General features: G+C 42.5%; 1 protein-coding gene across 2 annotated transcripts; it reads right to left on the minus strand.

Annotated features, from left to right (window-relative positions):
* Nucleotides 1-5,265: 5,265 nt before the first annotated feature.
* On the minus strand, nt 5,266-35,956 carry OSGIN2 (oxidative stress induced growth inhibitor family member 2). 2 transcript variants are annotated; one of them, XM_074944132.1, is made up of 6 exons: nt 35,832-35,956; nt 31,015-31,169; nt 23,855-23,991; nt 21,507-21,698; nt 12,928-13,019; nt 5,266-7,796 (listed from the first exon to the last, which is right to left on the minus strand). In XM_074944132.1, the coding sequence occupies exons 1-6, from the start codon at nt 35,873-35,875 to the stop codon at nt 6,743-6,745; spliced, it is 1,674 nt and encodes a 557-aa protein (XP_074800233.1). In that variant the 5' UTR covers nt 35,876-35,956; the 3' UTR covers nt 5,266-6,742. The 2 variants fall into 2 exon arrangements, with proteins under 2 accessions (XP_074800233.1, XP_074800232.1); XM_074944131.1 differs by having other exon boundaries at nt 31,015-31,172; nt 35,832-35,926.
* Between the last annotated feature and the right edge of the window lie 36,133 nt (nt 35,957-72,089).

A 72,089-nucleotide genomic window follows, 5' to 3' on the forward strand; every position in this document is an offset into this window, starting at 1 on the left:
TCAGGACCTATTCCACATCTTGGCTCAGTAGTACTCAACCAGCAGTACATGTGCCCCTGTCGGTACTCAGAGGTATTCAGGAGGTATATCAACTCATCTAGATATTTGCCTAGTTTTACAACAGGCTACATAAAAAGCATTAGTGAAGTCAGTACAAACTAAAATGTCAGACAATTATTTGTTTATACTGCTCTGTACAATATACACTGAAATGTTAGTACAATATTTATATTCCAATTTTATAATTGTATGGTAAAATGAGAAAGTGAGCAATTTTTCAGTAATAGTGTGCAGTGACAGTTTGTATTTTTGTGTCTGATTTTGTAAGCAAGTAGTTATTAAGTGAGATGAAACTTGGGGGTATGCAAGACAAATCAGACTCAAAGGGGTACAGTAGTCTGGAAAGATTGAGAATCACTGTCTTGGCTGATCTGGTAACTTCAATTGAACATGGCAAAGACCGAGCTCCATTGTTCCTGCCAACATCCAAGACTTTCAACACTTCCCTCTCTGAACCCTTGTAATCAAGCTATATTCAAATCTTGAAATTTCTCCATTTCAATATCTTTAAGAACCAACCTTTTCCTTGTTCAGATTGTCAAACCTCTTGTTTAATCTCATGACTTGACTATTGGAACCACCTCCTCTCTAACTTTAACTACAACCACCTTGGGTCCATTCAGAACACTGCTGCCAAGCTGTTTCCTAGTTGATCCTGGCACTATGCTTCAAATCCTTCCTCTGGCTCCCCTTTTTCCACTATATCGAAGACAAACATTTGGTCCTTACCTTCAAAGCCCTTATCTATGTAGGTGCTTTTGAAAATTTTACCCCTCATCTTTCATCTCTGTCCTTAACCACTCTCAAGCATCATCAACACAAACTGGCTCCACAGGCAATCAATAAGCCAAATGGAATGGGTCTTCTACTCCAGACAGAGCTAGGGCAGCCCCAGGCAGACCTGTCTGCAAGCTGACAAAAAGCTAAAGGGATTAATATTTTTCCAGAGAGAACTCAGATTCCTCTGGGATGCATATTCTGTCACATCAGTGGTCACAATCTTTGCTATGCATTTTCCACATTCCTCCAAGACACAACACAGTACAAAAATAAAGGTGGATGGGACAGTAATTCTAGTAGCATATATCAGCTATGGTAGCCCTCCTTTTTGGTCTCACCGCTTCCCCTCTGACCTGGGCTTAATGTTTCTCCCTCTGTCTCTAAGCTGTTATCTGACTTGAGATATTCTGGACAAATTATCTTTACATTGCACTCATCTAGAAAAAGTCTTGGCACAAAGAAATTTTTCTAAGGGGAGAAATAAAAAATAGCCCCAGGGATGCTGGCTACTATTCAACTGTTGCATGAAGATCTGTCCATAGGTCTCAGCTTTAACTCCTCGAAGGTGCAACTTTCTGCCCTCAGTGTTTTAAATCCAGATCTTCCTTGGCCTCTATCATCCTCAAACTTGCCAAACCTCTTAAAGCCCTTCTCACAATTTCCCCTGCAAAGACCAGAATGGCATCTTCAACACCATTACTTGGACTCCATTTGAATGCTAATGTCAACAAAGCCTTGCATGTTTCAGTTGCCATCACTTTAGAGTCCCAGATAGTATAGCTCTTTCAAGTAAGACACTTTTTCCTCTTTCAGGAAGGCAAAACTGTTCTTAAACTGTCTCCCAGTTTTATTCCAAATGCTCCTTCTCTCCCCAGTTGAGGTAATGTGCTCCCATTTGTCAGCTCAGTTCAAAAACAGCCACAAGTAGTACCGAGAAACTCTTCCACATTGTTTTTCATTCTAAATACAAAGTTTAACAAGTCTTTTGCAGCTTCAGGAACCAGATGGATTCACTGTTACATAGTAGAAAATGCAAGGCTTCCAGAAATGCAGCATCCAAAGACATCTAGGCTTATTTGTCATGGAGCATGGCAACATGCTGGTCAGAACTTCAGCCTTAGTAGGGAGAGAGATGTAAGGCTGCACTACAGTCGTCTCTCCACTTTTGCCAGATCTACAAACTCAGTTTGCAAGCATCTGCAGAGACCTCCTTCAGGAGGGCGATACTCCAGTCTCTGGTCCCAATTTAAACCCTCCAGGGTCATAGGGGAATCTTTCCTAGGTCATCTTTCCTACTTTCTCTCCCTATTGTTCCTCACTGCTCATTTCTTGCCATCAGTGAAGACCATCGAGAAGAATGCCAATTGTCTTTCTTCCAGTTATGATTACACTAAATCATCCTATCCAGCTGTATTCAGTTTACTTATCTTAGAGCAGGTTCCCAGTAAATAGATTCCATTTTCTCCCCTTAGGGTGACAGGTGTAAAAAAAAAAAAAAAAAAAAAAAAAAAACTAATCTCAAAGCTGGGTTGAATGATTACATTTAGGATTTAAATTTTCTACAACTTCAGATGAACTCTTCTAGTGGGTTGCCAGGTGAGTAGGTCCAGCATTCCCTTCAAAGCACATGAACTGCTACTGGTCTGTAGAGAAAGAGGGTGCAATTCAGTCAGGATTAGTAGGCACAACATTTATAACGTAACACACCAGCCTGTGGAACTCAGTGCCTTAGGTGAACACCTTGGTAAGATTCAAGAGAAGATTACGTATTGTATCTGAATAAAGAATTCTGCAATTACTCTCTAGTATAAAAGCTTTAGCCACATGTCAGACCTCATGTTTCAAGTTATAAGCCAATCTGCTAGACCCCAAAAGAAACTCTCCCCATGGTTTATTATTACACAAGTGCCTTTCTTTAAACAATTACCACTGTTAAACAGTCACGTAGTAAGTGCACCATTAGTCAGGTCTGGTATGGCAATTCTGAGGTTGAACTCCAAGATACTTTCAGGGATCAAATTATTTTAAAAACTTCATGGCTATAATTTAGCCTGGTGATATACTCAGTATTGCTTTGGATTATAACCTATTTCTGAACCAAAGGCAACCATAAAAATATAAATTGCATTGCTACACAATCCGGGTTAGTGCTACCCTAGTTTACTGCAATTTTATTATCAATTTGTAAAATAAGTCCAGGTCTTCTGAAAATACCAAATATTAGTCTGCATAATTGACAGTTGACAGCTTTTTCATCGGGTGAAAAAAAGCCAGTTGCAAATATAAAACTAGCAGCTCCTAGCATAAAAGGGAAGATTTCTCAGTACTGCTTCAACCAGTAAAAAGGCTTATTTACACACTGGTGAGGTAACATTTATTCTTCAAATTCTAGACATGCATACTGAAAACTACTGCTCTGTCCAGCCTATTGACCTGCACTCAAACCTTAGTTGAATGCTTAGGAACACTGGCAGGAATGGAAGAGATCACTGCTAATTCTTTGGGAGGTGCGGCAAACCTAGAGCAATGGACACCAATAAAAGACCCTCAGTAAAAAGCTCTGCAATTAACTCTTGTCATCATGTTAAGTGTTTATAATACCTAAGTAGCTGCTGCAGCTAAAGGTGAGACTAGTCTGTCTTCTACATTTTTTTGCTTTTGTGATTAAGTCAGTCCCTTTGTCCCATTTAATTATTAAACTAGAAGTACATGAAAAATCAAATTTGTGCATGAATGATGGGAATGCTTTTTATAATCTGTGATGTTATTTTGTAAGTTATCTACCATAAATGTCTGAAACACCTCCAATTTTGGATTTGCCTCACCGCCATGCAAAAGTATTGCAAGTTTGTTACAAGCGCAATTAGGTTCTTTAATAAAATCTTTAGCTCATACCTAATGTATGCGACTTATGTAATAAAATCAAAATCTCTTAATTAGATAACTATGAATTAGGTATAAGTTTTAAACTATAGTTACACAAGTTCTGCTAAAATGATGGGGAAAGATTATACTTGTCTACTGTGTCTGCTAATGCAAAAAAAACACCAATTGAAACCAATTATTCACATAACTCTGTTTTCTAGATACAAAAAGTAGTTAATAGTTTATGGAAATACTAATGAAACAAGAAATGGCTAAATTCAAATCATGTGGGCATGACTGGGAACAAAAGCAATTATTTAAAAATTTTGCCTTGTTTTATTCACATTGTTTATGCTATTGAATTTTATAAATTGCTTAAGTTTGTAAACTACACAACTAGGTTTTTAAAATGTAGATTCCTTAGCCTTCAATTGAAAATACTATCGTTTGAATGCCTGTGCCTCACTTTTCCCTCACTTCCCTTATGCAAAAGTCCAGATCCTGCATAACTATACTAACAAGCCTAAAGGTTTGCAGGATCAAGCCCCAAGTTTATTAGTAAGCACAGACAGACTGGACACTATCCAATCTATTTGTGCATATTACTAAATTAATGCAACTCAAGAGGCACATGGCTGGGATCACAGAATATGTAAATCACCCATTATACAGTCTTGAAGTATAAGTTATCAAGGGTCTTTTCTGTATTCTGTTCAGGTTCTTATATCTTGTCCATCATTGTGATCTTTTTGGGGTTCGAGCTTCATTTTATTCATGTACATAAAGGCCTTTTTAGTCCAAAACTATCATTATATACTCCACAATACACTTAAGAGCAGACACTAATGAACTGAATTAGACAACATGTCTTCTACCACATTAGATTTGAGTTAAAGTGCCTGGTAATGGATTAAACTAAAACTGAACACCTATCCAAAGGGGGTACACATGAATACTTAACTAGTTCTGAAAATTATTATTTAGAAACTTTCAGTTTATTGTTTGCCCCAGCTACAGTGAGTAACACTGGGTTGTGTCTATAGTAGTTTATCTAAATACTTGGGCTTGAGACTCTAGGTCAGGGGTGGGTAAACTTTTTGGCCCGAGTGCCACATTGGGGTTGCGAAAATGTATGGAGGGCTGTGCCTACCCAAAAGCCTTGTCCCACCCCCTATCTGCCCCCTCCCCCCTAACTGCCCCCCTCAGAACCCCTGACCCATCCAACCCCTCCTGCTCCTTGTCCCCCGACCGCCCCCTCCCAGGATCCCTGCCCCTAACCACCCCATGGGACCCCACCCCCTATCCAACCCCCGCTGCTCCCTGTCCCCTAACTGCCCCGAACCCTATCCACACCCCCGCCCCCAAACAGGCCCCCCGGGACTCCCACGCCCTATCCAACCCGCCCTGTTCCCCGTCCCCTGACCACCACCCCCGAACCTCCACCCATCCAACTGCCCTGTCCCGACTGCCCCAACCCCTATCCACCTCCTCAGGACCCCCCCCTCTCCCTGACTGCCCCCGGGACCCCTTCCCCTTATCCAACTCCCCCGCTCCCTGTCCCCGTACCATGCTGCTCAGAGCAGCAGGATCTCACAGCCCTGCCGCCCAGCCGGAGCCAGCCACGCTGCCCAACAAGAGCGGCGGGCCAGAGCACTCGTGGCACGGCATGCTGAGGCTGCAGGGGAAGGGCCGGGGGCTAGTCTCCCCGGCCGGGAGCTGAAGGGCCGGGCAGGAGGGTCCCACGGGCCATAGTTTGCCCACCTCTGCTCTAGATGTCACCTTAGAGAGACCAGAAGTGTGAAATTTAGTATGTGCCCATTTGCAATCTTGAGTTTGCATCCTTGTCACTCCCATAAGCAGAGAATGATGATTTTGCAAGAACATTTCTATACAGGCTCAGTCATTTTGTATGGTGACAGTTTTAGACCACGGCTTTTAAAAAAGAAATATGAGTGGTTAGAGACATCCTAGTTGTAATGTTAAGCATTACCTTAGAAAAGAGCAGGAGCCAGTGCTTGGACTTAGTAAGGGAAGATGGGAGTGTCTGCTCTCTATCTCCACCTGATAAGAGATCCTATTCAGTCTTCTTTAGCGGTATTGTGAGAAAAATTGTTTACAGGTTTTACAGTTACTTCTCAACAATATTTCCTTTTCAAACAGATTTTTTTTCAAAAGTAAATTAGGTATTCACTATCTTGACACTGTCGTAAGAGCACTTACATCAGCACTTTATTATTTTACTGTAAACCAGAATATTCTTGGAAAGTTACATAGCAGTGTAATAGAGAATAGATCTCTATAAAATCCCTATATTATGGTCCTTATGCACTTATGGAAGTGTAGGCATACACTTGACAAAAACATTAGTGGATTGTCAAATTAGCAACTAAGCTTAAAGGAATGCTGTTCTCTCTTTTATCCCAGTACCAAATTATGATGGATCTGGTTTAACTGTTAAGCCAATCTTTTTCTACTTGTAGAAATCCTCTTTGTTTCTTGTAAAGACTGCTTTACTAAGGGCTAAATAAACGTTTATACAAATGCCAGTATTACTATGGCAAAATAAATATAATCCTTGTTCAAAATACACACACTTGCTTTGAGACCAAAGATCATCACAAGGAAAGCTTTCTGCTCTTACAACTTAACTTCGATTTATACTTTCACGATAAGTATATTTTGTTTGGTGAAATAGTAAGAAGAAAAGGCAGTGCTTGGGCAGACGTTCTCTTTCCAGAGCGTAAGTGTGCTCTTTCCTTTGAGCAAGAGACCACAGGCAAGTCAATGTAAGTTAGTCTCATTTGCTGTCTATCTGGAAGAAATTCCAGTTGGGGGACAGAGCACTTAAAACAGCAGACCACACTTCCGTCTTTTGAAAGGGGTGAAGTAGTGTAGTGTCAGCATCCTCTACCAGGCAATACAAGCGTGACTTGTATACATAACAAAAAAGAGGCTACTAATGAATTTAGCTGTCAATGTGTTGCTTGTTAGAGTATGCCTGCAATTCCATATATGAAAGTTTATATGACCGCATGTTTTAGGGGACCCCATCCCCACCGCCGCCTCTTTCAACAATTAGTTGATGTTTCTTCTTTTGTCTTGTAGCCAAACATCGTGCAATGCCCAGTGCACCTCCTTTTAAAAACCGTACAAAATTGTCTCCAACCAGTGGGCCTAATGCAAAAAGATTGGCTTCCTTAGTGCACTCGTAAGTATATGGATCAATCTCAATAGGATTACCCTTGCATGTGATTGGCTGGTTTGGGCTATGACCTATCCCCTGACCATGGTCCTTTAGAAAGAACAAATTAGGGTGAGAACCTATCAGTACTAAGGCTACGGAGAACTTGAAGATTTTCTTCAATCCAGAGGCACTCTGTAGGACACATTTCATGTCTGGCTTGAAGGAAAGTACACGGTGCTCAGGAAAACTGGTGTAAGCAGAATGCAGATTAGAGTCCACAGCATGTGACTGAGTACACATCATATGATAGACCTTATGGTATTCAGGATAAAGCTTTTTAGGCAGCTGTTTGAAAATTAAACTTGGATCAGTAACCCTTCTACGAAAAACATGAATTACAGGGATGTTATTGTTGTAAGCACACAGTACTGCGTCAGCTGCTGAGAGTCCAGCACCCACGATTAAGACAGGGTCTACTTTCCCACGTAGTTTTCCTTTGCTGATGGCAGCTCCAAAGTCAGACATGGAATGAAACACAAAAGGAAATTCTTCTCCTTCAATCTGTAGTCGGCCAGGAGAATCAAAAGTTCCAGTCGCAAGAGCCACATTCTCAGCAAAGAGGCAGAAGGGCACCTGAGAGCCATCTGTTGTTCTCTGATAACCTCTGACTTCCCAATTTCTCTTGATCAGTGATGACTGTACATCTTCCTTTTCCATTTGCAAATGCTGTGTTGAAATATCTTCACTCACTTGGCTTTCATCTTCGTCATCCTGTTCTCGGTAAAGTCTTGAAACAGATGTTATGTAAGCATTGTCTCTGAAGTTCTTCTGGAGGCCCATGACTTTAACATACTGTTTATAATAACAAGCTATTTCTTCTGGCATAACTCTGTCACTCTTTATACTTCTGAAACAAAAACAAAAGGCTTCCAGTTAACATTTATGCTCCAATGGATGGGTCAAACATCACATTTGAAATATTGAATGTACAGATTCAAATTTAAGCAGGATTGACTCAGACCTTCACTCTCAACATAACTACACTGAGTTCAATATGTTTTATTGTATGGAGTTTGAAGACAAGACTGTAAACTGCTCTTTTGATGTCTGAGAGACAAGTGGGTGAGGTAATATCTTTTATTAGACTCACTTCTGTTGGTGAGAGAGACAAGCTCTTGAGCTATACAGAGCTCGTCTTCATGTCTAGGAAAGGTACTGAGAGTGTCACAGCTAAATACAAAGGCTTCTCTACACTGGCACGCTAAATCAGCACTGCTGTGATCGATGCAGCGGCATCAATTTAACGGGTCTGGTGAAGACACAATAAGTCAATGGTAGAGCGCTCTCCCATTGACTTCAGTACTCCACCTCCCCGAAAGGCAAGTCAGCAGGAGAGCATCTCCCGCTGACATAGCACGGTGTAGATACCGCGTTGGGTCAACATAAGCTACGTCATGCAGAGGGGTGATTTTTTCATTTTTACAATGACTTAAATGGCAATGCAGACCAGTCTCAAGATTGAACAGATACTTTAGCATAAGTAGTTAGCACATATTCTAAGGGACTATTCAATGTGAAGTTGTCTGTTAACACCCCTGTAGTCATAGGACGAAAAGGGGAATTAGTGGGTTACACATTGTTGTAAAAAGCTATAAATCCAGTGTCTTTACTGAGACCAGGATTTTTAGTGTCTAGCAAAATTATGAATTTAACCTCCCAGGATCATCTTTTGAAAGTGTTGTAGAGGTTTCCTTTGAGGATGCGGGCTGACAGGTCAGACAGAGTGATCAACTTGTGAAATGTGTTCACGCACAGATGACAGGGTAGTTTTATCATTTTCCTGTGAGAGTTCATTCGAGAGTGTAGTGATTGTCTGGTTTCACCCACATGGTTGTTATTGAGGCATTGACTGCACTGGATGATGTACACCACCCGTGATATGCATGTGTAGGACCCATGGATCTTGAAAGGGGTGTGTTGTGGGGGATGTTGATAATTGTAGCTGTGGAAATATTTCTTCCTCACCCACCTTCTCTCTCTCTCTAATATCCTGGGACCGACATGGCTACAACAACACTGCATACAACTTTTGATTTCTGGTATACAAGACAAGTCAAGTTTGAAGAAAATTAGTTCTTTAATTTTAAAGATGGTCAGCAACTTGAAATTTTCATGGCTTTTTTTGAGTAAATTAAAAATTAGTCATTAGATCTGAAACAAGAGAACAGTAAACTCAGTTCATAATTTTTAACATCACTGAAATGATTTTCTTCCAACTTGGTACGTTTTGTAGATCTCATTAAGACTTCAAATCAAATTTGAAGGCTGTGCTATAAAGCTATACAAATTCCAGTTTGTTATATGCTAAGACAATTTATAACAAGATTACATTTTAAAGCCTAAGTACCAGATGTCAGAGCTGGTTATGCTTTCAACCTAAACTCTGACTTGAGCACCTGATTTCTCAACCCTAACTGTGCATTAAGAGTAGTGTTTTGCATAAAATGTATAAAGAACATAAGACCATAAGAATGGCCATATTGGGTCAGATCAAAGGTTCATCCACCCCAGTATCCTGTCTACTGACAGTGGCCAATGCCAGGTGCCCCAGAGGGAGTGAACCTAACAGGTAATGATCAAGTGATCTCTCTCCTGCCATCCATCTCCACCCTCTGACAAACAGAGGCTAGGGACACCATTCCTTATCCATCCTGGCTAATAGCCATTAATGGACTTAACCTCCATGAATTTATCCAGTTCTCTTTTAAACCCTGTTATAGTCCTAGCCTTCACAACCTCCTCAGGCAAGGAGTTCCACAGGTTGACTGTGCGCTAAGTGAAGAAGAACTTCCTTTTATTTGTTTTAAACTTGCTGCCCATTAATTTCATTTGGTAGCCTCTAGTTCTTATATTATGGGAACAAGTAAAACTTTTCCTTATTCACTTTCTCCACACCACTCATGACTTTATATACCTCTATCATATCCCCCCTTAGTCTCCTCTTTTCCAAGCTGAAAAGTCCTAGCCTCTTTAATCTCTCCTCATATGGGACCTGTTCCAAACCCCTAATCATTTTAGTTGCCCCTTTCTGAACCTTTTCTAATGCCAGTATAACTTTTTTGAGATGAGGGGACCACATCTGTATACAGTATTCAAGATGTGGGCATACCATGGATTTATATAAGGGCGTCGACGTCTTCAGAGAACTATTCACGATGACTCCAAGATCTCTCTCTTGATTAATTGTAGCTAAATTAGCCCCCATCATATTGTATGTATAGTTGGGGTTATTTTTTCCAATGTGCATTACTTTACATTTATCCACATTAAATTTCATTTGCTATTTTGTTGCCCAGTCATTTAGTTTTGTGAGATCTTTTAGAAGTTCTTCACAGTCTGCTTTTGTCTTATATATTTATTTTCCACATGTTTATTTAAATTGAGAGATTTTGATTTAACTAAAAACGTAATGGCTCAGGCCAAAAGCTGCATTTTTCTCTGCGCAGTGTTGAGCCCTCAGTCAGTGTAACATAATCCTGCACTTACCCCACTGGTAAAAGTTCTTAAAACTAGTGCACTACGAAAGTGTTAATTTTATCTCCTCATAGTGTCGTACAAACACTAACCAATCCTTACAACACCTGCAGTAGGTAGGAAGGCAAGTATTAGCTCAATTTTATGAGGAGACTGACATTGTTACCCAGTGTGCGGCTATGTAAGTCGGGGCAGAGCTGAGGTTAGAACTCAAGAACTGTGGACTCATAGGCTACACTTGCACACCAATCTGTCTCAGATTATTTGGTTTCTAGGACTAACTTCTCCCTCATCCAAGAAAAAGTATTCAGGTATCTTTATGAAGGCTCTCTTAGGATCCATGTATATAGTTAATTACAAGGGAAAGAAAAAAAAACCCAAACACCTACACTAGAAGAACTTTAAAGTTGCAATCTCAAGCATACAAAAGTTAAAAATGCCAAAAATAAGGTTTCTCAAGCAACCATAATTTGTCATCTTCTGCATCTGCATGATGTAATTAAAGATTCTATTATCTTATTTTTTCCACACAACCACTGCCTCACTCAGTATACGAGATGAATGGTGCTCATTGAATGGCACCTGTTCAATATTTCTTTTTAATCTTCCTCATTCTGTGTGAACCCAACCTTGCTGCTGTTTTTAATAATTAGGGCCCTACCAAAGTCACAGTCCATTTTGGTCAATTTCACAGTCATAGGATTTTTAAAATAGTAAATTTAATGATTTCAACTATTTAAATCTGAAATTTCACAGTGTTATAATTATAGGGGTCCAGACTCAAAAAGGAGTTGTGGGGGGAGGGGTTGCAAGGTTATTGTGGGAGGGGTTGTGGTACTGCTACCCTTACTTCTGCGCTTCTTCAGAGCAGGGCATATGGAGAGCGGGGGCAGCTGGCCGGGAACTCTGAAGGCAGAGCTGCCGCCAGCAGCAAAACAGAAGTAAGGATGGCATGGTATGGTATTGCCACCCTTACTTCTGTGCTGCTCAGTCAGCAGCTGCCACTCTCTGACCGCCCAGCTGTGAAGGCAGCAGCACAGAAGTAAGGGCGGCATGGTATGGTATTGCCACACTTACTTCTGCGCAGCTGCTGGCGGGGCACTGCCTTCAGAAGTGGGCGCCCAGCCAACAGTCGCCACTCTCCGGCGCCCAGCAGGAAGGGTGGCAATGCCACGATCCCCCTAAAATATCCTGCGACTCCCCTGCAACTCCCTTTTCGGTCAGGACCCTCAATTTGAGAAATTCTGGTCTCCAACGTGAAATTGGTATAGTGTAAGGTTAAAGCACACAAAAGACCAGATTTCATGGGGGGAGACCCGATTTCATGGTCCGTGATGCGTTTTTTGTGGCCAAGAATTTGGTAGGGCCTTATCTATCTTACGGTGTATTAAATTCAAGCTTCTCAGCCTCACCTATTAGCCCCCACCAAAGTTTTCCCCCCACCTACATAGCTGATCTAATTTCTCTTGGTATCCCCTTCCCCTACCATTCCCTCTTCTGCTTCTTATGCTCTTTCCAACTCTTACTCCTACGTTCAGTTCTTATTCCCACTCTTTTGTGCTCTTTCATGCTGCCTTCTATAACTATAAGTCTCCTTTTCCTCATCACTCTCTTCCTTCAAATCTTTCCTTAAAAAACCTCTTCAAACAGATTTATCATCACAATTAATAATTCTTACATGTTCTATCTATGAGCCCAATCCTGAAAACACAACTGTGCAGTGTTTATTCCCATGAGTAATTGCATTGATTTCATGGTAGTAAGCACTTTAACACAGTAGCACTTGTAGGACTTGTTTATAAGCATAGCATGAATTAAGTGGGCTAGAAAGTGCTCTTTAATTAAAAAACAAGGCTGTAGATGTTGTTTAAGATAGTACTATATTAAGGTTCAATTTTTAACATGAGGATTTTAAACAGCACAGTGTAACTACTCCAAATACTATATAAATCACTTAAGCATTGGGATGATTGATGCTCCAGAAATGTCTACAAAATCCAATCCATTTTTTAAATGTATCATTTGGCTCATATTTTATAATGGGCACCAGTAACTAATATATTTGTTTTGAACAACTGCTCAGATCCACTTTAAAGTGGCCCTGAAATTCCATTATGTAAACTTCTGAGACAAAGAGAGGTTTAAAAGAAAAAGACAAGAGTGACTAATTTCATTTTTGGCATAATAGCAGGAAAAAACAAGTGCACTTGTTAAAAACTTTCCGTCAGAGACCTTGAATAACAAGATTAAATACAAAGCAAGTTTACCAATTTGCTTTATGTACACAAGTTTATAATCAAAAAAATTTTCAGGCGAAACTATAATGACCAGTTTCCACTTTGTTAAATAAAGTGTACTATTGTCTAAGGCACTCAAGGAAGGAGAAGTGCCACTGTAATTATTAAAACTATTATCTAGCAGTTGTCAATTTTTTAAAAAAAATGTTCTATTTACAGCAGTCACATTTTCTGCATCTATCACTTTAAAAAACTTAGTGTCTTTACCTGCGTTTACTAGCTGCCCAATCCTTAAACTTCAGTCCTGGTAACTCCATCCAGTCTCCAAAACTGATTGTCAACATAGAATCTTCCATAGTCTATGGGAGGGGGGAAAAAAATCAAACTAAAAGAATCAGGTAAATTTTAATAATTTTTTTATATGAATACATTTATTCTAAACATTATTAAAGTAGTTCCACTGCACTTATCCAGAAATAAAAAGGATGATGATGTATCAGTATGTGGACTGCAAATAAAACAAGATTTCATATTACAATTAGGAAATAAAGTATGCAGTCTGATCATGGGGTGATAAATTTAATGGAGAAAAGCAGAAGAATTACAGATGAGGAAAGTATACCTGGAAAGGAAAATAAAAGCAACGTATTGCAAGCATGGAACTAAAAGTAAGAAAAACAACAAGTGCTGGGAGGCCAATAAAATATGAAAAACAAAGTCCTAAATCTTTAGATAAGTAGTGCCTGTTATCAATCAAGCAAAGGACAGGCGGAAAACAAAAGGAGGGTGGTAGAGAGCACCATTACAGTATATCACATGTTCAAAACTTTAATGACTAAGACAATTAACAGGCTCAATACAGTGGATAAGGTCAGAAGTCCCACAGGTAAGGGGAAGTTTGGGTCTCTAAGGATGAGGGAAACTGGATTACAAACTGTAAACCTCATCCTACTCCCATCAAAATCAACAGAAAAAAAAAAACTTTCAATGGATGCTGATCAGACTCTGTACAAGATATACATACAAGGAAAAAAATATTACAGCAAAAAAAAATCAACAGAAAATAATGGCCAAGTATAAAAAGGGATACTATTACCTAAAAGGGTGGAGCATTAGATGTGTTGAACATGATAAGATTCAGAAGAAACTGTGGAAATACAGAGGACTAGCAGAGAAGCCTCTGTTTCCCCTTCCACCATTTATCTATCTTCTGTATTAAGGTTGTAAGCTCCTTGGGGGTAGAGCTTGTCTTTTACTATGTGTTTGTACAATGCATAGCACGCTGGGGCCCTCAATGTCAGATGGGGCTTCTAGATGCTACTGTCATACAAAGACTAAAAAATAAAAAACCTCTCAGATAAACAGAATGAGATAAAAATCAGTTCTACATGGCAATCTTATAGAATGACATTGGAAGATGGACTCTCCCTTCTGCATATTCGAGAGAGATCAGCTTCAGGGCATTACTCAGTTGGAAAAGTGTTCTACACATATTTTTATTTGCCCCATTGAAGAAAGTGTATTGCATGGCTCTGGGAAGCAAAATCATCTTTTTAGTGTCTAACCTGCACAATCCTTAATCAGGAAGTGTGCAAGGACTCAACGTGTTTTAGAATGGAGGAACAGTGGAGAAATATATGCAATGAATTTATGAGACAGATGTGGCTTGGCCGTTATTATGGATAAATATACGGATACATCGAAACAACGGGGTAGAAACAGCAACTTTTATAATGTTAGGATGCGAGAAAGGTGTTGCAAAACTGTTTAAGGATGTTCCTGAAAAAACAAGCACCTTGTCTTCCCTTTCAACCGCACTGCTCCTCCTACATACATACTATTGCCAAGGGTTACTATTTTGTAAGGTTGTTTTCAACAGTTATTTCCACTTTATTTACAAAAATAAGATCATGAAAGTTGAAATTGAATTCAAGTGGTGGCTAATGAAGATAAGTGAGTCCACATTTCGACATAATAACCTTTTGCACTTCTACAGTGCCCTCCATAAAAGGATGAGTGTTTTGAGAAACAGATCCCAAATAAGCAAAGAAGAAACAATGTAAGGCACTACCACCATTAGAGTTTAGATCAGAGGTGGGCAAACTATGGCCCACGGGATGCTCCTACCCAGCCCCTGAGCTCCTGGCCCGGATGCTCGCCCCCCCCCCCCCCCCCAAAGCCTCAGCTCACTGCACCGCTGGTGCAATGCTCTGGGCAGCCAGGTTGCGAGCTCTTGCCAGGCAGCGCAGCTGCAGAGCCGCGGCCTGACTCGGTGCTCTGTGCCGCTCGGTGGCGTGGCTGGCTCCAGCTGGGCGGCACAGCTGCCTGTCCTGGTCCTCTGGGCTGCACGGCTGTAGTGCCGCCAGCCACCAGTGCTTCAGGCAGCGCGGTAAGGTGGCATGGGGGTTGAATGGGGGCAGGGGAATTCGGGGTGGTGGTCAGGGGGTGTGGATGGGGTCAGGGCAGTCAGAGGGCAGGGAACATGGAGGTTGAGTGGGGGCAGGGGTCCCGGGGGGCAGTCAGGAAGGAGGGGGGTGTTGGATGGGATGGCAGGGGGCAGTCAGGGCAGGGGTTCCAGGGGCAGTCAGGGGACAGGGAGAAGGGGTGGTTGGATGGGGCAGGGATCCCAGGGAGGCAGTCAGGAATGAAAGGAAGGGTTGGATGGGGTGTGGGGGGGGGGGAGGGGGAGAAGTCAGGGGCGAGGAGTCCGGGGGCAGACAGGCAGGCGTGGATGGGGCAGGGGTCCAGGGGAGGCCATCAGGGGACAGGAAGGGTTGCATGGGGCAGGAGTCGGGGTGGGGCATCAGGGTGTGAGGGGCAGCGGGGGTCGGTTAGGCAGCAGGGGGCTAGGCCACGCTTGGCTGTTCGGGGCGGCACAGGCAAAAAAAACTTTGCCCACCCCTGGTTTAGATGATATAATGGTCTCTTCTGGCCTTAGTCTGTCCTGCATACCACAGGTCATTAAATATTGAGCCCAATAACTTGGATTATGAGAAGCATTTCAGTCCTCAGGAGACTAAACTATTGTGTGCGACAGGCACAGAACAGCACAGACTGAGGCACCATCAATGCCCTAGGCCCCCGTAACAGCAGGCAATTGATTAGGTGAGATATGTACAGATGATCTCTGCAGGCAATCCATACTCCATGCTGCAGAGCAAGATGGAAACCCATCCAAGATCCCTGCCAATCTGACCTGGGCAAAATTCTTTTTCAACCTCAAATCTGGAGATCAGTTTGAGCATGTGAGCAACACACACCAGCCAACCATCCAAGAAAGAGGATTCTCTGTACCACCTCAAAGCACTGGTTCACACCATTTGATGTCCTGTCCCAGCTTGAGCCAATCCCTGATGCTTAAGAGGGGGCAAACAAAAAAACCAACCCCAACCCAGAATATTTAATTTGGCTAACTGTGCATTAGGGGGGGAAAATTCCCTCCTGATCCCTGCAGGTGAATGACTGAAGCCAGGGACTTGATTATACTCAGTCTTAATACAGAGCTGTAAATATTATGAGCATATTAAGGGCAATGCAGAGCTCCCGTTCTCCCTATGGCCCATGAAGGGAGAGAATGAAAAGAAGGATTCAGACTCCAATACCAGAAGGAACCACCACAACCGTCCAGGCCGACCCCCTGCATACTTAGGCCATAGAATTCCTCCCAGAAGATGGATTAAAGCATGTATTTTAGAAAGATATCTAATCTCATTTTAAAGACTTCAAGCAATCCTGAGTCCACCACCTTCCCAGTAAGATGTCCTGATATTTGAACACTTTTAGTGCCAGGAAAATGCATCTTATTTCAACACTGAATCTGTCTAATTACAACTTCCAGCCATTGGATCTTTGTTATGCCTTAATCAGCAGGTTTGAAAAGGCTCCCACATTATTAGATACATTTTCCACACATAAGTACCTAGATAGAGTGAGATAAGATGAATAGGTTGAACACCTTTAACTTTATATCCTAAGTCTCGCTTTCTAGTCCCTGGATTATTTTTGTGGCCCTTCTTTGAACTCTTTCCAGTATTTCCACATCCTTCTTGAAGCGCAGACACCAGAATTAACCAATGCTGTGCACAAAGGCAAGAACACTTCCCTTTTTCTACTTGATAGCCCCCGTTTTATACGTCCAAAAATCACATTAGCCCTTTTCACCAGAGCATTTTACTGAGATCTCATATTGAGGTGGTTATCTACAATGACCCTCCTAAAAGCTTTTCCAAATCACTGCTTTCCAAGACACAGTCTCCCATCCTCTGGGCATAGCCTGCATTCTTTGTTCCCAGGTGTAGTACCTTGTAGTACCTTAAAATAAAATATATTTTATTGGATTGTGACTATTTAACCAGGCAATTCAGCTCACTCTGTAACAGTAACAAGCCCTTCTCATTATTTAGTACTCCACTAACGTGTGTGTCTTCTGCAAACCTAACTGCCAAAGATTTTATATCATTGTTTAGATCACTGATAAAATATTAGATAGCTATGAACTAAGAACAGTTCCCTGGAGAACCTGGTTAGAAATAGGGTCCATCACTGATGACTCCAATAAAAACTACACATTGAGATTTATCAGTGAGCCAGTTTGTAATCCATCTAATGTGTGTCCTGTTAGTTTCATATCATGCATATTTTTAAATCAAAATGTCACATGGTATTAAGTCAAATGCCTTGGAGAAATCCAAGTATACTATATCAACACATTTGCCTTTATCAACAAGACCTGTAATCTTGTTTAAAAAAAAAAAAAAAAGACAACAGGTTTGTTAGGCAAGATCTACCTTCCATGAAACCATGCTGACCGGCATGAATTATATTTTTAACTTCAAATTCTTTGTTAACCATTCCATGATTTTAGCTGTGATCACAAGATCACCTTGGGTGGAGAGAGTACTGAATTGATGGTTGGTGGTGCGTACACATGCATGAAATTTGCTATGTTGCTTAGACACAAGAACACCATCGCATCCCTGAATGTAAACAATAGATTAATTAGTTAATGGGTTCTGCAGTATCCTAAAAAAACATGAGGTGAGATATGGAAAAGAGTCTTAATAAAAGTTATCAAGCCATATTTACTAGCAAAATAATATAGCCAGCAGGCAAGTTCCCTGTTGAACTAAGTTGAGCATTTCTTGTTCCTCTTCTGTTAAAATTTGCTTCCCGGCACAGAATTCAGAATAAACAGAGTGCTGCAAGTCTGATAATGAACAGGTTACCACAATCAATGATAACGAAATATCAGCCCACCAATTTTATCTGCCCTGAGCAATTAGGTTGCTGCTAGCAGTAGTTCCTAAACTGTGATCTGTGGACACAAGTGGTCTGGAGCTGCTTGTGGTTTATGAAGAGCTGGCTGTTTGCATGGGCTGACGCTCTTGCTTGTTTCTAGCTGCTAAACTGCATTACAGAGATAGAAAAAATATATATGAAATACATGTAAAAGTAATATTAGTAAAATAAGAAATTGCTATAGCTGACCTAGGAATGTTTTGCAATTGCGAGCGGAAGAGGAAGTGGGTCATATCACAGCACGTGAGCAGGGAAGTGGTCAGCAAGACATTTACTCTATTAGTGATCTATGTTATAAACAGTTCTGATGATCTCTCTAACAGATATGACAAACATAGGTGTATGTTTGAGAGTACTGTATCAAATGTATAAATGTTATCTATACCTCTGTAAACCAGGCAATGCATGCTGGCTGGCTGGGGAGGGCTACCAAGCTCTATCTAGGGCAGGGGTGAGCTAAGTATGGCCTGTGAGCTGCATCCGGCCCGCCAGCCATTTTAATCTGGTCTCAAGCTCCCCCAGCCAGAGCCCTCACCCCACCCCCCATGTGCAACCCCCTGCCCCAGCCCGGAGCCCCCTCCCACACCCTGAACGCCTCATTTCTGGCCCCATCCCAGAGCACGCACCCCCAGCTGGAGCCCTCACCCCCTCTCGCATCCCAACGCACTGCCTGGTGCCTCCTCCCACACCCTGAACTCCTCATTTCTGGCCCCACCCTGGAGCCCGCACCCCAGCCAGAGCTCTCACCCCCTCCTGCACCCCAACCCCAATTTCAGGAGCATTCATGGACTGCCATACAAATTCCATACCCAGATGTGGCCCTTGGGCAAAAAGCCCATCCCTGATCTAGGAATTAGAATCAAGGTGGGGGGGAATTACTGCAGATCCTGGGACAGGTAAATAAATCAAGAGAAGTACCACCCTGTGGGGTGAATTGCATATACTGATACAGACCAGGTTCAAGAGACCCAGGAAACAAAGAAAGACCTTGTGGTATAAAAAGCCAGCATGAACTGACTGGGGGAAGGGATGCATTTTGATCCAGCAAACTGATGTGACTTTTTAACCAAGAGGGGAAAAAACTCCACTGAAGGGTTTGAAGAACTGATAAGGTCTCTACAGAAAAGATGAGAGATACCTAGTAAGCTGAAGCATGCATTTAGACTTTTTGTTGCTTAGGATAGGTTTTCTCTGTAATGCTTCTGTCCTAAAAATAAACATACTGTGCTCTGCATAAGGCTTTTTGGTCACTGGTGAACCAGTGTCTTCACCCTTGAGAGAGCAAGTGTGAAACTGCAGATGCTCAGCTAGGTCAGACCTGCTGGGATAATCACTGAATTGCCAGGGGCTTCAATCTAAAGCCCTGGTCTGGAGGGAGAGGAATGTAGGGCCCTGCCCAGAGAGAGATGACTGTTAGAGGCCCAACACCTAAGGGGGCATTCCTTGAGCAGATCACCGAGGGGGCCAGAGGTGCAGTTACCTGAAATTATAACACAATGTGGTAGTGGAACAAGCATCAGCCACAGCCTTGTCTTTAGGTAGCCTATACTGCTTCTTCCATCTGCTGCAGTCCTTGCCATCTACTGATGACTAAGGCTGTGACTTTGTCAGGGAGGTCACGGATTCCTTGACTTTCCGTTTCCTTATGATTTCTGAAGCAGTTGGGGCTGCCTGAGCAGCTCCTGGGCCAATCACACCGACTGCTGCTGGGGCAATCTCAGGCCATACCACCCCCACAGCAGCAGCAAGAGGAGCGTGGGAGGGGGTTCAGGGTGGCACTTACCTTGGGGGAGCTCCCCGGAAGCAGCAACATGTCCCTCCCTCAACTGGTAGCTCTGCGCGCTGCCTCCGCCCACAGGCACCGCCCTCACAGCTCCCATTGGCCGCAGTTCCCAGACAATGGGGGCTGCGGAGCTGGCAGCACGTGGAGCTAGGAGCGTAGGCAGGGACAGATCGCCGCTTTCGAGAAGCTGGGTAGGAAACCTGCCAGCCCTGCCAACCCCTCCTCCCCCCGCCCCCAGCACTAGCTCCTCTGATCACCCCCTTTGCACTCGTGGTGCCCCATGCTGCCAACCCAGCCAACGCTTCCAGGGCTGCCCCCCCCCCACGCAAACCCCTGGGCCACCCACTCTGAACTGTCCTTCTCCCCACCCCCAACATCCACAGCCCCCCAAGTGCATCTACAGCACTCCCAAGATTTAGTCAGGAGTATAGTACAAGTCATGGGTAGGTCACGGTCTGTGAATTTTTGTTTACTGCCCATGACCGGTCCATGACTTTTATTAAAAATACCCGAGACTAAAATGTAGCCTTACTGATGACACAGAAAGCATCTTCCATAAAAGATGGGGCTGCCCTTTACAGTAGGCGTTTTCAAAGATCCTCAGAACAGCTTTTTTTTTTTTTTTTTTTTTAAACTGTTAAACATAAAAAAATTAAAAAGTCCAAGACTGTGTCATGGACATGAAGTATAGTGAATCAAAACTGAATTCTAATAATGCATAAAGAGGATTCTGTCAAGACTGAAAACTGAAAGGACAGTTTCACTTTCTGATTCTAATGTATTAGTACCATACTGTTTGGGTTCACAAAGCTACAAGGACATGGATACATTAAAATCCATTTGATGTGTTTACAATTTGAAAAAAAAACCCCAACACCACTTGCCTTTTCTAACAGTTAAAAATAACCAGCAACCACCAAACATGGGATTTAACCTAAAAGGATTATATCCTTTTAAAATTACAGAATTTTTTTGTAAATTACTCGTCTATTACAAGACGCAGACAGAATACAGAATCCCGGGATATCGGTAGTAAAATTCGGAATCAGACTTGCAACAGTTAGGTCAGCAATGTAGTTGTTTTTTATTAATCAAAATGCTGTGTGTAGTCTGGCAGTGAAGCATAAAAATCTGGAAACATACTAGGAACACTTCCATTTTAATAAGTTCACACGCAGGAGTAATGGGTAGAGCTGCTGTGTACCTGCAACAAAACCTCTCAAATGCTCTCATTTCAGTCTCAAATTTATCTATGTTCCACAAAAATGTAGCGTCCACTAACTTGTACTGCTGACCATTATTTACATAAAAAAAAAAAAAAAAGAAAAAAAAAAGAATCATGAAACTGAAGTAACAGAGTTATTTATGCTAGCAAATGAATCCCGCAGCATTTTAAATTTCCTGAATATATTTTAGGCCCTCATTTTGGGTCTTGTCAAAGAATTTGGGCTTTGGATAGGTCAAAAGGCTGAAGCTGCAATTCCCATTAACATCTACAAATCAACCCCATACTAAGAAAACCCTCAATACAAACCCATCAAGTTAGAGGAATATAAATGAAAAGTATCAGAGGGGTAGCTGTGTTAGTCTGTATCCACAAAAACAATGAGGAGTCCGGTGGCAACTTAAAGAATAACAGATTTTTTTGGGCATAAGTTTTCATGGGTAAAAAACCCACTTCTTCAGATGCATGGCAGATGCATCTGAAGAAGTGGGTTTTTTACCCATGAAAGCTTATGCCCGTATAAATGAAAAGTTTACTCACATGCCAAGCTCCACCAGGTGGTCCTTTGCCAAGCACTATATGTGGGATATAATGATGCTGTTCTAGCTTCCAGTGCAGAACAGGTGGGTAATCATAGCCAAAGTCAGCATCTGGATGAAGCAGTGTATCAAAAAGTACTGCAACTGGATTGGAAGAACGTCCTTCAAGACCTTCAGACAAGTATTCTAAATCCTATATTAAGAAGAAAGATTTCCTTGTTGTTGCAACTGTTATCATACAGTATAGTTTTCATGTGCAGACAGAATTTCAACTGGAAATCACTATTGAAATATCAAACTTAAGGAAAACTGCAGTAATTAGTTATACTTTAGTTAAAATATTTACTATAATGGTATATTCAAAGCAATTTTAGTTACAGTACCTGTCACTGTGTCAGTATCGCCATAACTGTGAAAGGTGTTACTGTCTTTCTCAATAGGAGCTCACTTTTTAATACATCAATACCTGCCAATATTTGAAAACTATCAATAGAGACATTTGAGAAAGAAAAACAGGGAGACACCTTTTAACTCGACTGAAATACATTTCACTAGGAAAACTTTTTAGCAGGACAAAATAGATTGATACTTTTAAAAAAGATAAAGGACAGTTCCTCTTAATTAGAGATGGTTTGCATTCCCAGGAAGAGTCTGACTAACAACATAAATTAGGATTGTACTCATTATTTGAGCATAAGGAAAACTGGTAAGTTTAAAAGTTGTTGTAAATTAAGTCCTATTAGTAAAAGGACAAGTCAGCCATATTTTTAAATAATGGAGGTTACCATAAAATGAACAGGTTCCCTATATCACACTCCATCATTGTGTGGTTATACTTACTCCCCCGCTGTCGAGGGGTGGGACTAGATGACTTCTATCATGTCAAGAGGTCAGCGTCAGGTATGAATGGCTATTCCCGAATTTATTTCAATACTATTTATTCTTTTTTACTAGACTTTTCAGATTAATTAGAAACTATTTTACAATGTAGTTTTCCTTTAACAGACATTTTATAAAACTTCCTACTGGTAAGAAGTTGCCGCCGATACCAGCCTGTACACAGCTGGCATTAAAGGGCTACCACGGCAGTGCTTTAACATCTTTGCGCCTTTTGCACCCCCCAGGCTGCCGAGGTGCAGGGGGGCAATAGGGGCAGTTGCCCCAGGGCTGGCAATTTAAAAGGGCCCGGGGCTCCCGGCCACCGTCACTGCTACCACAGCAGCGGCCGGAGCCCGGGCCGATCCCCGGCCCCACCCCTTCCATCTGAGGCCGGGCCCCCGTACCAATACGTACTTAATGTTACTTTCACCCCTGCATCCTACAAATATTTATATTCCTTTTTCAGCATCCACCTAACTGCTATGTCTTCAAAGCCAGAAACATCAGCTTAGCAAAGGACTTTTCAACTAACCAAAAAAGAAAAACTAAGACTTTAGACACAATTTTGTTGACAAGGCAAGGAGACATTTTATTCTCCAAAATCAGGACAAACGTGGGGGGGCGGGGGAGCGGGTGCAAAGTCACAGATGCATACGCAGCATTTATAGCCAGCGGCAAAGACAAATTGCTTTCCTGCCAAAATCAAACCTGGAGTCATTGAGGCCTACAAAGTTGGCACCTGAGTGATGCTAAAAACAAACTACTTCATAATTCAAATCTTCCTATTTTCTTTCCTCTACTCAGATTATTTCTCCCTCCCTATATTAGATGATTAAATACACTCTTACAGTGAAATATACATAACAGTACATGACTAAGAGCCCAGTCACTTACTTACTGATGGACATAGACTTATCATTAAATTAAATTCAGACTATGAATTAGAAGACGTAAACAGCACCTACTTTGAGATGAATAATTTTACAGCATAACTGAAATTAGCCCAGCAAATTCAGTGTTATTTTTGTGCAAGTGAAAATGCTGAATGTTGATTAACAACTTGTTAAATATTTTAACTGTGACTGGAAAAAGTATGCTGGATCCCCATAGAGTAGCTTTCTTAAATTTCTGTATTAATAATTATCACTTATTTAGCACTGTACACATTTAAACTGCTTTACAAATATGATCTTCATTTTACAGGTGAGAAAAATGAAGGGAGAGAGATCAGGTGACTTGCTCAAGGCCACAATGGGAGTTGCTGGCTCCAAATACTATGCTTATACCATGCCTCCCTCAAGAAGTAATAGTGTAGGTCTTGAGTTCTTTGCAGGTTAAGAGCATGCCAATGACATTACATATCTTAAATTATTATAAAGTATCTTAAGAAGCTCATAAAAGGAAACAAAGTGTTTACTAGTTTGGTTTGTTAAAGGAAAACAATTGGATGAAGTGTTAGTGAAAACTTACTTGGTCAACAATAGAGAGAGGTCTAGCTTCTTCTAATTTACTATGCAAAATGGGATTTGGATGTACAGCTTCAGGAGACAAATATGGCCTATACCCAGACAGCATGTAAGAAAGACAAATTCCTGAAGGTCCATTCCCTATTAAAAACAAAAGTTAAAACATTTTAACAAACATTTTAAGAAGTCTTATTACCACAGAAGTAGCAAAATAATTATATTGTAGCAATGTCCCAAAATGTGCTATGCATATAGCATACTATTCTTACTCAGAAAAGCTTACAGTCTAAAATCTTCACATTACAATAAATCCTAGCACTAGGGACCTTTTCAAAAACAACCCAGCAGAATGCTTTTTGGGTGGTAGGGGAGAATAGTTGGTTAAAAAGAGAAGAGTAGGAGTACAAACATGATATTTAAGCCAGTCTCAAACTTTTTTGGTGGTGGAGGGAACTCCTGATAAAGCACAAGCTTATGAAAATCTAAAACCAGAAGTATGTCAGCATAGGTCAATGTAGGACTGATTAAAATAAAAAACTCGGTCACTCAAAGTATAACACAATATATATCCCATCGGGCAATGGAATTTGATAGACGGTGAATTTTGTCTACTTGCCCTTCTTTCTATGGTTAGCAAAGCCATTTAGGGCTTGGCTACAAACTTGCAAGTTACAGCGCAATAAAGGAGCTCCGGGCGCACTAGCTCACTATCCGTCCACACTGGCAAGGCACGTAGAGCGTTCTGACTCTGCAGCTACAGTGCTGCTGGTACTCCACCTCGGTGAGTGGAATAACGTTTGCTGCGCTCTCGCTGGAGTGCCGTGGCGTCAGTGTGAACGAGGTGTTGCTTTACTGCGCTCTGATCAGCCTCCGGAAACGTCTCATAATCCCCGTAAGTCAAGTGGCCACTCTTGTTATTGTTTGGAATTGGCTGTAGGAATGCCCTTTGAAAGCTCCGTTTCTGACGGCCGGCTGCGTATCTGCTCCGAGACAAAGCAACCATTAGTGTGGAATGCTGTGTGTTTGAGAGAGAGGCAGAGGAGCGAGGGGGGTCTGCTGCTGTCTGAACTTACAAGACAGCATGCTGACATGCTCTCAGCCCCCCAAAAACCCACTCTTTCTCCCCCCCATACACACAACACACTCCCTGTCACACTCCACCCCACCCCACCCCCATTTGAAAAGCACGTTGCAGCCACTTGCATACTGGGATAGCTGCCCATAATGCACCGCTCCCAATGCCGCTGCAAGTGCCACAAAAGTGGCCACTCCAGTGTGCTTGAAGCTGTCAGTGTGGACAGACTGCAGTACTTTCCCTACTGCGCTCTATGAAGGCTGGTTTAACTCAAAGCAATCTACATCTGCAAGTGTAGCCATGCCCTTAGTGACAACAAATATGAACTGGTTTGAAAAAGAGTAGAAAAGGAGCTCACCACAAAATGTGACAATATCAAAATAAAGGTCTCAACTGCAAGTTCAATTGCATCACCTTTCAAGCTGATTTATAAGACATTACTGCCCTGCCAATACTATAACTAGTAGAATCAGCAGAACTGATTACAACAGAGTTGTTTGAGAATTGGTTACAATAGGAGAGAAAATTGCAAAGTGGATGGGATTTAAGTGTCTCTGTAACCAAGTTAAACATCAGAGCCAGTCATCTACTACATGCATCGCCAGTGCCCAGCACTACAGGACCTTGATTTGGTTGTCATCTAAACATTACTGTAGCATAATACACATATACACATAGAAATATGTTAAAAGAACGTTACTAAGTTTGCAAAGTCAACCCTCAAAAGTTATGAGAAGCCAGAATTACAGTTGCCTATGCAACCTTAATTTGGTCCCCCATGCATTTGATATATTCTCTAATTACATGATTACATATTATTTTTTCCACAGCATCCCTGCCTCATCTAGTATATAGGATGGATGGTGCTCATTTAACGAGCAACTATTCGATATTTTGTTTTATCCTCATTGTTCAATATTGGCCTTATTTACTGCACATTATTCATACTTTACTCTGAAGACAGAATTATTAGTTTCCTCATGGGCATTTATATGACACTCATTATAATATTCAAGTGCTTCACATTTAGATCCACTGCACAGACCTCTGCCACTTAAACTAATGGAGTAACTGACAGCAATAGAAGATCAGTAGTACTGGCCTATAAATAATAATAAAGCTAGTTACAGAGACACTCTGAGGTTTCAGCTACACTACAAGAATGTCCCCATGACTGGTTCAAAGATTTAACCAATTACAGGGAAAATGAAGTCCTGTGCACAACATAACACAACTGGGCCCCCTGACTTTATTAACATTGTTATATAGATGGGCCTCGGATGATTTTCTGACCAAATGTTTTTTTAAAAATATGTTTTTAGATAGTAAGCTCTTCAGGGCAGGAATCACATTTTTGTACAGTGCCTTTCAAAATGGGGCCCTGATCCTCATTGGGGCATCTAGATATTACTGTTGTATAAATAAACAACATACATTTTAATTTTAAACTTCAACCACCCCTTTGTCTAGTTATATAAATACTGGCTGATTGCATAATGGCAGAAGTGGGTCTTGGTCAACAGCAATCTATGATAAAAGAACCCTCACTATAATAAATTAAGACACTGTCGTGCAAATAGCCAGCTTTGTGAACCAATGAATGTAAAAACTGTTTATTGCAAAAATTGTTTTTTGAATCAGAATTTAAGGGAACTTGTGTTTACAGGAGAATGAACTGCATTCTGGGCAAAACAGACTGAGTTCAAAAGCTAAGGTGTTTGTTTAGCACAGGAAGTATCTGAGATTTGGGGGGAGGACAGGACTATCTTGAACTTTGGTATTTGCAGAAACTTGTTCAAATAAATCAAATTCAAAAGTGTTCCTGACCCCCAAGAGATTGGGAGGGAACAGAACAGGATAGAGTATAGACATTGGCTTCTCTCAGAGTGGCGAACCATCTCTATTGCCAATCTGAAGGAGGAGAAATATTGCCTCACTTATATTTATATTGGCTTTTAGAGGTGTGTATGTTAAATTCAATCATCAAAAAGGTAAACCTACCCCCACCTGTTCTGATTAAGTCTATTTCGTATTTGTCTTAGACTTTGTCCATCGCTCAGCGGTAGTAATCTTTGATGTTACTTTTAATGAAAGTACGTGCAAAGTTTTCAAATTGATGGTGTCCCTTTACGGATATTTTAGAAACATTTATTGAAAAGATTTTTCCCCAGTAAAACACTTTTTACAACAAGAGGGATTTTGGTAAATGAAGATTTGTTTCATCTTCTGAGTTTTCCCCTTTTTCTTTACCTTTCTTCTACTTAATAAATGCCAAATAGAAAAACCAATTCCTGGATACAAAACTGTGAACACAAAGCACTGCTAATACTGTGGCAGCAAAGAATAAAAAATTAGTAACTTAAAAGTAAGTTACCCTAAAATATCTCTCCAAGTCCCAACAGCACTATTTATCTGAACAAGGACTATCTGCATGAATAAGGATTTGCAGGATCAAGTCCTAAATTACACATAAGATAGGGAAAGATGACAGACAAAGGTCAGGGTAGATTAAAGAAAAGGAGGACTTGTGGCACCTTAGAGACTAACCAATTTATTTGAGCATAAGCTTTCGTGAGCTACAGGAAGTGAGCTGTAGCTCACGAAAGCTTATGCTCAAATAAATTGGTTAGTCTCTAAGATGCCACAAGTACTCCTTTTCTTTTTGCGAATACAACATGGCTGCTACTCTGAAACCTATCATTATGCAAGGGTAGATTAAGGAAAGGACAATATAAGGTCAAGATAATTGCATAACAAACACATCATGTTAGTCGTTTTATTACTAAATTTATGCACTGGGAAGACACTAAGCCTATGTCAGCACAAAAACTCTGCAAGTGTAATCAGTTTCACCAGTGATAGGGAACCCGTAAAAGAAAGGCACTGGTTTGTGCTCTCACTTACTTTCACAGGCATCAGATCGCGTTAACATCTGCAGCACTTCCATCAGGGATGAGAGCAGCGTACCGAGGGCAGCTGTCCCACAGTCCAGCTCTCTCCATTTTGAGGATATGTCTTGAGGGAAGGGGGGCGTGATTGCGAGGCATCCTGGGTCCCTGCACAGCCTCTTCTCCCCAAATACTGATCAGCTGCATTAGCTCAGCATTGCTCCAAGCAGGGGATCATTTGCCCCTTGGAGCAGCCATTGTCACCTGGCCAGATAAGTGAGTGCTTGCCAAGAAAACAGGAAGTGGAGTTTCAAAGTTCCCAGGGCTTTACAGGGGGAGGGGTGGATGTCTGTTTACCTGGCATCAGAGCAGCAGAGCTGCTGGCCAGAGTGGTCACCTAGGCACTGTGGAATATCCTCCGGAGGCTAAAAGCTTTGTAAACAGGAAGAACATGTCTTCATTGCACATTACTGCAAAAGTATCACCAGTAAGAACTGTACGCCTCTCGTTGAGGTGGTTTTCTGTTTGCGGTGAAACTTCTGAGTATCACCGCAAAAAGTCATTGGCAAGTGTAGACATTCCCATGGTTTTTGAGCAAAAAAGGGACTTTTTGCACTTTAAATGGCAAGTGTAGACATGTCCTAACATTGGGAAGCTAATAGAAAGATGGGCAATGAATGAGGGATGGGAAGGAAAACAGGGAGATTACATGGCATACGTGATGAGGGACATCATTTCAGTCACAAGAGGCAGCATGGGAGAAAGCATAAAGGCACTTGGAGAAAGATCAAGATGAAATGCAGTGAACAAACTTGCCATTCTTTTATTCTGTCTTACCAAAGTATTCTTTCTTTCTTTTTTTTTTTTTTAAAAGAAATCTTACTTGCAACAGGTGCATATTAGAGATAATAGGCTGTCCACTGAGGGGATCAAGTTATAAGATTTCCAGTTCTAAAATATATGATTAAAAGAAGTGTTCCGACATATTTGGGATAAAAACGTTTATTTTTCACTGGAAGAAGTCATGGATGCTGCATCTGATGTGGGCAAGTAGAGGAGTTCTGAAGGCAGCAGCAGTACTTAGCACAGATATTTTCAAAATACACAATTATTGAAAACCAGTGCAAGTTTTGAATCGGGAACCATATGGCAGTCCTGGACCATGATTGGCAGAATACCAGGACACTCTCTCTTCCTGTAAGGCATGAAACTCACCACAGCAATAGATGCCTCTGTCATCTCCAGGTTAACATATTATTATGGGCACTATGTTTGCCTAATAATGATGCATCAAATGAGATAGAGTTCAGCACCTTGCTTGTACAATTCAGCAGGTGGGGAGGATCCCAGAACCCAAGCTACAGCCCGAGCTCAGACATCTACACTGCAACTGTACAACCCCATAGCCCGAGTCAGCTGACACGGGCCAGCCACAGGTGTTTTATTGCAGTGTGGACATATCCACAGGATCCACTCCTGAAGAATTTATTTCCTCTGGCAGTTTGTCATTCGGCAACCTTTATAGTACAAACCTTTAATAAACTGTAGACTTGATAAAACAGTTTAACAACTTTAACTGATTATCTTGGTGAAGAATCAGTTTTATGGTGTGATGATTTTAATTGCTACGGCACCCCAGACACTATAGTGATTGCTGTTTCATAAAAACATATGAATAAATACAGTTCAGAATGGATAAAAAAAAAATCAGTGATTTAAAATAAACACAAATTGAATTTTTAAAATTTAAACTAGATACAAAAATTAAGCAGTATATGTTTTCTGCCAAAGTTTTGAAGAAAGTCAAACCAACAGGTTGAAGTTACTGGCTAAGCACCTGGAACCACAGTCTGCTGAAGTGCTAAAACAGCTTTTGACAGCTGTAGGCTCTTCTGCAGGCGCAGAGAGAATATTTTCTTCATTTCATTTCTTTCAGCTAGTTGAGTTCCATGATAGTTCAAAGCTAAAAACCAACAGATGTTGACAAAGCAGGAAAGCTGGTTTTCTCTTCCAATCTAGTAATAAAAACTAGGTGTGACAGGATGAGTTCTACTAGTTCTGAAGTATCAAAGGACATGATGACAAGAAACAGTCAGTTGAATTCACTAACTGCAGATATTACTTCCCTTGTTTAATAAATCAGTTAGTTTTAAATGCAAAACTTGTTTTGATAAGCTTTTTGATAAACTTTTTTCTTATGTATACAGCAAGTGTAAAGTAGTTATTTTAACTAATTTAAAAAATTTAAAATGCTGTTTTGGCATTTTTAATTGAATTCAAATTTCCACCCTAGAGTGTGACACAAATCACAAGCAACAAAAATTAATCAGCTAGTAAATAAGAAATGCATTATTCACCATTTTCTAATATAATAAAAAATGTAAAAATGAGGAATCTGAATAAATGTAAGTTAAGCTATATAATTATTTAAATGTCTATAGAGGTCTATAGATACAGTATATCTTCCTTGCAAAAAGAAAGATCACATTTAGTGTAGCGGCAATTTTTAGTTGCAAAACCATGTTTTATGGTTATTAACTAATGAAAATCAACCTTTGTTTAGGAAAATAAGTAAAAAGTAAAATGCAAAAGATAATTAAAAATCAATTTTAATTGATTCCTGCTTGCTGATTTAAATGATGATTACAGTGAGTTAAATAATCGATTTTGAGTTAAATTAATCCACCCTGATACAGTTACTGAAACATTATAAGTCTAACTGTACTGTACACAAATTGCCTAACTGTAATGTTTGCATCTTCCAATCTAATCCTTTCAAACAAAGCCTTCCCCATGTCCGGTCCTAATGACATAAGCAGGACTTCATGCAGACATAAGTGTGCGCTCAAGTATATCAGGTTGCAGAACTGGGGCCTAAATCTCTACTTGTACTCAAATCTGATATCTGCCAACAAATTCATCATCCACACCCAAACATTGCTGTCTCAATATCTTCCAGTAAAATAAGCATTTTCAGTTCAAATACATTTCAATGATAACCAGTCATTTGACTTAAAGACAACTTGATGGTAATACTGTAAACTGTACTAATTGTATCAATCTAATAAACACCTTCACCTTGGAGATGGGTTATCATTTGGCAACACCAACTTATTTAATTATAAATGGATTTGCATTCCTGGTTCTTAAAAAGTAATGGTAGTGCCAGAGAACACAAAATAAGCTCTGGAAATAACTCACCTATTATCACTATTGGCACAGTCAGGAGCGGGTCCCCAGTCAGAGTGGTTTCTTCTAGTAAGGGCATTCTTTTATCTTTCCTCCCAAGGCTGTCACCAAAATGCTGCACTAAGGAGCTCAACAGTTGTCCTTCGCTTTCAGGGCCACTGTAATTTCTACTGGAGAAAAAACATCAGTTGAGCATTATATCACATTCTTCAAAAATTAAGTCGCTATTGAATCATTGCCTTAAAACTGTCAAAATGATAAAAAAAACTGATTGCATTACGCAAAAGTAAAACAAACACTAATCAGTTCATATACAGAATTTTATTCTTCAGTATAGCTTTTCCCACACTGAATATTGCTTGTTTGCTATAATAATGGGCAAAAAAACTATTTCCTCCAAAAAAGCCCACAAAAGGATACAGGCAGCAAAAGAAAAGGACCTGCAGAATATAATCTAATGTGTGTCTCATTCAAATTCAGTGTCTGATAATAAATCTAGTGATTTAAACTATTGCTTTCCCCACACCCTTTTAATATCTCAAATGTAATAAATATTTGCTTCTTGGCAATAACTGCCTACTAGGCTTTCAGCAATGCCAAAGCTTAGGGTCAGACATTTATCATCTATAAACATGATACCCGTTCCCAATCATGTGAGTACTCCCAGATATTTTAAGTGAATAAAGTTGCTGACTAATTAAACCGTATCCATTGTCTCCTGTCTTTCTTCCGGCATGGCTGAACAATGCTAGTAAATGCCTCTCCACCTATTTTCCCCAGAAACTAGAGTAAAGAGCTTCACTGTCTTACTGAGTCTACTATAATTGACAATTACTGTTATAGTATCACTAGCCTACCGTGATGATAGTTATTTGCTCCCTTAAAAAAAAATATGCTTTTTTGCATTTCACTCAGCTTGGAACATAAAAATAGATTAGTTTCATCCCACTCCTCCTCCAAGAGCATATTTGTTCTCAAATGAACTTGCATAGTGCTGCAAAGTTTGATTTCCAAGCACTGTAGCAGACTCAGTTTAAAAAATAACTTTACATTGGAATATTTAAAAGGAAAACCATGAGAATATTTTTATTAATTTTAAATGATGCAAAAACTTGTTTTTACACATCTAAATTGTGGACCTAAATCAACCAGCAGTGTCTCTTTAAATCTAACTATCCTTTGTCTCCCCTATTATGTTTTTGGCATCCATAATGTTAGAAGTAATAAGGTGTTACCGAGATGTGTTTGTGTGCATGTGAAGTGCATAACATATTCTTTAGTTAGGCAGCAGTATCTTGTATACAGATACTCTTCTCTAAGATTCAAATATACTGCACTGTACCATTTGGGTTGAAGTTCTAAGTTCCCAGCCAAAACAGAAGGACTGCGGTGTCCTTGATGATGTGGATTCTTCATTAGTAGGATGCAACACCATATATTCACTGTGTTTATCCCATGATAGAAACTATTTGAGATGTGTTTCTTCTTGATCCTTTATCAGCCAGGTAACATAGAACAGTACATTAAAATTAAACTAAAAGCACTGTTCTTTAAATATTTAACTGAATCCAACTTTTAATTTATATCCTACAGAAAAAATCTTTGTTAACTTTGAGTTAAGACTGTAGGAGTGCACCAGCACAAACCATGAAAAGAAAAAGAAAGCAGCTAAACAACTCATTACCTATACTCCACTCATCAGTCCCCCTGCTCAGCTAACTGCAGCCAACCTCACTCCACACATCTCCATCCACATCTCGAGCAACCAACATGTAGCCCTAATGCCAACCATACACATAATAAACCTACACACACACATAATATGCAGAAACTCTAATTCCTACCTAACAAATAAAACCAAATTCAAAGCATTCCTGCTGACCTTCTCTCTGCAAAATTTCATTCAACCCCTTAGAATCCCCAAAGCCTTTCTTGCTATGCCTGTCTCCTCACATCCCCACTCACACCCAGCTTCCTCTCTCTCCCTTTCAGCCCTACCTCGGATATCAGAAGTAGCTGATGGATATGATCAGTCAACTCCAAAGACTCAAAAGCCTGATTAAAAGAAATTAATGATGTGATTAATTATAAAATTTCAAAAGTGATCTGTGTCTGGTCTGTAGTATTATTTGAACATAAAAGACACATTTGGAGTTTGTAGGGACTACGAATGTTTAGCTAGAGGTACCAAAAGAAATGTGAAGAAAACATGATAAATTCAAAAGTGGACCAATTAAAAGTGTATCCTCTACTTAAGTTAGTATATTTGACTAAAATATTACCTAGAAAATTACTTTGTTCTCTGAAGAGTTATTGTGTCAGGTCTGGAGACTAAGTTTAACCATTACAATGTGAAACAGCAAATTTAGTTCTACTTTAAGTGCAAATCTCAATGAGATCTTAACTACGGAGTAACTAATGCCATCTCCTTTATAATCTTAGGCCAAATATGAACGCAAATCCCAAAACAATTTTTCTGTAACAAGGTTTACATATATCATTGTAGCCTTGGTAGACAACTTCAGGGGTGAGGGGGATTTGCTAACATGACTATGGCTCTTATCCTGCATAACTACAAGTGGGCACAATGGTTTGTCAGTTACAGAGTCAGGGCCAAATAATGTTATCATGTTCATAACAAAGGCAACTAGTAGTATGTTTTTTTCAGATAACCAAATTTTAAATTAGTTTCCTTATTTATTGAAAGCTAATACTTTTAGGGTTTTTTTTATTTTTTAGTTATTAATGCAGAAAAGTAGTCAAGGAAAAAGTTAGATTATATATAAATAATATAAAATATAAAATCAAGATTTTTTTTCCAGACCAAATAATATCAAATTCTTCTGTAGCATCTATCATTTAACTGGACACGGCATGGTTTTGTCAGAAGGATGCCTTACACATCGCTATAAATTTTAAAATAGTGAAAACTTAATTTAAGCCACCCCTTTCTTCAATAGATAATTTCCAGTTTTAAGTGATTCCTATTCCAGTACAATTTTTAGAAAAATACTTCTGCTAAGCCCACCCTTGGGTGGGAGATAAAATACAGGTTTTATTCTCCACTTAAATATAGGCTCAAATTTAAATTTTGTAAAAACAAGCTTTTAAAAACTTTAGCACCAATAAAAATGTTTTTAAACAAACGTCCACTGAAAATAGTTATTAAAAAAAATCCCATTCAGTGTTTGAAACCCAGACACGGCAGTACTAAAAACCCAGAAATAAAAGGGAGAATCAACAAATGTGAAAACTACTTCACTGATTTTCACTATCCAAGTTGAAACAGAAGAGAAGTATACAAACAGCATAAGTAGTGACTAGTGTAATTTTTTTCCACCTTTCCATTCTTTTACTTTTAATCTAAAGTGCTAAAGTAATAAGTAAACAAATGTTTATTTATAGCAGGATTTCTAAATGTCTCAGTCCATTCAAAATTTAAGATTACAAGCATGCCGTACATTAATTTTTCCAACACCCACAGTAATTATTATAATACCTACTTTACAGTTGAGTAAATGCACCAAAACCTTGAGCACACTGAGCCAAAAGCACTACAGCCTTGTCTAAATTGAGCTTTTTCTTACAATCTCTCACCGTCTAGACATGCTCTTGAACAAGGTTAAATAACAGGGCTGTATAAACATCAGCAGTCAGTCTACACTAATGCGCTCTCCACTGCTAGCACCAGTGAAGTTACAATGGAGAAAAGCTTGAGAATAAAGTTCAGTGCAAACAGAGCTAGTGAGTTTAAGTGATTTGTCCAACCACACAATTTCTGTGGCACATTCAGGAACAGAAACTAGATCTCCTGACTCCCAGTCCTATGCTTTAACTACTAGATATATTTTTCCATATATACAAGACAAAATAGGAGTGGAGGTGGACATACAAATAATAGCTCCCTAAAAAAACCAAAAACATTTTATGGTTAAACAATTACAATGAGATCCAAATATTCAGCAAAATACTCTGAATTTGCAACCTTAAAAATAGCATCCAATTATTTTCTGCACACAATCTTAAGCATCCCCATTTTTGTGCACATATAAGCATGTGTGATTCCACAACCAGAAGAGCCAGAGGATGGAGTCAGTACTAACATAGGCTGGCTACTGGACAGCTGGCCTTTTACCCCCATTAATACACACCTGTCTCTGCCCCACCCCGCAACCATACCCAGACACAGCCATGGTTCCCAAATCCTATTGCCCCCTATTCCTGTCTCCTCCCACCCCTATTTGGCTCATACTCCATCCCTGTTCCTTCACCTCCCTGCCCCTACCCACATCACAGCCATTCCTGTCACAACCCCATCTCCCTGTCCCCTACCCGCAAGACAGTCATTCCCTTCACAACCTCACCTTCCCCCCCACAGACTACCCCCATCAGAGCCATTCCCTTCATGACCCCACCATCCTGCCCCCCCACCACTACTCTCATCACAACCCTTCTTGACCCCAACGTCCCACCCCTCCATCACCATCACAGCTGTTCCCCTGGTGACCCCCCCTACCCACATCCCTACCCCCACCACGGCCATTCCCTTCGCAACCCCCCCGCCCCCATGCACCCCTACCCACATCACGGCCATTCCCCCGGGGATCCCACTTCCCCACCCCCCATCACGGCCACTGCCCTCGCCACCTCAACATCTCTCCCCGCGTGTCCCCCTCACGCTCCCCATCACCGCGCCCCCGCCATGCCGCCGGCCTCTCTCTCACCCAGCAGCGGGGCTCAGCGGGCGGCTTCCGCGCGGGAGCGAGCGGGCGGGCAGGCGCCCTGCCCCACAGACCGGCGCCCCCCCCCACCCCACGGTGGGGATTCACCTGAAGTGGCGGGCCAGGGAGCAGCGGCAGCACCACACCGGCATGAGCGGGCGGGCGCGGGGAGCCGGCTGGCGGCTGAGCCGAGCGGCGGCGGGTCCGGGCTGCGCAGCGCTGCTTCGCCTCCTGCCGCTGCCGCTGCCGCCGCCGCCGCACTGGGGCCCGGCTGGCTCGGTGCCTCCTCCCCACCCGGCGGCCTCAGGTCACGCGGGGGAGGAGCCGGAACCCGCGGGGGAAGGGGGCACGCTTCGGCGGGGGCGGGGACTGCCGCCGTCTCCGCTGGGGACACGCTGCGGAGCTGGAGCAGGTCCGGGCCGCCGGGAGGGGAGAAAGAGCCTGATCCCGGGCCGCAGCCTCGCGGTGGGGCGGGGGCAGCGGGCGGGGGCAGGATGGGAGAAGTGATGGAGACCCGGAACATGGGTATTGAGCATCCCGGCCTATGCGTGTGAACGGCCCTGGCCCCACAGCCCTGGGCGAGCTCTTCCCTACGACCTGTCACAGCCCCAGCCCTTCTCCCACCCTGGCCCCAGACAGCAACGCGCCCCAGGCCCTCTCCCTGCCAACCCCCTTGAGAGCAACTCCTCTGTAGCCCCTTCTTTTTCACCCCGCCCCCAAACAGCAAGACCCCTATAGCCCCCTCTTCCGCCCCACCCCCAAATAGCAACACCCCCGTAGCCCCTTCTCCGCCCCGCCCCCAAATAGTAACACCCCCGTAGCCCCTTCTTCCGCCCCGCCCCCAAACAGCAACACCCCCACAGCCCCTTATTACACCCTACCCCAAAACAGCAACACCCCCATAGCCCCTTCTTCCGCCCCGCCCCCAAATAGCAACACCTCCATAGCCCCTTCTTCCACCCCGCCCCCAAACAGCAACACCCCCACAGCCCCTTATTACACCCTACCCCAAAACAGCAACACCCCCATAGCCCTTTCTTCTGCCCCACCCCCAAATAGCAACACCTCCATAGCCCCTTCTTCCACCCCGCCCCCAAACAGCAACACCCCCACAGCCCCTTATTACACCCTACCCCAAAACAGCAACACCCCCATAGCCCTTTCTTCTGCCCCACCCCCAAATAGCAACACCCTCATAGTCCCTTCTTCTGCCCCACCCCCAAATAGCAACACCCCTGTAGCCCCTTCTTCCACCCTGACCCAAACAGCAACACCCCATAGCCCCTTCTCCCGCCCTGACCCCAAACACAACACCCCCATAGCCCCTTCCCCCGCCCTGCCCCCAAACACAACACCCCCATAGCACCTTCCTTCTTCTGCCCTGCCCCCAAACAGCAACACCCCTCTCATCCCCCACAGAGCAACTCCTGCCCCTAGAAAACAACCCCTCTGTGACCCCTCAGAGACAGCAGCACCCCCTAACTCTTAGCCCACCCTCCCCTAGACAGCACCTCCATTGCCTTTTTCCCATAGACGGTAACACCATTAACAGCCCTGTCCCCCCCCCAAAATAGACAATTCCCCCATTGCTCCCCGCACCACACAGGTTGTAACACCCCCATTTCCTGTAACCAGCAGGAATACCCTTCTTCACACAGCCCACAGATAGTAACTTTGTTAGGACCTTGGCAGCCAAAGATAGGAGCATCACAATGACTGTACCTCATCAGGCCAGGAACCCAGGTAGTCCAGCATTCTGCTTCCACCAGCGGCCTGCATCAGTTACTTGAGAGAAAGATGCAAGACACTGTATAATGGACAGTTATGAAATAACCCACCTATGGGAGAAGTTTCTTCCTACAACCAAACGCTTATGTCCTGAAACACCAGTGTTGATATAAAAACATTGAAATTACAGTGCCTAATGTGTGACCCACCAGATTTCTGTGAGCTGTGATGGGGCTGCAGAAAGTCTGTATTCCTGGCCTGTGCATGGCTGACCAATTCTTTGGGCCCTGCTTAGGGCTGCCAATTATGGTCAGATGTATTTCAGGAGGTTTCATCCCATGACATAATATTTAATTCCTGGAGACTCCAGGACAATCCTGAAGGGTTGGCAACCATGGTCCTGTTGGAGTGTCTTGAGTGGAATCCACACTTTTAACTACTGGATTTTGTCCCATATCATTTGGAACCATTTCTGAACCAAAACGTTTTGCACAGGGTTAACCTATGTAACCATGTGATCTTATTAGTCCTCTGGTTCTCTCTATTATTAGTAGCATAGTAGAGTTTAGGATCCTTAGCAGGGTATGTGTGCACTGCAGCTGGGAATGTGCGTCATAGCCTGGGTGGACAGGTTCACTCTTACTCTGCTTGAGCTGCCCTGCTAACAATAGCAGTGTGGAGACTGCAGCCTGAGCTAGCCACCAACTCTGAGCCCACCTACCGCACTGGGTCATAGTTCAGGTGGCTAGCCTGAGCCATAAGGTCCCTGCTGGTATTTTTTAGCATGCTAACTTGAGCAGAGCTAGCACAACCTGGTCTACCTGAGCTGGGAGGCTGTCAAGGCTGAATCCCCACTCTGTCACTTTGAGTGCAGAAGGTGGGGGCCCGCAAGGATTTTAAAAATTAATACTGGTCACTCCAGACTTGTATTAGACTCCCAACGTTACAGCTTTTCTCTGACCTTGGCTTGGTAAATGCTGCCACCACCCAAATGCAAAAAACCCCACTGGACCCAGGAAGGAGCACTTGGGAATTCCTCCCTGTGGAGTACCCTCAAGCCCTTTCACACACACACACGCCCCGCCCCAAGAAAGAGCTGAGAAAGAAAACAAAGGAAATTAGCTGTTGCTACGAGCTAATCAAACAACATGCACAAATCTCTTAGGACACCAAAAATCCAGTCCTGTTAGAATATAAGAATGGCCATACTGGGTCAGACCAAAGGTCCATCCAGCCCAGTATCCTGTCTACTGACAGTGGCCAATGCCAGGTGCCCCAGAGGGAGTGAACCTAACAGGTAATGATCAAGTGATCTCTCTCCTGCTCTCCATCTCCACCGTCTGACAAACAGAGGCTGGGGACACCATTCCTTATCCATCCTGGCTAATAGCCATTAATGGACTTAACCTCCATGAATTTATCCAGTTCTCTTTTAAACCCTGTTATAGTCCTAGCCTTCACAACCTCCTCAGGCAAGGAGTTCCACAGGTTGACTGTACGCTGCATGAAGAACTTCCTTTTATTTGTTTTAAACCTGCCCATCATTTCATTTGGTGGCCTCTAGTTCTTATATTATGGGAACAAGTAAATAGCTTTTCCTTATTCACTTTCTCCACTCATGATTTTATATTCCTCTATCATATCCCCCCTGAATCTCCTCTTTTCCAAGCTGAAAAGTCCTAGCCTCTTTAGTCTCTCCTCATATGGGACGCGTTCCAAACCCCTAATCATTTTAGTTGCCCTTTTCTAATGCCAATATATGTTCTTAAAAAAAGGTAAAATGTTATTAAAAACAAAAATTTATTAAAAACAAAAAGGAAGAAAATACATCTGTAACTTAGACTTTTGCTAGATTTTAAAAGAGAAATTCCAAAAATTAAGCACCCAAAATAGCTTTCTTGGGGGTTAGCTTAAAGGTAACAAACAAACAAAAGCATCTGGTGTTAGCACAGAGGGGTCCACAAGCCGTAACAAATAAACACAAATAAACCTAATCATGTCTTCCTAAACATTCCTAATGTACTTACATACTTACACTGGGTTGTTAAAAGTAGTTCTAGATATGATCTGATGGTTTTCATATCTGGTTCAAACTTTACACAGCATTCCTGCTGCCCATCTCTTCAGCCCAGAGAGAACAACAGAGAAAGGGAAAGTTTCTTTCCCAATTTTAAAAAGTTCCAGCCTTCCCACTGAGTGTTTTGGTCAGGTGCCCACTTTTTTTTTCTTTACCTGGGGGACATATTAAACCTTTACAGGTAAAGCAAGAAGAGAACAGCTACTAAGAGGGATTTTACAGCTAACTGGCTGGCTGGGTGTCCATCAAAGGGAGCTACCCCCCCACACACACTTCATTTATCACAAAGGCACATTCCCAGTTTCAGAATAGACATAGCCTCAGTGCCCCATTGTGGTACATGCTGTCCAAACACACAAGAAAAAAAGAGTATTTGTCCAAAGAGTTTACTATCCAAGTTTAAGATAGATACAACAGATGGAGGAATCACTTTTCCGTTCATTTGTTTCTCACACACTACAGAACCTAGCACAATGGGGTTCTGATGTATATAGGGATTTATGGGTGCTACTGCTATAGAAATCAATAGTAACAATCAGACCATTCATGCATCTAATCCAGCATTGTGTCTCTGACAGTGGCACTATCCTGTGCACTCAGGGCTGGATTTAGGGGCCACCTCCTGGTGAGGGATTGAAGTTGGGGAGGGAGAGCCCAAACCTGAGCTGCCTCCCAATGAGGGATTTGAGGGAAGGGGAGCCCAAGTCAGAGCCTGGGCAGCCTCTCGGTGAGGGATTGAGGTATGGGGGAAGGAGAGCCTAGGCAGTGGGGCTCCAGCTGTCAGTCCCGGCATTGGAGCTCTGGCTGTCGGTGCCCCCACAATGCCCCACACTGTCAGTTAAATCAGTGCAAGCACTCCACTGTGGACATTAAAGATTGAATTAATTACTGGGGTGGCTGTATATCAACTTAAATTACGTTGACCTAATTTTGTAGTGTAGACATGTCCTAATAGAGTCTGCCCGGAAACGAGCACCAGGTGGGTGGAGGGTTTGACTGGGTGTTGTTACCAGATAGGGGTGAAGGTGAGAAAGAACACAGAGAAAAATGAAAGTGACAGAAGGTATGTTTCCACTTCAAAAGACACTCACCGCAGGAGTCTCAGAGCCCATTAATTGCCAGAGTTAATACACAGCAAGAAAATGTAGTCCATAACAGAATTATGTAGCTGATAGCAAGTGTTGATGTTATTTAAAATTGGGAAATCAGGGTGGTTTTCCTTTCTAATGGAACCAAGAGAGAAATGGCCTGAGTAAATGTGTTTTAATAGTTTTGCTATGTTAAATGCAGAAAATGAAGAAAGCAATCCAGTTGTTTATATATTATAAAAGTGAAGTCCTGTCTGGGACCATCTCCGCCCAATGCTAACTGCCAGGCAGGGAAATAGGGTGAGAAGTAGCTGCGAATATACTTGGGAATTGGATTATGAAGTGCTTTCTAAAATAATATAAAGACCTTGAATAATATTCTTTGGCATACTAGTAAAGATAAGGTGGATCTGACTGATATCCTTTCTCCTGTTCTAAGTAGCAAGTTAGCAGTCACCAGATCAATTTCAAGAGAAGTTCAGTTAGAAGTCTGAGCCTCACCTCAGTCCCTGGAAAAATCATGGAGCAGGTCCTCAAAGAATCAATTCTGAAGCACTTACATGAGAGGAAAGTGATCAGGAACAGTCAGCATGGATTCACCAAGGGAAGGTCATGCCTGACTAATCTAATCGCCTTTTATGATGAGATTACTGGTTCTGTGGATGAAGGGAAAGCAGTGGATGTATTGTTTCTTGACTTTAGCAAAGCTTTTGACACGGTCTCCCACAGTATTCTTGTCAGCAAGTTAAGGAAGTATGGGCTAGATGAATGCACTATAAGGTGGGTAGAAAGCTGGCTAGATTGTCGGGCTCAACGGGTAGTGATCAATGGCTCCATGTCTAGTTGGCAGCCGGTGTCAAGTGGAGTGCCCCAGGGGTCGGTCCTGGGGCCGGTTTTGTTCAATATCTTCATAAATGATCTGGAGGATGGTGTGGATTGCACTCTCAGCAAATTTGCAGATGATACTAAACTGGGAGGAGTGGTAGATACGCTGGAGGGGAGGGATAGGATACAGAAGGACCTAGACAAATTGGAGGATTGGGCCAAAAGAAATCTGATGAGGTTCAATAAGGATAAGTGCAGGGTCCTGCACTTAGGATGGAAGAATCCAATGCACCGCTACAGACTAGGGACCGAAGGGCTAGGCAGCAGTTCTGCAGAAAAGGACCTAGGGGTGACAGTGGACGAGAAGCTGGATATGAGTCAACAGTATGCCCTTGTTGCCAAGAAGGCCAATGGCATTTTGGGATGTATAAGTAGGGGCATAGCGAGCAGATCGAGGGATGTGATCATTCCCCTCTATTCGACACTGGTGAGGCCTCATCTGGAGTACTGTGTCCAGTTTTGGGCCCCACACTACAAGAAGGATGTGGATAAATTGGAGAGAGTCCAGCGAAGTTCAACAAAAATGATTAGGGGTCTAGAGCACATGACTTATGAAGAGAAGCTGAGGGAGCTGGGATTGTTTAGTCTGCAGAAGAGAAGAATGAGGGGGGATTTGATAGCTGCTTTCAACTACCTGAAAGGGGGTTCCAAAGAGGATGGCTCTAGACTGTTCTCAATGGTAGCAGATGACAGAACGAGGAGTAATGGTCTCAAGTTGCAATGGGGGAGGTTTAGATTGGATATTAGGAAAAACTTTTTCACTAAGAGGGTGGTGAAACACTGGAATGCGTTACCTAGGGAGGTGGTAGAATCTCCTTCCTTAGAGGTTTTTAAGGTCAGGCTTGACAAAGCCCTGGCTGGGATGATTTAACTGGGAATTGGTCCTGCTTCGAGCAGGGGGTTGGACTAGATGACCTTCTGGGGTCCCTTCCAACCCTGATATTCTATGATTCTATGATTCTATGATACTTTGGACGACTGTGACAAGGTAATCATCTGAAAGAAATGGGTGAGGTTTCCAAATGCAGCAGAATTTTCAGTAACTAATCCACCGTCAATGGACCTCCACATTGAGGAAAAAGTCAAAGATCACAATCACGATCCACATCATTCCCACAAGTAGTGGTTGTATCACCCAAATAATGTGTGTGGCAAACACCAACAAGCTCCTCAAAACACTTCTCCCTACCTGGCAGCCTCACTTCAGGTTCTCTCTAGTGTTAGTTTCCTGTATGCCACCCAGCTAGAAATGTCTGCTAGTCAGTTGACTCCAGGCAGTCAATAATGGGTGGATCAAAAGTGAGGCATAGAGGTCATACAGTTGAAGTCTGCCTATTGAAATTTCTCCTGACATTTTCAGTTGGATGTGGTATTCTCACATTATACTAAACTGTTATCATCAGTTGTTAAACAGTTGCCTCATTTAGCCCCTAAGGTAACCACATTTCAGTGGTGGAGGAAGCATTCCCTGTCCGTAGTTTGTATTGCAATTTAGACTTGTGAAGTGCTGTGGGATCTTTCGGCATGTAAAAGTCATCCTCATTATGGATGTGAGTAATAAGCATTTTGAGAAGTAGGGATTATGTCCTATTTTATCTTTAATGGACACAGTTTCCTAAACTACAATCTGCCTTGTGAATAAATTTTGGATATTCTTGCTCTGTCTCTTCAAGCTGTTACCTCCTCACCAATTATTATATGTGTAATACAGATACAATATGCAAATTATGCCTTCAGATATATATTTTGCCAGGGAGATTTATTTCAGATTGTAATTACACACCTTTCCAATATGACCTTTAAAAGAACCTTCCATACTTTATCTGCATCAAAACAACAATATAAAAACATTTAACTGTGTTATGAAATGTGTGCTTGGATGGTTCTCCAGTTACGTTAAATTGCTCTACAGAGAGACTTTGTAAGTTTATAAACATTATCTTCAGATCATTTTTTGATCAATACTAGGAGTACAGTTTAAATCCAATAAGTCGCTTAATACTTAGAGTTTGTGTATTTTGTAATGGATTATCAGAGCACTCAAAATCTATGTCTGCCCCTTTACATTTTAAATCATTTTATATCCTCATGCTGTCTGATTTTCCCTTTATGTTTATCCTGTGATACATTATGATGTGTTATTCAAAATGTCAGTCACTATACCTTTTTGTATCTTTAATTTATATTTTCTGCATTGCTCTACCATCAAACTGTGCCAGTTGACATCATGCTCAGGGTTATTTTTAGAAATAAATAGAGCATAAATATTTTGTAAAGAATGTTCAGTATATTTCTCTAAATATTTGGATTACTCTAATCCAACTGCAAGATCCCTGTCCAGTTAGCCACCCACTCTAGGATCCTCTCAGGATATAGTTAAAATTAATATCACTTTTGATAAAGGATATGGTCTTGTTTAATGTTTTCTCATAGTAGGAGAAATCTAACAATAGATTCAGCTCAATGCTCATATATACAGAGCAATATATGTGCTTCTCATTCTAAATTACTTTTATTTTAGATTAAGGGAGAAATGTATATACAATATGCATGAGAAAGACAGTGATTCACTGTAACATTCCGCATCTCAACTGCAATACAAGATGGCAGCTGCCTTATAGCTTCTCTGGACAGGAAGCTAGGTGTCTATATTTAAAAATGTAGTACACAGAGAACAAAATAGCTACATCTTTTAATTATCTATATACATACTCAACCTCAAAAATAAGAATGATGTAGAAACAGTAAAGGGGAGAGGGATTAAGGGAAGGAAGCACTTACTAATGTAATTCATTTTACCAGCTGTTGAAGTGCTGATTTCTTGGTGAAAGTAACACTTTAATGGTCAGCTCTTTCACATTAGCAGCAATCACTCTCCATAATGAAACAAAAAGGAATTGCATTCAGTAGAATGTGTGCCAATCAGATTAACTAAATGTTAACTAGATCTTGAGCCATTAGGAAAACTAATAAATGGTATAACTTTAAAAGGTATTCTTTTATCAATATGCAGTTGTTTGGTTGGCAAAAATACAAGTAGGATCAGGCTCCTGTATTCTATCAGCGTGAGACAAGAAACTGTGTCATATCCAGTCACAATATAGTGGATATAATAAAGTAATTGTTACAGAATCACAGTGTAACAAGTTACATGTCCCCTACTTTTAAAACTGGGACAGTTTATAACTCTCTTAGGGTATGATCCCATTAAATGCATGTTTTATCTTGATAAATCTTGATGCTCAAGGATGGTCATTTAGTATCATCCCTGCCCTGGGAACAAAGTGGAACACACTGTACACGTACTATAGACAAGAGAGAGAGCAAGAATAGCTGTCGAATGAGAGGCAGATGTATTTACTATATATAAACTACTTGAAGACATTTTGGTGAGACCAAGACCTTGAGATAAGATCTCCTGAGTTTTCCAGTTTCATAGAGAGGGATCGTCTGAGGTGAAGGCCTACACCTACAAGCTTCACAAGCTTCCTATTTTTGTAAACATGACATTTTACAATTTATTTGAGGGTGAACTGATTAAAAATAAGCCAATGTCATGAGTTTTAAAACAACAGGAATCCATAAACCACCTTCACTCTGCACTGGTGTCACCATGTGTCCTCAGGGAAACGCCTTGGAATCAATGGAAGTCTGTCCAAGTGCAGAGGTCCACCCATGTAGAGCGTAGTGCCGGATCTGGGCCCAAGGGCCAAATCCTGATCTACCTGAAATTAATGGGAAAATTCCCCTTGACTTTAATAGAACAAGGATAAAGCCCTTATTTTATACACCTGACACATCTCTTTGATTGCTTATGCAGAAAAAGGTCTTATCCTCTAAACAATCATTTAAATAGTATATAAAAATAGTAAAAAAAATTAAAAGCCTTTAGTAGTAAAATAGTAATAGTTAGAAGTGTGTTAGTTTATACATTAATGTACAAATATACATTATTTTATGGGCCAATTCCTGAATTTTTTACTGCGGACTTCAGAGTTTTGTCCAAATAAGGACTTCAGGATTTGGCCCTCTATTTTTAAGTTATTTTTATTTGAAAATAAATGAGTCCTATAAATTGAATATCTTTTAAGCAGCAGGACCTTCTTTTACCACTATTGCTAACACTTGTTATTTTATCATGAATCTTGAAGTTTTACTTAAAGCCCCAGCTACTTGAGACAAAGTGATTACATGAGAATCTCAGCTTTCATTCAAAAGTAACAGTCAGTTTCTAGCCCTCCTGGTTTCTGAGAAAAGCTTGAAAGAGTTACTGAAGTGCAAGTCAAATGCTCAAAAATCATAAGGCAAATAAAAAACTCTAGTTTTTTTTTTTAAAAAGTCTTGAGATTTTAAAGTCAATTTCAGGGGCTTGGGGTTCATTATTTTTCAATGTTTGAGGTTGCTAATAATGATTTTCCTTAAATGTATTTAAATGTTACAGAATGATACCAATGAGGTTATTATAATATCATCATGTATTACTTGTTTCTCTCAGTGCCCACAATATGCTAGGCTCTGCTCAGACACACACTCAAAAAAAGACGACATGGTCCTTGTCCTTAAGGTTAATCCTATGCATAAACATTTACAGGGTGGAAACCTAACCAAAAAACAAAACAAAACAAAACAAAACAAACAAAAAACAGAGAGGAAAGGTGGGGTATATCATGGGATTCACTGCTGTGGTGCCTCCTTGTCACCCACCTGGGGATTAGCTCACAGCCAGTCTCATGCCCCCTCCTTCAGTTTCTTGCCCCCAAGGTCTCACTCTCTTTTTCTGGGTCAGGTTATGGACTGACTCAGGTGTTCCAGGGGTGTGTGACAGAATATACCTCTATGTTCACACCCTATTGTAATAATGTTTCTACAAGGTATGCCTTGTAAGGTACCACTTAAAAACTCAATTTGCGGATCAGTAATATCATGGCACAATGCACACAGCAGTGTTATATGTGAAGTTATAAACATAAGCTGAGATCATGACTAAAAATATGTTTTCCAGATAAGTCTGGGGATTGGCCAAATCAGTTCCTCAGAGACAAAGGGCAAGATGATGCCCCAGCAAGGTGTAAACAAGGCTGATGGACCATCACCTACTAAGTGGCCATTCTTTGGCAGGCAAGGGGCAGGTGCAAAAATCCACATTTTAGCGTAGAAACAGCATGGAGTTCCCTTCCACGCAGCTTGCCTGTGGCCTTGTTCCCAGCTGGAGCATGGACGCGTACCTGGCTTGGTTCATTCCCCTCCCCAATATCTGCCCCATCTGCAGCAGCAAGGAGACCCGCACACATCCACCTGGAGTATGCCAAGTTGCAACCCCTTTTCAGCTCCTCCAGAACCATCTCCTTATGTTCTGGCTGAACTTTGCCCCACACCTCCTGATTTATGCACACCCTATCTATGACCCCACATAGTTGCAAGAACTTGTCAACCTCCTCCAAAGTGTCCACCTATAAGACCAGGAGGAGGATGCTGGGTGGGGAGATGCTCTCTGACTGTGGGGCTTATTTCTGTTCCTCCCTTCAATCATGCATCCAGGCAGAGTTCCTCTGGGCCATGACCGCTGGCTTCCTAGAACCTCTGAGAAGCAGTGGGCACTGTCCAAGGTTCTCTGCTTGGTGTCCCCATCCAGTTCCCTGCTTATGGCCCTATGACCTCACTCCTGTCCCTGTTTTCTTATTAGTTGTCCCCCAAAATCATTTGAGCCTTGGGTTTAGTCACTTCTCCCCTTAGGCTGGGGGAGGGGCCTTCAGACATCTCCCGGAACTCAATGTGTGTTTGCTCCCAGCAGCTCTTGGCCAGACTGCTCCTGCTCTCTGCTGTTGTGGGCGCGGGGGGGGAGGGGGAGATGGAAATGCTTCTCAGAGGGGAACAGTATTATAAAAAGTAGGGACAGACACACAACCCCCTCTGCCCACTGCATTCTCTGCACCTGAAAAGACAAAGGAAGCAGCCCTTGAACCTGGGGAGAGGGATCCTGACTTAACTCATTTGGTCAGTAAGACTGCTGAAAGCATGTGCTGAGAAAACTTTGCTCTGAATCTAATACAGTTTATTAAGCTAGGCACCCGCAAGCAGTTTATCTTTATTTTTCTTGTAACCATTTCCAACTTTTATGCCTATTCACTTAAAATCTTTGTAGTTAATAAATTTGTTTGATCTAATCCAGTTTGTTTAAACTGACGTGTCTGGATAACTAAAGGAATAATGGACTTAATATAGTTGTAGTGCTCAGGAGAGAGCTGGGCAGCACAGGTATTTTGGGGGGAAGATCTGGGATTGTGTGTGTGTGTTGGGGTCACCCTGCAGCATAACCAAGGCTGGTAAGAGCCAAGGTGTGGCTGGCTGGCTGGCTGCAGCACACACAGACATAGCTGAGAGTGACTTACATGCAGGAGGCTGTTTGTGAGCAGTCCAGGTTGGAGGCTACAGCAGCAAGGCATTGTAAAGGGCACCCCAGGTTACAGGGCGAGGTGACACAGCTACTCATTAGTCTGGATTGCACCCCACTCTGTCACAGGGGGCAAAGTGGAAGAAGGCACAGAGAGCATACTGAGAAGCAAATAAACATGTCAAGGCTGGCATATATGATGGAGCACAGGGAATGTCATAGAAAAAGACAAAGAGGATACACTCATGAAGATGAGGACAAGAAACTGGAACTGGACACCGTAGATATTGTCACCTATTATTATAGTACATTGCATCATGATATACAACATCCTCCCTCATCTCTAGCCATCCCACGTCCACTCTTCTTCCCCTCTAATCCATTCAGAGTACATCTTCCCGGCCCCTAGTTCTTGTCACGCACATTTCTTTTATATGCACCTCTGCTGTACTGAGTCTAAAAGAAAAAAAATCACCCAGGCAATATGAGTAAATGATATGGCAGTTAGGAATAACTAGTTTTATATATTTACTTTTAAAATAACCTTTCAGACTAGAAATCAAGTTGCACAGTAGTTTACCAAAGTATCTGTAGGGTCTTCTTGTCATTACTCCTCCTTTCCCCCTTCTTCACACCTATTGTTAGCATTTCATTTCAAATTAAATGGTAAGTTCTTTGGAGCAGGAACCATGTCTACCCTTGTGTCTGTGGAGCTCCTAACCTATTGGAGTCCTGATTCTGAGTGGGACTTGTAGGCACTACTGCAGTACAAATACAGCGAAAAATAATAATGAAAATCTGAATGGACGATCTAGTGGACTGGCAGTAACTGCACTTGTTAGTTTGCTTTTTCAGTAATCGTTATACCCAGCCAAAAGGGAAATGAAATAGGATATTCCCATGTTTTAAAATCGCTGGTAAAGTAATGCAGACTTTAGGTGCTTTTTAGTTCCCAAAGCTAAGCTGATTCTAAAGCTAAGCTAAAGACGATTTTTGCAAACTAGCTGTGAGAATTGAGAGTGCCAAACAACAACAATGGAAAGTGGTAAATGAAAGTTCCTCATTCTCAGCTGCCATCCACCTGCAGCCATTTCACAGAACTGAAGATTGGATCAATGATATGAAGTTAAGGGGAAGCATGTTTTAGAGTGCTTTAAAAACTGTAAATATTTATTTAAACCCTTACCTTATTTTTTCGCCAAATAGACGTCAACAGGAGCCAGAATGACAGCCAGCCACAAAAGAGTTTTTTTTAAATATTGTATTTCTTTGATTTAAGGAATTTTAAAATTCAAATAAAGTATTAATACCCTCCAGGAGTTTAATTATACCAGATACCTGCACTTCTTGAGTGATAGTCACCCACCTTTGCCAGATTTTGCAGCTGCTATATTATACAAACCTTTATTACCTTAGTTACTACTACATTATTATTTGAGTGACCAAGTATTTTAGGTGCTTCACAAACAAATAAGACAGACATGTCCCCTGCTGCAAGGAGCTTGATGTCTAACTGTAACACAATAAGTGAGACCAATAAACAAAGGAAGAGGTTACATAGATTACAATAACAAGTCCATATGGTAACTGAAGTTGGTTACTTGCATGTTTGTAGTTTAACACTATATACATTTAAAAATAATCCTATATTGCTTGCATCTTTGAATAAAAGACAATAGGAGCTGCTGTTATGCAGTGATGGCAGTGGCTGGCCCCTTGTGTGCTATAGCATATATCCTTACTCGTACACTTTTAGAACTTACTATTTTGTTTTGCCTCTCCCCTAGTTTGTCATAACACAGCTTTGTTGATCTTCTAGGCATGCTGCAAATTACACACCTATTTTTACAGGTGTTTTGGGAGAGGGAGCAGAGCTTGATATGGAGCTGATATGCTTAGCAACATTCCTATTGAACATTTTTGTCCGGTGATGACAGCAAGAATGTTACGTTTTTTACAAAGCACTTAGAACATTGGTCAGATATTTTTAAAAGTTAATTTTGAGAAAATAGATACAAATAAATACGTACAGCACATGTTTTCCTGGCTGAAAATAAAAGGATTATTCCACAGTCCACGAAAGTACAGTTTATCCTTTTTTTAATCTGTGTGTGTGTTTGATTTCCTGGCACATGTGTTAAAGGATTATTAGTCTGAATGTCTGATTGTTCCTTTCTCACTGCTGTAAATAGAATAGCAGTGTCTATTAGTTTGCAATGCAGTTCCTATGGGATGTGCTGTGTTCAGTGGATTCCTATGTAGTTGCTCATCTTTACATCATATTTGAGACAAAATACAGTGTATTGTGACTTCAAAGTATTAGATTTTGGAAACAAGTGCAGACTTTTCAGTAGTAGAAGCCAGGAACCACAATCTCTTTCCAGTTATACCTCATGCAACTTTATGCACTAGGGATTATGTGTATGAACTTCTTAGCAAAATTTGGATCCAGAACTCCACTGCTTCATTTCCCTCCCTTGGTCCATATAATAAAATATTCCAACAGGCACCAACACTGTCATTCCTTCGAAAGAAGAGTCCTATTAGCTTTTCTGTTGCATTAAGGGGATATTTGATGCATTCAAGCAGAGGTGCTTTTCCTCTTTTATTACCTCTGCATTACAGCCAGTTTATTGTAAGGAAATGTTATGAGCTGCATTAAAAAACAAAAAAAAACCTGTCAAATTTTCTGCTCAAGTGTTATTGTAATACTGTATATTTTCTCACCAGGACCATTTAATATCAGACTTCAGAATGTAATTTCTTCCACTGGTGGAGAATTCCTGCACCTGGGTGTAGTTAAGATAGATAATCTATAAGACATAAGACCCAAGGAGGAAAACCTTTACTAAGCTCAGAAGATGTTTTTTGAAATAACATGAAGCCAGTACACTGCAAGAGTAGTGATAATTTTGAAGATGGAAACATGAAGAACCTCAGTCATTGCAGACACATTAGCCGATGGTCACTGTCATATAAGATCTTTGCACAATTACTTGTGAATTGAATATGGAGCTATCTGGAATCACAGGTAATTTCTCACCCTATCACCTGCAGAAAATCCTCTAGATAGTTCAGAAGACTGCAGAGCAAAATAAGTACTGTGCCACTTCTTGCTCATTTTATGTGACTGTAACCTTTGTGTTTAGTTACGTGAACAAGTTTTGGTCCATTATGTGTGTGGCTTTTCTGGATTTTGGGAGTCTGACTTTGTGGAACTAGAAGCAGATTTGGAAGAACTTGAAGAGAAATAATAAAAGAGATCTGATAGCACGAAATGACTCTTGGAATATATCTGCTTGGGTAATATAGTGACAGTGAAATTAGATAAACAAAAGTGAAAGGATCAAGTTGAAGCATGGAGATAGTCAAAGTAGGTCTATTTCACTGAAAAACACCACCAAAACCAATGAGTTCCTGATTTGCCTCACTAACAGATGGTGCATGTGATTTTTACTAGAACCCTTGATGACTAATGGGATGCTGTGTATAAGAAAGGTGACCATAAATCTTGTACAAAGTATGTCATGTCAGGTATCAATAGAAAAGTTATGAATTGCTAAGTATGATTATCTTGTTTATATGCATGTATCATCTTTGTATCTGAAGTTATGAATATTGGCTATGTATCTATATCTCAAACATGTGTTTTATGCCTGGGTGATATCCCCAGGTAGATAGCTGCCTAGCCCTGATGTAAATCGATGTGTTGATGGCCCATTAAGGACACTCATCTCACAATGGGCAATTGAAGAAATTCATCCCATCCAGTAAGCCTTTCCTGTGGACACCTCAGAAAGAATATGGGTGATGACTGCCCCATGAGTCAGCAAAGCAAGTAAGGACTTGTAATATGCTCATGTGATCCTGGACTCCATCTTGGGCCAGTAACTTTCCATACACTGTGTCTGTGGGCTTTGTTTGGGCCAGTAAATTTCCAGGCTGATGGCAAAGGATATAAAAGGCACCCGAGACATCTCTGTTTTGCCTCTGTCATAAGAATATAAGAAAGGCCATACTGGGTCAGACCAAAGGTCCATCCAGCCCAGTATCCTGTCTACCGACAGTGGCCAATGCCAGGTGCCCCAGAGGGAGTGAACCTAACAGGTAATGATCAAGTGATCTCTCTCCTGCCATCCATCTCCACCCTCTGACAAATAGAGGCTGGGGACACCATTCCTTATCCATCCTGGCTAATAGCCATTAATGGACTTAACCTCCATGAAATTATCCAGTTCTCTTTTAAACCCTGTTATAGTCCTAGCCTTCACAACCTCCTCAGGCAAGGAGTTCCACAGGTTGACTGTGCGCTGTGTGAAGAAGAACTTCCTTTTATTTATTTTAAACCTGCTGCCCATTAATTTCATTTGGTGGCCCCTAGTTCTTATATTATGGGAACATGTAAATAACTTTTCCTTATTCACTTTCTCCACTTTCTCCAATCATATACCCCCTTAGTCTCCTCTTTTCCAAACTGAAAAGTCCTAGCCTCTTTAATCTCTCCTCATATGGGACCCGTTCCAAACCCCTAGTCATTTTAGTTGCCCCTTTCTGAACCTTTTCTAATGCCAGTATAACTTTTTTTGAGATGAGGGGACCACATCTCAAATGCAGTATTCAAGATGTGGACTACCATGGACTTATATAAGGGCAATAAGATATTCTCCATCTTATTCTCTATCCCTTTTTTAATGATTCCTAACATCCCGTTTGCTTTTTGGACTGCCACTGCACACTGCGTGGACGTCTTCAGAGAACTATCCATGATGACTCCAAGGTCTTTCTCCTGATTAGTTGTAGCTAAATTGGCCCCCATCATATTGTATGTATAGTTGGGGTTATTTTTTCCAATGTGCACTACTTTAGATTTATCCACATTAAATTTCATTTGCCATTTTGTTGCCCAATCGCTTAGTTTTGTGAGATCTTTTTGAAGTTCTTCACAGTCTGCTTTGGTCTTAACTATCTTGAGCAGTTTAGTATCATCTGCAAACTTTGCCACCTCCCTGTTTACCCCTTTCTCCATTTATGAATAAGTTGAATAGGATTGGTCCTAGGACTGACCCTTGGGGAACACCACTACTTACCCTCTCCATTCTGAAAATTTACCATTTATTCCTACCCTTTGTTTCCTGTCCTTTAGCCAGTTCTCAATCCACGAAAGGATCTTCCCTTTTATCCCATGACAACTTAATTTACATAAGAGCCTTTGGTGAGGGACCTTGTCAAAGGCTTTCCGGAAATTTAAGTGCACTATGTCCACTGGATCCCCCTTGTCTACATGTTTGTTGATCCCCGCAAAGAACTCTTTCTTTTTGCACATTATTAAGCAGCTTATTTTTTATTTATTTTTGCCATTTCCAGCACAAATCCAGGTTATCCTCCCCCCACCCCCCACACACACCAAAAAAGCCCACTCTCCTGTTGGTAATAGCTTATCTAAAGTGATCACTCTCCTTACAATGTGCATGATAATCAAGGTGGGCCATTTCCAGCACAAATCCAGGGTTTAATAAGAACGTCTGAGGAAGGGGGGGGGGGTAGGAAAAAACAAGGGGAAATAGGTTACCTTACATAATGAGTTAGCCACTTAGCTTAAGTTAATTGTGCTGGAAATGGCCCACCTTGATTATCATACACATTGTAAGGAGAGTGATCACTTTACATAAGCTACCAGCAGGAGAGTGGGGTGGGGGGAGAGAAAACCTTTTGTAGTGATAATCACCCATTTTTTCATGGTTTGTGTGTATAAAAACGTCTTCTGTATTTTCCACAGTATGCATCCGATGAAGTGAGCTGTAGCTCACGAAAGCTTATGCTCAAATAAATTTGTTAGTCTCTAAGATGCCACAAGTACGCCTTTTCTTTTAGCTTTTCAAGGAGGATAAGTAAAAAACAATACATACCTATGAGATAGCGCAACTGTGGAATGTAGGTATAAAGTTCACAGGAGTCTGGACGCATACTCACAATATCTCCAAATTGTTAATGGAATGGTAGTACACTAATTCCTTTCTTTCTGAAAAGCAATCTCACATTTTGACTACTACATACTATAATTTTAATTTAGTTAGTGAGCAATCGGAGGAGATAAATGGACTGAGTGCTTCATAATCTCAGAAAACGCAATGTTTGAAACAGCTCATGCTTGCTCACTTTGGACAAGGTCCTTGCATGGGTGTGTAGGCACAGCAAAAATTGCAAGAAGTTTCCTTTCCCCAACTTGACTCTGAATGCAAGAGTCAGGCACGATTTCAAGACCGACACTAAGGATAGCATAGGGTCTGCTCCCTTTAGCACCCCTGTGATGGGTTTTACAGACCCCAGACTAACGTTAAAGTAGTGGTGGAATGGTATTGGGTCAAGAAGGTCCCTGCCCCTCAGCAGCATAGGAAGTATGGCAAGAGACCACCCTGACTTAACCAGGAGATCTTCAGTGATCTCCAACGCCAAAAGGAGTCCTACAAAAAGTGGAAACTAGGTCACATTATGAAGGATGCTTATAAGCAAAACACCACAAGCATGTAGGGACAAAATTAAGAAAGGCCAAGGCACAAAATGAGATTAAACTAGCTAGAGACCTGAGGAGATATCTGAGCCATTAGCAACTATATTTGAAAACTCAAGGAAAACAGGAGATTCCAGAGGTCTGGACGAGCGCAAATATGGTGCCCATCTATAAAAAGAGGAATAAAGACAACCCGGGGAATTACAGCTTAACTTCAGTACCTGCAGTGATAATGGAGCAAGGAACCAAGCAATCAATTTGCAAACATATAGAAGATAATAAGGTCAATAAGTAACAGTCAATATGAATTTGTCACAAACAAATAATGTCAAATCAACCTAATAGCTTTATTTGACAGGGAAACAAGCCTTGAGGATGGGGGAGGGGGGGAGGAGGAGGAGGAGGAGAGAAGCAATAGATATGACATATTTTGACTTTAATAAGGCTTTTGATACTGTCTTGCATGACCTTCTCATAAACAAATTAGGGAAGTACAACCTAGATGGAGCTATTGTGAGGTGGGTGCATAACTGGTTGAAAAACCATTCCCAGAGAGTAGTTATCAGTGGTTTACAGTTAAACTGGAAGTGGTTTACAGTTAAGCATATCGAGTGGGGTCCCACAGGGATGGGTCATGCGTCCAGTTCTGTTCAATATTTTCATAAATGATTTAGATAATGGCATAGAGAGTACACTTATAAAGTTTACAGACAATACCAAGCTGGGAGGGGTTTGCAAGTGCTTTGAAGGATAGGATTAAAATTCAAAATGATCTGGACAAACTGGAGAAATGGTCTAAAGTAAACAGGATGAAATTCAATAAGGACAAATGCAAAGTACTCCATTTAAGAAGGAACAAACAGGTGCACACATACAAAATGGGAAATGACTGCCTAGGAAGGAGTACTGTGGAATGGGATCTGTGTTCAGAATGGATCACAAGCTAAATATGTGTCAACAGTTTAACACTGTTGCAAAAAAAAAAAAAAAGCGAACATCATTCTGGGATGTATTAGCAGGAGTGTTGTAAGCAAGACATGAGAAGTAATTCTTCCACTCTCTTCCATGCTGATAAGGACTCAGCTGGAATGTTGTGTCTAGTTCTGGGTGCTACATTTCAGGAAAGATGGACAAAATGGAGAAAGTCCAGAGGAGAGCAACAAAAGTGATTAAAGGTCTAGAAAACATGACCTATGAGGAAAGATTGAAGAAATTGGGTTTGTTTTGTCTGGAGAAGAAAAGATTGAGGGGCGGGGCATAAGAGTTTTCAAGTAAATAAAGGTTGTTACAAGAAGGAGGGTGAAAAATTGTTCTCGTTAACCTCTGAGGACAGGACAAGAAGCAATGGGCTTAAATTGCAGCAGGGGATGTTTAGGTTGGACATTAGAAAAAATTTCCTAACTGTCAGCGTGATTAAGCACTAGAACAAATTGCCTATGGAGGTTGTGGAACCTCCATCATTAGAGGTTTTAAGAACAGGTTAGACAAACACCTGTGAGGAATGGTCCAGTTATTATGTAGTCCTACCTTGAGTGTAGGGGACTGGACTAGATCACCTTTTGAGGTCCCTTCCAGTCCTACACTTCTATGATTCTATGCTCCCTATGGAGGACCTGCTTGGGGGGAAAAGAGTGAAGGAGAGATGGGCTGCAAGAAGGCAGGCAGGTGGTAACTGCTGAACCAGAGCAATTTACAGGGGAAGACTCAGCTGGGAGACTGGCGGCCTGCCCCTGCTTCCGTTCCCCCTGACTAGGGGGAACAACTGGACTCCGGGAGTGAGCTGGAAAGCTCCCTCCTTCAGCCCTCCCTTCCTTCCACCTTCCCCTCCCCCCACCCCGAGCTGGGGCTCTGAATCACTGAGACTGTACAAGGAGAAGGTTGGGGATGTGCCCCAAACTGAAAGGAAAACAGGGAAAGTAGGGAGTGGCATAGTGGTGGCTGATCTGTAACCGCAGGCAGAAGAGATGAGCCATTTCTTGCCTCTCTCTCCATGACCCCTGGGATGGGACCTGGTGGAGATGGAGTGCATGGGTCCCCCTACCATTTCCTCCTCTTCCTCCCCCTCAACCCCACCAGCTCCCTGAGAGATCCTGGAGGACTTTGTGGGAGGAGCAAGGAACTATGTCTTGTTGCTGGGCCCCATGGATTGCCCGGATGAGCCATCCCAAGTCTTGGAGACACTATTTGGCTTGGCCTGACTACTAGGACTTCTGGGATCAGAGTGAAGCCCGCTACTCCCTCAGAGGGAGTAAGTCACTCTGAAGAAGTGGAAAGGAGGTGGGTCCATGATTACATCCCAGTCTGCTGCAGCCAGTGGAGCGGGCTGAGTGTGGAGTGATATGCAAGGAGCAAGATTGTGGGAGATAGTGGGAGGCTTATAGTGAATGGCACTATGTGAATTCCATGCTGTACTGTAGCCCAAAGGCAGCTCCGGATGGGCTGAGGTAAGTTAGAGTGGCCAGAGGCTGCTCTCACTTATGCTGTGGGCCATTTTGGCTACTAGAGCAGCTCAGAATTAGGTGAGCACAGGCATAGCACAGAACTGGACACTCTTGTTTTATTAAGTCTACATTTAAAAACTGATGCAACTAATCCCTATGGCAGGGAAGGAGAAAAGCAATATTTTTATTTTTGTTACTCTGCTTGATTTTCCTGTTTAGAATTTCACTTATTTGATTACAACTGAGTCATTAATTACAATTTAGATTACTCATTCTTGCTGATTGTTAATATGCACTTTTCATGCATCCGATGAAGTGGGCTGTAGCTCACAAAAGCTTATGCTCAAATAAATTTGTTAGTCTCTAAGGTGCCACAAGTACTTCTTCACTTTTTCTTGTCACTTTTAAGCTATTATAGATATTTGCAATTTTATCTTCCAAAAGTTGCTCAATCTGACCTGTTCTGACTTACTGTGGTTCCTAAACTGACTTCCTTAATACGTTCCTCAGAGTAAATTTCCACTTAATGTCAGCTGTTCATGATTTTGGTTGAGTACTTGAATATATTTATTTCATTGTTCTAACTTAGGAAATCAGCCATATGTCCTCCCTCTGCCTTAAAACCTGTCTTACCTATCCAATAAAACTCACTCAACTGATCTGCATTCAAGTTACTTCTGTGAAATTCCAACTTTTCAATATTGTTTTCAGTGTTGTTATAGCTGTGTTGGTCCCTACTTTTTTCAATACATCCATTTCTATCACTTATACCAAGACCTTATTATCATATGCTCTTACAGATAGAGGGTCAAATATATCTCTAAATGAGAGAGGACAGCAACAAAATAAATAATTAATATGTAGCCATTCAAATCAACCATTTTCTTATTGTTGCCTAAGTTTGCTTTATTCTGGGCAGTTTATTTACACAATTTAACTTATTCACTGATTCAATATAGTTATTGCAGTTGATGGGTGATATTCAGCTCAGAGAAAATGGTGAAAGAACTACATGCCCTCCCCATCCAGCAGCCACCCCGCAATGCACCACATCCACCAGCCAGGAACCACCAGCATCCCTACCCAGGTCACACAACCCCGAGTATTCCCAACCACCTCCCAACAAGAGCCGCACAAGCCCAGGCCAGGAAATGGCTGTATATTCATAGATTCCCCTACCCTCAAGATAAATTTCACATTCTCTTCATGAGAAGAAGCATTTTTTAGTGGATGGTATTTCTGATTCAAGCAAGTACCAGGTTTTGTTTTCCTTTACAGGACAAATGTCAGGATATGCTTCTAAGGGTAGAATGTTCTGAAGATTCAGAGCAGGCTGCGCAGCGGGGACAGGAGGACAGTGAAGAAATTTGGCAGCATGTGACCTCCAGAAGAAGAAAGGGGAGCATCCATGTACCAGTAATGCAGATACAGGTAATCAACCGTTTTCATGTTCTCGCCACAGGTACTAATGTGGAGAATGGACTAGATGATACATCTGAGGGAAGGGAACAGAAGGAGACTCCGCTGATTGGAAGGCATGAGATGCACTGTCCTAGGGATGGGGGTTCCACGACCACTGCTCCCAAGAGGAGGAGGTGGGTGGTGGTGGTCGGGGACTCTCTCCTCAGGGGGACTGAGTCATCTATCTGCCGCCCCAACCAGGAAAACCGAGAAGTCTGCTGCTTGCCAGGAGCTAAGATTCACGATGTGATGGAGAGACTGCCGAGACTCATCAAGCCCTCGGATCGCTACCCCTTCCTGCTTCTCCACGTGGGCACCAAAGATACTGCCAAGAATGACCTTGAGCCGATCACTGCAGACTACGTGGCTCTGGGAAGAAGGATAAAGGAGTTTGAGGTGCAAGTGGTCTTCTCGTCCATCCTTCGCGTGGAAGGAAAAGGCCTGGGTAGAGACCGTCGAATTGTGGAAGTCAACGAATGGCTATGTAGGTGGTGTCGGAGAGAAGGCTTTGGATTCTTTGACCATGGGATGGTGTTCCAAGAAGGAGGAGTGCTAGGCAAAGACGGCCTCCACCCAGCGAAGAGAGGGAAGAGCATCTTCACAAGCAGGCTGGCTAACCTAGTGAGGAGGGCTTTAAACTAGGTTCACCGGGGGAAGGAGACCAAAGCCCTGAGGTAAGTGGGGACGTGGGATACCGGGAGCGAAGCACGAGCAGGAGAGCGCGAAAGGGGAGGGCTCCTGCCTCATATTAAGAAAGCAGGACAAACAGCAAGTTCTCAAGTGCCTATACACAAATGCAAGAAGCCTGGGAAACAAGCAGGGAGAACTGGAAGTCCTGGCACAGTCAAGGAATTATTATGTGATTGGAATAACAGAGACTTGGTGGGATAACTCACATGACTGGAGTACTGTCATGGATGGATATAAACTGTTGAGGAAGGACAGGCAGGGCAGAAAAGGTGGGGGAGTTGCATTGTATGTAAGAGAGCAGTATGACTGCTCAGAGCTCAAGTATGAAACTGCAGAAAAACCTGAGAGCCTCTGGATTAAGTTTAGAAGTGTGAACAACAAGGGTGATGTCGTGGTGGGAGTCTGGACCAGGGGAATGAGTTGGATGAGGCTTTTTTCCGGCAACTAATGGAAGTTACTAGATCGCAGGCCTGGTTCTTATGGGAGACTTCAATCACCCTGATATCTGCTGGGAGAGCAATACAGCAGTGCACAGACAATATAGGAAGTTTTTTGAAAGTGTAGAGGACAATTTCCTGGTGCAAGTGCTGGAGGAACCAACTAGGGGCAGAGCTCTTCTTGACCTGCTGCTCACAAACCAGGAAGAATTAGTAGGGGAAGCTAAAGTGGATGGGAACTTGGGAGGCAGTGGCCATGAGATGGTCGAGTTCAGGATCCTGACACAAGGTAGAAAGGAGAGCAGCAGAATACGGACCCTGGACTTCAGAAAAGCAGACTTTGACAACCTCAGGGAACTGATGGGCAAGATCCCCTGGGAGAATAACATGAGGGGGAAAGGAGTCCAGGAGAGCTGGCTGTATTTTAAAGAATCCTTATTGAGGTTACAGGGACAAACCATCCCGATGTGTAGAAAGAATAATAAATATGGCAGGCGACCAGCTTGGCTTAACAGTGAAATCCTTGCTGATCTTAAACACAAAAAAGAAGCTTACAAGAAGTGGAAGATTGGACAAATGACCAGGGAAGAGTATAAAAATATTGCTCGGGCAAGCAGGAGTGAAATCAGGAAGGCCAAATCACACCTGGAGTTGCAGCTAGCAAGAGATGTTAAGAGTAACAAGAAGGGTTTCTTCAGGTATGTTAGCAACAAGAAGAAAGTCAAGGAAAGTGTGGGCCCCTTACTGAATGAGGGAGGCAACTAGAGACAGAGGATGTGGAAAAAGCTAATGTAGTCAAAGCTTTTTTTGCCTCTGACTTCACGAACAAGGTCAGCTCCCAGACTGCTGCACTGGGCAGCACAGCATGGGGAGGAGGTGACCAGCCCTCTGTGGACAAAGAAGTGGTTCGGGACTATTTAGAAAAACTGGACGAGCACAAGTCCATGGGGTCAGATGCGCTGCATCCGAGAGTGCTAAAGGAATTGGCGGATGTGATTGCAGAGCCATTGGCCGTTATCTTTGAAAACGCATGGTGATCGGGGGAGGTCCCTGACGACTGGAAAAAGGCTAATGTAGTGCCCATCTTTAAAAAAGGGAAGAAGGAGGATCCGGGGAACTACAGGCCAGTCAGCCTCACCTCAGTCCCTGGAAAAATCATGGAGCAGGTCCTCAAGGAATCAATTCTGAAGCACTTAGAGGAGAGGAAAGTGATCAGGAACAGTCAGCATGGATTCACCAAGGGCAAGTCATGCCTGACTAATCTAATTGCCTTCTATGACGAGATAACTGGCTCTGTGGAGGAGGGGAAAGCAGTGGACATGTTGTTCCTTGACTTTAGCAAAGCTTTTGACACCGTCTCCCACAGTATTCTTGCCAGCAAGTTAAAGAAGTATGGGCTGGATGAATGGACTATAAGGTGGATAGAAAGCTGGCTAGATTGTCGGGCTCAACAGGTAGTGATCAATGGCTCCATGTCTAGTTGGCAGCCGGTATCAAGTGGAGTGCCCCAAGGGTCGGTCCTGGGGCCGGTTTTGTTCATTATCTTCCTTAATGATCTGGAGGATGGTGCGGATTGCACCCTCAGCAAGTTTGCAGATGACACTAAACTGGGAGGAGAGGTAGATATGCTGGAGGGTAGGGATAGGATACAGAGGGACCTAGACAAATTAGAGGATTGGTCCAAAAGAAATCTGATGAGGTTCAAGAAGGACAAGTGCAGAGTCCTGGACTTAGGACGGAAGAATCGCATGCACCGCTACAGACTAGGGACCGAATGGCTAGGCAGCAGTTCTGCAGAAGAGGACCTAGGGGTTACAGTGGACAAGAAGCTGGATATGAGTCAACAGTGTGCCTTTGTTGCCAGGAAGGCCAATGGCATTTTGGGATGTATAAGTAGGGGCACTGCCAGCAGATCGAGGGACGTGATCATTCCCCTCTATTCAACATTGGTGAGGCCTCATCTGGAGTACTGTGTCCAGTTTTGGGCCCCACACTACAAGAAGGATGTGGAAAAATTGGAAAGAGTCCAGTGGAGGGCAACAAAAATGATTAGGGGGCTGGAACACATGAGTTATGAGGAGAGGCTGAGGGAACTGGGATTGTTTAGTCTGCGGAAGAGAAGAATGAAGGGGGATTTGATAGCTGCTTTCAACTACCTGAAAGGGGGTTCCAAAGAGGATGGATCTAGGCTGTTCTCAGTGATAGCAGATGACAGAACGAGGAGTAATGGTCTCAAGTTCCAGTGGGGGAGGTTTAGGTTGGATATTAGGAAAAACTTTTTCACTAGGAGGGTGGTGAAACACTGGAATGCGTTACCTAGGGAGGTGGTGGAATCTCCTTCCTTAGAAGTTTTTAAGGTCAGGCTTGAGAAAGCCCTGGCTGGGATGATTTAGTTGGGGATTGGTCCTGCTTTGAGCAGGGGGTTGGACTGGATGACCTCCTGAGGTCCCTTCCAACCCTGATATTCTATGATTCTATATTCTATGAATACTTTTCTAGATATTTTATCTTTACTTACACAGTAATTTGATCAAAAGTCCAGCATGTTGTCAGCTAAGAAACAAAGAGACAAGTCTTCAGCTGGTGTAAAAATCAACATAACTTCACTGAAACTCAATGGAGCTATGCAGATTTTCACCAGCTGAGAATTTGACCCAATCTTTCTAATAACTACAGTGATAGGAATTTTGGCATTGACTTACTAATAGTATGGCACAAGGTAATATTGCTGGCAGGATAAAACCAGCAAGAAACAAGAAGGAGTTTAAAAAAAACTCCTCCTACCTATCAAGCCAAAAATTACCCCCCATCTAAGTTGATTGGGCATGTTCTTCAAAAGTTACTTTGTTGCAGACAGATCTCATTTCACTCGGCCAAAAAGTAAACCATAAAAAAAAAAAATCTATCATATGGCAGCGTATTAATCTCCACATGGTTCATCCACAGGGTTAGAACCTTTAAATCTCCCACACAGACCTCTGCCACTTGAGCTAATGGAATAACTGCTAGCGGTAGTAGGTTGTCATCCTTTAGATTGACCAGCACTAGAAGGGGAGGGGATGCTTTGCCAGTGGCTTTCACAGATACTTGCTGACATCGGAGGAATGGTGAGACTCAAAATTCTTGGGTTCCGTCCCAGGTTATGGAAGGGAGTGTACTCCAGTGGGCATAGACTTCTGCCTGTTCCCTTCCTCCCAAGCATGATCCCTTCTGCACATCCCCCCAAAACTGTCATTATCTCAGTTTTGTCTTTCCTCTGCCCAGTCCCATTCTCCTCACCTACCCAGCTCCAGTCTCCACTCCCAGTCTCCATGCCCAGTAACTCCTAGTCTCAGCACTCCAGATTTCTCATTCCAGTCTTCCCCAACTCCTAGTCCCAGTCTCTTTGCCCAGCCAGTACAAGTTTCCCCCCTCTTGGCTTTTCATCAGATTTGTCTCTCTTCCCCTCCCTGGCCTTTAGTAGCTCCACTTACCCATCCACACTGACTCCAAGGCCAAATTTCCTCCCCGGGATCCAGTCTGGGTCATCCCACTCCTAATACTCCTTGTCCCAGTCTTTGCCCAGTCAATCCTAGTTCTTCCCCTCACCTCCTCCATCAGATCTGTCTCCCCTCTGCTCTCACCCCACTGATGCCCAGTCCCAGTACCCACCCGCTCTTCATCCAATTTCAAATAGTCTCCTAAAGAATGGAGACTAGGTCCCTCTTCTTTTTATCTTCCTGTCTGTCACAGTCTCCTTCTCTCCCTTTCACCAGCCTCCAGTACCCATCTCTCCCCCAACTATCTTCATGTCCCAATGGACTTCCCTCACCCCACAAGTCCAACTTTTGCCCCCTCTGTGTCTGATTCAAGCAGCTATCTCCTCCATGCTGCCTGGTCCCAGCAAGTTGGTCACTGAGAGCACAAAAGAGATATTCTCCCTCCTCACAGTTCAGCTGCCCAGAGCATAGCATAGTTCACAGCAGCCCAGAGCTGCAATTGCAGAGAATGTCCTGTTCAACCACAGGCTGGAGCATGCCCAGTACAGATGGAATGTACTGGGAAATATGCTACAATTTAAAGCTCTCCACTGAGCATGTGCAAACAGTGATTTTTGAATGCTTATAACTTGGCCAAAATTGGATAGATTTTCATGGGGACTGCAAAAGACACATCCCTGTAGCAAACGCCATTTCTCTGCCAAATATCAACTATATGCTTCAAAGTATGGCTGTGTTAGGGCTTGCCAAATAAAAGGTCACCAGACTTGAACATGGGCAAAATGTATTTTCCCTAGCCTTGTTCTCAGAAACAGCTTTTGCTGAAATTTCCCAAATCAATTAGGCCTGAAACCGAAACTCAACTTGAAAAGTTTCAAATGGCAAACCTATAAGCAACTGAAAACAGGGTCTTCGAATTGGAAGTCTCAGGCAACTGTAATGCCTATAATAATATTACCCCTTTTCAACCTGAGTACTAGTCAAATTTTCAGGGCCCTGGGGATGTTCCAGTTGGGAGTAGAAATTGATAGTGGAGGCTGGTATTTTATTTGGTGCAATCTTGTTTATTTACAAGGAATGTACAAAGTCCTGTTCCTCCAAACACAGGAGGAACTGAAACTAGGGGACAGCTTCTTTGCATACAGCCCAAACTTCTTTCAGCCAGTGTCCACAACCAGAACCTTCCTCTTGGCTTCCTCTAGGGTCACAATGTGCTTACGGCAGCTGTTTTGCTTTCTTGCTATCAGTCCTCCTCCATACCCAAATCAATACTCAGCAAAAACCCCTCTGCCTGTAAAGACGTCTGCTTAGGTCTAATTTGAAACTGTCACCCGGGCACAGCTGACACAAACCAGACCTGAGAGTCTTTTCAAACCTGACCCAATCCAGACCCAACACTTCCCCCGAACCTGTATCAGCCCCATCACCTCTGCCATCATGCTGGCCTGGTAGGGGCTTCCCGCTCCCAATGCCATGTGCCCATGATCCGTCTCTGGTTGTCTCCTGCCTACAGGGATGGCGCAGCGGTGGCTGCATAACCCATTTCTGCCAACCTCCACCTCCTTGCTGTGCTGTGTGTGCTGCAGAGTGAGAGGCATTGCTACTTGTCAGCATACTCGCTCTGCCGCACACTCAGAGCACTGCCAGGAGGGGGCAGCTGGCAGGAGTGGGGCATGCAGCCACAACCACCCCAAACCCAGGAGCAACAGGAGATGGTCAGAGACAACCTGACTTGAGCCTGAGAGGGTGAGGCTGTTTTCAGACCTGACCCCTACACTTGCAGCTGGCTCCCATCAGGTTAGGTCAGGTGTCAAGGCTATAGTTCTCCTTCATCCATAGGCACCGACTCCATGGGTAATTGGGGGCTCAAGCACCCATGGAAAAAAAATAGGGGGTGCTCAGCACCCACCAGCCACAGCTGCTCGGCCGGGCTAGTGGGAGGTGCTCAAAGGAGGGTGGAGAGCAGCAAGTGGCAGGCGGGGGCCTTTGGGGGCGGGGACGGAGTGAGGGTGGTGTCTTAGGGGTGGAGAACCCACCAGGAAAAATACAAGTCAGTGCCTGTGCCTCCATCACTCATAATGAAGGTTTGACTCAAGCCATAACAAGCTTTCACCCACCACATAATAATAATGCACTACTCATGGGGTAATTTTCAAGCACACTTTTTTACGGGAGCGAAGCACGGACTTTATACTCTTCTCAGGAAAAGAGGCTCAAGAGCTGTCATATGCGTTGCCTTTATTAAATCTTTGGCATCTCCTAGAGGGGCAGAGTCACCAACACTGAGGTGCTCAAGTGCTCCAGCATACCCAGGATGTAAACACTCTTCAAATAGAGATGCCTCCACCGGCTTGGGCATGTGTGCCGGATGAATGATGGCTGCATCCCAAAGGACCTCTTCGACAGTGAATTGGCATCTGGAAAAAGACCCAAAGGGTGCCCAAAATTGCGTTTCAAGGGTGTGTGCAAGCGAGACCTCCAAGAAATGAACCTGGATGTGGACAACTCAAGACCGTAGCCTTTGGAAACAAGAGCGTAACAAAGCTCTCTGGAGTTACGAGAGGAAGCCGTCCAGCTTAGCAGAGGAGAAAAGGGCTCACAGAGGCAGAGCCCAAAGAGTCGAAACATCACCTTTAAATGTGACGGATGTGGCAGAGATTGTCTCTCTCACGTGGGTCTCTTCAGCCACAGCTGCCATAAAACCAACTGAGTAAATCCTTTACCCCTCAGGGGCACATACCCATGGTCTCTCAAGACCCAAGGATGCCTACTACTACATGGGGTAATTACTCCATTTAGGTAAAACTCCCATCAGAGACAATAGTAGTTCTTCCTGAGTAAGGATGTTGTGATGGATACTGAGATGCACTATGCACTCACAAAAATCCACTGACTTCACTATTTCTTGTGATCAAGCCCAGAATCAAAAGACTTCAGGATTTGGTCAATTTTTGCATATAAGTAGCCTGAACCAAACCTCCTTGAAGTTAATCGGAGTCCTTCCATTGACATCCAGGCGCTTTGCATTAGAATCATAATTCAAACATATTTTAATATGTACAATTTTAAAGTTATTTTAACAAGTTTTCAATTATATTAGTAGGGTTTTCTTTCTTAAAGAAAAATTTTGCATGGTTGCCTTTTACTGTAGTTTCGGAGTGCTGTACAATAGACTGGTAACTTCTTGGGATGGGATTTCTGGGAAGTTGGTGTTTTTTGCTTGAGGGGAAGATAGCAGGGCTGGTGTTGAGGATTCCCTTCCTGTTATGGTGGAAAAGCTTGATCAGAGATAAACGTATTACGCAAGGTCACCCTTTGCACTCATCTAATCGCCTCTGAAAGTCCATTCCCCGGTTGGATCCCCTAGACAGAGAATGCTTTGTTTGTGGCTAGTATCATGCACTCAGTATTGGCAGTGTCAAAGTCCAAAGCAAACTGAAATGTCTCCTAGCAGCCACAGGAGATATCACCATGCACAAGACAGTGAGGTGTTTGGCAAACTTCCAGAACCACTTGGCACATGAAACCTTACACAGCAGCAGACAGTCCCCCATATAGAGGGATATGACAAAGTTTTCAAAGTAGTTCTAGCCATCATTATTTTGCTTTTACAAAAACCAAGAGCAGTAGATGGGGTTCTCTAGAAAGACAGCAGAGCAGTAATAATATCCCTATAGCAGCTACGTAGTTCTCTGCATTTTGGGTGTGTTTCTGTGCAGTTCAGACCCCCACTTACTTCACCAGAGTTGAGGGCATTAGGCACCTTTCAGGATCAGACCTTACATTCTATGCTCAGTGACAAAGACAATCAGGCCACTGAAGAAAGATTCAGCCACTGTCTGTCATTCCAAAAATAACCCTCTAACACCATTTTACAGCTTCAACAATAGATGCTTTTATGTACCACTATCAATAGGGGAATGGAACAAAACAATCGTTCTCTGTGTACAGACACTTTTTAATTTGTAAGCAGTTTGAGCCTTTTAAAATTGCTTAATTAGCTGAGGTTGTGATTAAGACTCAAATAACGGAATAATCTCATGGTCTCATGATAACAGAGCCCTTCAGCTGACTGGGCCAGAAGGCAAGCATTTACTTAACCAGTAAGGAAAAGGGTTTCAGGCATCATGAGAAAGAAAGTAAAGATTTATCCAGCATCGTTTGATTACAGAGCAAGGTCTTGAAGCTTGGTCTTGCTCATCCCAGGAGAGGGCCCCAACCTCCAGGCTATTTGGGGGAGGAGAGGAGCGGAAAGTCTGTCTGTCCATCCCATCCTGGACCTGAGAAAGATTGGTTGAAACCAATATGTTTCCACGAAACGTGATGGTTTCAACAGATCAGCATTTTTAAGGAAAAAAAATATTTCATCACAAAATTCCCACCTGCTCTACTCATAAGACACACATGTGGTTTTCCATTGAAAAGCTATTCCTGTGCTAAACCAGCCCAGACAAGTCAACCAAAAGCACATGAACTGTACTTTTCAAAACTGGCCTTGATTTGCCAAATTGGTCAGCCAGGAAGGCAATTTGTTGTTTCATGCAAGTCAGCGGAGCACCAATTCCATCAGCAAAGCTGGGGATGGCAGAAAATGTTTAGTAGATGGGTTGATCTCCTCATTCCATTCCTTCCTTTGGTGGAAACCGTTGGCATTTGCTTTTCCTCACACTTGCTGTTCTATGAACTGAGAACAACCACGAAAATGGTACAGACACAATGGAGAAATATAACATGCAAACAGCCTAGGTGGTGATATGACTTGACAAGCAAAATAACCAAAACTGGTATATGATTACACTCAGTCAGATGACAGGCTTACAGATGATATAGAATACCTGCTGCTGGAAAATTCCTGTTCCAGGGATTTAAACTGTCTTTTATATATATCTGAGTTAAAACAACTTGCATTTGCTTGCCTAAGGCCATGTTTACACTACCACTTATGTAGGCAAAACCTATGTCCTTCACCGGTGTGAAAAAACCCACATCCCTGAGCGACATAAATTTCAGCATAAGTGGTAGTATGCACAGTGCTATGTTGGCAGGAGAGCTTCTCCCGCCGACTCAGCTACCACTGCTCATTAGAGGTGGTTTTATTATGTCGATGGGAGCACTCTCTCCATTTGGCATAGAGCAGCTACATGAGAGCTCTTACAGTGGTGCAACTGCATCAGTACAGCTGTGCCACTGTAAGGTCTCTAGTGTAGACATAGCCTGAAATAAAATCAAATGGATATTACAAAGATTGTAACTGAAATGACTGCTTGAGAAGGAAAACGGTGGAAAGGGATCTGATGGTTACAGTGGATTAGAGTCAACAGCATAACATTGTTGCACAAAAACCAAAAAAATAAAACCAAAAAACACACCCAACCCAACCCCCCGACACACACACACTGAACATCATTCTGAGATGTATTACCAGGTGTGTGGTAAGCAAGACATGTGAAGTGATTCTTCCACTCTACTCCATGCTGATAAGGAGTCAGCTGGAGCATGGTGTTCAGTTGTGGGCACCACATTTCAGGAAAGATATGGACAAACTGGAGAAAGTCCAGAGCAGAGCAACAAAAATGATTAAAGGTTGTTACAAGGAGGAGGGTGAAAAATTGTTCTCATTCACCTCTGAGAACAGGAGCAATGGGCTTAAATTGCAGCAAGGGTGGTTTAAGCTTCCTAACTGTCAGGGTGGTTAAGCACTGGAGTAAATTGCCTTGGGAGATTGTGAAATCTCTGTCATTGGAGGTTAAGAACAGGTTAGACAAATACCTGTGAGGAATGGTCTAATTATTACTTAGTCCTGCCATGAGTGCAGGGGACTGGAACAGATAATCTATTGAGGTCCCTTCCAGTCCAACACTACTATGATTAGGGCCCTACCAAATTCACGGTTGATTTTGGTCAATTTCACTGTCATAGGATTTTTTAAAAATGGTATGTTTCATGATTTCAGATACAACACAGTGAAATTTCAGACTTAAGTAACTGTGGGGGGCCCCAACCCAAAAGGGGTCATGAAGGGGTCACGGTACAGCCACCCTTACATCTGCACTGTTGCTGGCAGCGGTGCTGTCTTCAGAGCTGGGCAGCCGGAGAGAAGTGTCTGCTGGCCAGGCACCCAGCTCTGAGGGCAGAACCGCCACCAGCATCAGTGCAGAAGTGAGGGTGGCATGGTATGGGACGGTCCTCACTTTTGCAGGGGGGCAGGGCCGGCCTTATGGGTGGACAATGTGCACGACCACCCAGGGTACCGTGGTTGTGGGTTTTCTTCTGTGGTCACCCCTTCCCCAGCCATCGCAAGGCCTCTTTAACCCCAGAGCACCGGGGTGCTGGGCCCAGAGCCGGGGAGGGGCAGGGCTGGTGGCGCCCTGACTGAGGGCTCCTACTGTACACCATGCTCCAGCTGCTGGTCCTGGCTGGGCTGGTGAGGGACAGGACTTCCTCTTCCCCATCAGGGGCCGCTCCTAGGGCAGGTCAGACCCACCTCTAGGAACCTCCCCTGGCTGCAAGAGACTCTGTGGGTGCTGGCTGGGGACCCAGCTCTGAGGGCAGCACCACTGCCAGCAGCAGTAGAGAAATAAGGGTGTCATGGTATGGTATTGCCACCTTTACTTCCGCACTGCTGCCGGCTGCGGCACTGGCTTCAGAGCTAGGTGGTCGGTCAGCATCAGCTACTCTCCAGCTACCCAGCTCTGAAGGCAGCACAGAAGTAAAGGTGGCAATACCATAAACCCCGCCCCCCTTGCCACCTCCTTCCACAGCCCTTTTTTTGGGTTGGGACCCCCAGTTTGAGAAACACTGGTCTCCCCCATGAAATCTGTATAGTATAGGGTACAAGTACACAAAGCCCAGATTTCGCAGTCCATGATACATTTTTCATGGCTGTGAATTTGGTAGGGCCCTATCTATGATGCTATACAATGTATAATCTAGCTGCTTAGACCAGCAAAGTGTATCACAGTGCTTACCAATTTTAATAGCTAAAATGTTTTCAATATACTTCTGTGACCTTTGAAGAATTTCATTTGCAGTGTTATTTGTGTATAGTTTACTGCTTCTCACCTACTTGAAAAAATGTGTATACACACACACAGTGTTTTCTTTTATTGTAGGAAAAGAAATTACAGTATGTTTAAAGTAAGAAATATAGCATGAATTAATTGCTACATTACTACACAGTCTATTTTGCCAATGAGTGGTGAAGTGTAAAGTGTGATTACAAGGTTACCATGAGAATATTGATAGCAGCATCTGTTATTGGTTTAATATGAATGTGTGTATGTGTAAACAAAGGGCCTTGTCCTGCAGTTCTTACTTACGTAAAAGTCCCACACAAGCTCATGAGAGCTCTGCTGGAGGAGAAATTGCAGGATGCATGAATATAGCGGTACCTTTTGCAAGTATCACTAGTGTTCCATTTTAGAATGAGAAATGACCATGAGCAGTTGCCCATGGCAAGTGACTTTTCCAAATGACAGACAATAGCTTTCCACTTATATCCTCGAGAGAACGTGGTGCTACTTTCATTTGACCCCACAAAGTGGTATGACAGCCTGACCAGGCATTGCTTGCCAAAAAAGCTTGGCTTAGTTTTTTCATAGCAAGGTTTACCCAGAAGGGGGCCCATCTTTCAACTCAAAGATCGAACAGGTAGGAGAGACCAAGTACAGTCTAGCTGATTAGCTTATTGTCATTTTGAGAAGATATGCCTTCCATATTAACAGTTCTCACGTTTAAGTCATGGAAAGAAGGGGTGGCAAGTGAGCAACAGTTTTTAGGAGCACTGACCACTTACTGGGTATCAGAACAAACCTTTTTGGCCATTGTCTGAACCAATCAGATTGCGAGTTACAGTTTAAAAATATATAAACTATGAGAATATTAAAAAAATTAATGTATTTGTAATATCAGCAGAACAACTATCTATGAACATTCTCATGCACAGGTTTTATAAATATTTCCCTTTCATATAAAATGGATGAACTTGTTCAGTTGATGAAACTTCAGATCATGGCAAGAAAGGTGACTAAATTGTAGATATTAATAGTTTATTTTTAAAGCAGCCAAGGACTATCTTTTTCATATTTTTACATTAGATGGTTGTCCTCTGGCAAAGGACATCGGTTATAAAACCTCCGATAGCTGCTGCGAAGAGTTATATATAAATATTCACTGAAATAACCTTTGTTTTAGACTGACAGGGGGTATTTACACTGAAACTTCTAGTTACTATAAATTGATACTATACCTTCATTACAGGGACTCATTACTGAACACATGATTCTGGAATTTTGATATGCCATTTTATAAAACTTTGGTTGCTGAGAAAACACAGTTCAGATTACAAATGAACTCAGTTAGCACTTTATTCTGAAGAAGGAAAGCTGCTTCCCAAAGAATTTGTTAATATGATTACCAAAAAACCCAGTAGCATAAAATCCAACAAGAATTCCTAATAAAAAACATCCTAAGAGGTTACCAGAGGTCCTATCTGCTGCCCTTAGGCCAAAGGGAATGAGCTGGCCAGATATGAAACTTTTACACTAAAAGAAAAGGGCTCTGAGGAGAACCTCTTCCACCAGTGTAGGCTCTGTCTACACTGCAGAGTTATGCCAGCATAGCACCAGCACAACTAGGTTATCATTTCCGTAGTGTAGACATACCCTATGTGTTAGGGTCCTGAGGAGCATCCAAGACTTGGGAGTAGGCTCAGGAAAAGCCTAGCCATGCACTGCTACAGCCTAGGGGCCAAGTGGCTAGGCAGCAGTTCTGCAGAAAAGGTCCTATGGGTTACAGTGGACGAGAAGCTGGATATGAGTCAGTGTGCCCTTGTTCCCAAAATGCCATTGGCCTCCTTGGCATGTATAAGTAAGGGCATTGCCAGCAGATCGAGGGACGTGATCATTCCCCTCTATTCGGCATTGGTGAGGCCTCATCTGGAGTACTGTGTCCAGTTTTGGGCCCCACACTACAAGAAGGAAAGAGTCCAGCAGAGGGCAACAAAAATGATTAGGGGGCTGGAACACATGAGTTATGAGGAGAGGCTGAGGGAACTGGGATTGTTTAGTCTGCGGAAGAGAAGAATGAGGGGGGATTTGATAGCTGCTTTCAACTACCTGAAAGGGGTTCCAAAGAGGATGGATCTAGACTGTTCTCAGTGGTAGCAGATGACAGAACAAGG

The sequence above is a fragment of the Natator depressus genome, chromosome 2, assembly GCF_965152275.1.
Source record: "Natator depressus isolate rNatDep1 chromosome 2, rNatDep2.hap1, whole genome shotgun sequence".
Taxonomy (NCBI): domain Eukaryota; kingdom Metazoa; phylum Chordata; order Testudines; family Cheloniidae; genus Natator; species Natator depressus.

What these genes read in the sequence shown, in the direction of transcription:
- OSGIN2 (XM_074944131.1), bottom strand. Translation starts at nt 35,875, where the DNA reads ATGCCGGTGTGGTGCTGCCGCTGCTCCCTGGCCCGCCACTTCAG. An exon ending in CTCTCTCTATTGTTGACCAA is followed by an intron (nt 21,699 to 23,854) that starts GTAAGTTTTCAC and finishes TTCTTAATATAG; the next exon opens with GATTTAGAATACTTGTCTGA. An exon ending in TGGGCAGCTAGTAAACGCAG is followed by an intron (nt 7,797 to 12,927) that starts GTAAAGACACTA and finishes TTTTTGTTTCAG; the next exon opens with AAGTATAAAGAGTGACAGAG.